Source organism: Papio anubis, chromosome 8 (assembly GCF_008728515.1).
Source record: "Papio anubis isolate 15944 chromosome 8, Panubis1.0, whole genome shotgun sequence".
Classification (NCBI taxonomy): Eukaryota; Metazoa; Chordata; class Mammalia; order Primates; family Cercopithecidae; genus Papio; species Papio anubis.
Window position 1 is genome coordinate 132,742,484 of NC_044983.1, and position 72,089 is coordinate 132,814,572.

Genomic DNA, 72,089 nt, shown 5'->3' on the forward strand with positions numbered 1-72,089 from the left:
CAAAGTTGCCCAAGGAGCCAGAGGTCAGGCCTGCCTACCATCTCTGCGTTTTTAATGTACACACACCTAAGAGCTGGCAGAGATCAGCAAATTAAAGAGTTGGTTTTGGAAGCAAAGATGAGTAAGATCAGTAAGAAAACTCCAGTGACAATGCACCTGGTTTTCTTGTAGACAAAACGCTTCAATGGAAGAAGGTGGGGACTAGTATTGGTTCGGAAAGCAAGGTCCGGTTTTGATGGGGAAAGGGAATCAGTTCTGGAGGCAGGAAGGTGTCCTCGCCAGATGAAGAGACCTCTGATGTACAAGCACTGGTGGAAGGTATGGCATTCACATTCCAAGTGGATGTGGGGCTCCCTTTGTTTCAGTCACAGCCCCAGAAGGGATTTAGTATTATTGGGGAAATTGCTACTGGTGAGAAACTGGCAGAAAGTCTGTTTCATGATGCTTTTACAGTAGTCGGGGTTAGCCAAGTCTTAAGGAAGAATTCAGATACTAATGCAAAAGAAGGTTTGAGATGGGAGGAGGGGCCACAGTCACTCTCTGGACTCCGGGGCCTTGGAAGCAGCTCTGGCAGCAGCTTCTCCTCCCATCTCTTTAGAAAAAGTAGCTACACATCCAGGGAGCCTTTGTCTTCCTCAACATACGTACAGGCCTCTGTAAATTAGATGTTTGCTGTTAAGTTTGCAGATGGAGGATTCTAGATAGCCAGCAGTGATTGGATAGTGCATGCGATAAATGCACCCTAAACATCTTCCTTTGGTACCTCCTTTTAACTCAGCAAAATTAGATAGCACTAGTAGGAAAGAAGCCAAGCAATCTGCTTGGTAAGTTTGTAAAGTAAAGAGAAAATCATGTTTTAGAGGTGAATACATGGCACATCAGATGGGACATAGGATGAAAACTCTCCACAGCAATGAAGGCTTCACTGAGTCTATATGCCCCCGTGGAAAGAGACAGTGGAAGAGCTGAATGCCCAGTAGAGTATGTATGAGTTGAAGATCCAAACCACTTCCATTGCCTTTCATCACAGACATGACTTAGCAAAGGCCTGGCATCCATGTCCCTCTCACCTCTCTGGGTCTTGGCCCTGATGCCCTCTGCTGTTTTAATTTCCACCTCCTTTTCTGTCTCCCAAACTCTAAGTCATTTTACAGCTTGTTGGCTTGTGACCATAATCTAACCTGTATTTTTAAAATTTGCTTTTAAATTGAATTTAAATGTTTTTAGTTATTAATATGCTGTCTCCAGTAAAAGAGTCAATATTACATACTTTACTTCTGCTTTATACACTTTCTTAACTTCCTGATGGCTATTATGTGTCTATGTGCCTACCAGTGAGTCTCCCTTCGTATCACCCAGGAAGCCTTTCCTCTCCACCCTGTGATGGTTAATACTGAGTTTCAACTTGATTGGATTGAAGGATGCAATCCTTCAGTCTTTGAGGGTGTGTCTTTGAGGGTGTTGCCAAAGGAGATTAACGTTTGAGTCAATGAACTCAGAGAGGCAGACCCACCTTCAATCTTGGTGGGTATACTCAAATCGGCTGCCAGCCACGCCAGGATAAAAGCAGGCAAAGGAACGTGGAAAGACTAGACTGCCTGAGTCTTCCGGCCTCCATCTTTCTCCAGTGATGGATGCTTCCTGTCCTCGAACATCAGACTCCAAATTCTTCAGCTTTTGGGCTCTTAAACTTACACCAGTGATTTACCAGGAGCTCTTGGGCCTTCAGCCACAGACTGAAGGCTACAGTGTCAGCTTCTCTACTTTTGAGGTTTTGGGACTTGGACCGGCTTCCTGGCTCCTCAGCTTGCAGATGTCCTGTTGTGGGACTTCACCTTTTGATCGTGTGAGTCAGTTCTCCTAATAAACTCCCCTTCAGGTATATACCTATCCTAATAGTTCTGGTCCTTTAGCGAACCCTGACTAATACACCTTTAATATAAACTGAGTGATCTTGTTATGAGTTCCCACCAAAAAGCATTCCTATATACACCATAGCTCTTATTACACTGCATCTTTCTTGAAAACAAGAGTTAGTATTTTATCTATGTCACCAATACCTACTGTGGTGCTTGACACATATACATGCTCTTTTATCTATCCATCTATCTATTATCTATCATCTATCATCTATCTATCATCTATCCATCCATCCATCCTCATCTACCTCTCTATTTAGTTTTAAGGATTCTGAAAACAGAATATTCAGATAATGCTGAGAAATTGTGCCATTCGACAGATGATAAAAGAAACTCAAGGCTGTTAATTTAGAAAAGTTAAACCATTGGAGGACACAAATGTTTTTATAATGCACCATTTCATAATAGAGCAAACTATTCCACTTTTTTCCCCTAATTGCGTGCACCGTATTTTTATTGGACCGTGCACTCCGTAGGAGCAGAGAGCCTTCTCGCTACTTCTGCATTACGAAGTCTCCAGAGCCCTGCAGATGGTATATGTGCAGTAAATCTATTATAAATGAAGAAAATATCTGAAGCCTCGGGGATAAGGAAGCATGTTTATTAGCTTTTCAAAATGTAGAGCTAGGTCCCACGGGTGGTACTTAAAAGGAAGAGGACTCAAATTCTCTGAGAGAGGGGATGAAATGACTGGAGTGGCACAAACATCTGATGGACTATTTAGTGAGAATCATGAGTGTCGGGGTTCACAGCCATTTGCGATCCGTCTTCAAAAGTACACTCTTCCCTTTGAGGCCATGTGGTTTGACACTCTCATAACTGCAAGTCCCTGGCACTCTATCAAGAAGAGATTTATTAAATGTAACAGACCAGAATATTATTACATAAAGAACACTGTCCCTTAGCTGTAATCAAATTACCCAGCCATCTGATGGTTTCCCTCATTTCCTGAGCAGTTTATATTTTCTATCGCTGCTACTTGGTGAGAACCAGATTTGTGTCTGTCCACCTTGCTGGACACAACCACATTGGAAATCATATCTCCAATATCAATTGAATAGAAATATTAGAGGACTCAATACCAGGTGGTTTTTTAGTTTGTTGGATATTTACTGTTATTTTGCTGCTTATTTTTTGATACAAATTTCTCTTTGGTGTTCCAACAAAAGTTAAAGTAGCCAGTTAGTGACCCTTGATTCTTATTCCACCCTATTACTTCTAGTTTCTGAATAGTTTTTGAAAATCTTTTGAAGTGTTATCTCCAGTGATTTACATAGAAGTGGAAGGCTGTGAAGTTGATAGTTGGCTATCATGATGATGGTATGATATAAGAACCCAGGGATACCTGATATGACTCTTCAGTCAAACATGACTCCACAGGTGAGTGAAACATGAAGACATTGAGACATCTGCAAGTTGGAAGCAGCCAGGGTGACAATTCACTATTAGGTAGGGCTTTAGACACAACTCCCAGTCAAACTTGAGTAAGCTGTCATGGACACAAATGAATTGCAAGTCTCATATGCTGTATGAGCCATCTATGAATTTGATTCCTTTTAGCCTCATCACCAAAAGCCACACTCTAAGTTGTTGTCAAGACATATTTTGCTGTCTGGGCTAATCCCAAGCTATATCCGGTGTGTCAGACAACTATTTAACAACACCCGTGAGACCCTGGCAAGTCCTTCATCTAGCTGAGAGGGTCTACCAGGCATCACCTTAATTATTTATGAATTCTTAAATATTTAAGCTTTGACTTCAGGTTTAATTTGACTTAGAGAATTGTATTTCCTAGGGAGAGTCTAGCTCAGAAACAGCTTTAGTTTTCACTTGGCAATTTGGATATCTTCTCTATGTATGTTCTGCTTATAGACTTGTACTATGTACAGTTGACCCTTGAACAACATGGGGTTGAATTGCACAAGACTACTAATACACAGACTTTCTGCTACTTCTGCCACCGCTGATACAATAAGACCAACCCCTACTCATCCTCCACCACCCCAGGCTACTCAACATAAAGACAATAAGGATGTAGACCCATATGATGATCAACTTCCACTTAACGGATAGGACATATATTTTCTCTTCCTTATGCTGTTCTCAATACAATTTTCTTTTCCTCTAGCTTACTTTATTGTGAGAATGCTGTATATAATATATATAACATACAACATATGCATTTATCGACTGTTCATATTATCACTAAGGCTTCCAGTCAACAGTAGGCTATAAGTAGTTAAGTTTGCAGGAAGCCAAAAGTTGTACACAAATTTTAAACTCCATAGGGGTGCTAGTTTTCCCTCACCTCCACATTATTCAGGGATCAGCAGTACCTAGGACCAACTAACTGTTATCTATAGCATACTGACTGGAGACTTGTTCAGTTAAACCAAAAGTTTGTTTGGTACCTTTTTTTGTACCTTTCAAAATGCTGTAGTCTGTGTTTCTGCCATTTACTTTGATACTCCATGAAAGGGACTGCCATTTACCCAGCCAGCTCCAAAAGTTACCTCAATGTTTTCCCAGCCTCTGGTGTTTCCTCGCTTTTCAGCTTCTTTCTGCCACTCTTTATCAAAGCCAATGAAATATATTACGTTAGTTCCCGAGTCCTAGATTCCAATTTCTGTATTAGTTAGCTATTACTATTTAACAAAAATCTCAAAACTTAATTACTTAAAATAACCACTTATTTAGCTTGTGATTCTGTATTTTGGAAAACGTCTGGGTTCAATCTTTGCTAAACTTTTGGCTGTGCTCTCTTTTGTGTCTGTGGCTTGTAGTGGGAAGTTATTCCAACTTGTCCTTGATCATGTTGTCTTTTATTTTCCAGCAGGCTAGACCATCTGGCCTTCTGATGACTCAATAGCTGATTGCACATACATGAGTGAGCGAAGCTGGGAAATAAGAATCACCCGTTTGAATCCAGATTAAATTCCCAACTCAGAATTTTAAAGCTAAATATGTGGTTGTTGTTTTAAGTCCCAGTATTTAGGGGTATAAAAGCTAACTTATTACTACAGAACATGTCAAAACCCTACAGAATGTATACTTCCCAATGTCTGTGGAATTAAGGCAGAAAGGCTACTGATAAGTCTGCATACTTAAAAGTCTCTTGTATATCTATATAGAAACAAGTAAAAATAAATGAATAATAAATAAATAAATAGGAAGAAAGAATGAGACAGAATTGGTTAGAAAAAGACTAAAAGAATAAGAGAAGGCTGGGAGCAGTAGCTCACACCTGTAATCCCAGCACTTTGGGAAGTTGAGGCAGGCAGATCATGAGGTCAGGAGTTTGAGACCAGCCTGACCAACATGGTGAAACCCTGTCTCTACTAAAAATACAAAAATTAGCTTGATGTGGTGGCGTGTGCCTATAATCCCAACTACTCAGGAGACTGAGGCAGGAGAATTGCTTGAACCCGGGAGGTGGAGGTTGCAGTGAGCCAAGATTGCGCCAATCCACTCCAGCCTGGGCGACAGAGAGAGACTCCATCTCAAAAAACAAAAACAAAAAACCCACAAACAATAAGAGAAAGATGACTTGGACATTTCCAGGTCTCAATAGAAAATAACATGGATGCAATGTTATGGGTAGAAGCAGCAGATAACTTTAATTTCCTTCTCCAGAGATCAACACTGATTTTTGGTTGCATATCAGAAAGTGTGTATGGGGTTGGGACCTCCATTATTGTTTGGCTGGCTTAACAAGAGGTCTTGAGGAGGTGGAACTACTAGGACAAGTGTTCGGAAGTAAAATTGCATCTAAATTAATGATGACTTTCCCTTGCACGATGGGTCCTTTTTTTTTTTTTGGTCCTGGAAACTGGACTCTTTCTATGAAAACAGCGACACACAGCGCCATCACTACAATAAAAAGCAGTCTTTAGGTACAGTGATCATATCCCCCCATGCACGCAAAATTATGTTCTGCAGGGAAGTATACAAAAACTGCAACAAGATTTTCTTACTACTCCAGAGAACATGTTATTCTTGAAAATTTTAAATTACAGTTCAGATCATAGGCCTATCAGTCAAGTTAATCACTGAACAGAATGAAAAGCTGAACTTTTAATACAGTCATAACTCTCTTCACTCTATCTCTTGCTCTCTCTCTCTCTCGGTTATGACTTTGTTGAACGTTTACATAATGTAACAACTAATCAAATAATCTGTCCTATAAACATTTAAACTTCCTAAAGTTGTTACTGATTACAACCCTTCTTTTGCTGCACTAGAATCAGATTAAACGCCATAACAATAATCCAATGCCTCATGATAAAGCAGTAGGTGCATTAGCCAGAAAAATGTGGATATGTTTAATTTAGATGCTTCTTGTAGGCTCATGGCATATTCTAGCATAAAACATTTACTCTTAAGCCTTGGAAACCGGCTTTATGGATCTAGGCTTTTACATTTAGTGGTATGTGTCAACAAGGAAATCTTGTATTTTCCCTCGCATCCAACATTTGCAAATCAGTGGAGAGGTCACATTTAATAAGCCCTACGTTCCAAGTTGGAAAACAGTAAACAAAATTAAGTTAAAGTTACCAGATGGTGGGTTAATAGATGCTGAGTAGCAAAAATAACATTGACCACTATAATTAACATTTTCTCATGCTGAATTATCCCTCTATTAAACCATGTGCTAACCAGTGCCCTCTTTTGGTTTAAGTATTGCCAAGAGGGGCCAGAGACTCTGTAGACACTTGGATTATACAGCACTGCTGCTGAGGTAGCTGGCTCCCTGAAGAGGGTGCAATAGAGTCCCTGCTGAGGGCTGGTCCTCCCCTGGAGAAATGCTGAAAAAGACACAAAGATGGTAGTTGTAGAAGAGCAGGAGACACACCTGTTGGAGCTCTCCATTGAGGAGGTGGCTCAGGAGGCATGTGGGGCTAAATAAATCTTGGAAATGGAAAAAACTGGGTTTGTTACAGTAAAGAATATTTGTTTTAATTTCACAACTATAGGATCTTAAAATATATTCCTCCTTTTCATCATCTATCCCCCAGCTCCGTGAAGATTCATTGTATTGTTTTTATTGATGTAACAAACCTCACTGACATTTACTCACATAAAGCTGGAGCAATATTTATTTCAATTATGAATGTACTCTTTGGACAGGAATTGGCAGGAGTAGGTCATTACTGCTCCGTTTGGCTTCAGCTGGCTCTAGGGGTGAGAACAGCAGGGACAATGTCTCCAGTACTGTTCGCTTTGGGGACTCCCCAGCACGGTGGCTTCAGGTAGCTGGACTTCCGTTACGGCAGTTCAGGGTTCCCAAGACACATTCTGAGAGAGTTAGAGAGAGAGAGAGAAAGAGGTGGAAGATGTAGCCCCTTTTCTAATTTAGCCTCAAAAGTCACACTGCATTGCTTCCACCTCATTCTATGCATTATATAAAAGTCACTAAAGCAAGTTAATATTCAAGGAAAAAGGAATTATTCCTTGCCTTTTTATGGGAGGACGCCAAACATTTAGAGGTAAGGTTTAAAACCCCCACTCTTTGAATTTTAATATGTTAACATTCTGTGCTTTATATAGGTTTTATTTATATTTTACCAGATCTTTGGACAGATGCTCAGAACTTATTCTTTAATAATGTCATTTTTAATTGGTGTACCTCTTGGCAGCTCTTGGTATGGCTGGAATTTTGTTGAACTAAATAATGTGTATTCCACTGTCCCTCTGACAGTTGTCTCCAGTGATCCTGCCAGTAAGATAATTGGAAGGTCATGATTAAAAAAAAAAAAAAAAAAAAAAAAAAATGATAACAGGAGAATATATCAGGTCACAACTGAAGATACTTTCCAATTAAAAACTTTTAAATGGAGGGCAGTCCATACATAATTTCTATATAAATAATCTTAAGATGAGTATTTTATTGAAAGGAGTCCTGTCTATTTTCTAATAATTTAGCATGCCAAGTACCTTAGAATATACCCCAAACACACTCAAGAAATGGTTGTTAGCAGGATGTTATAGTCCTCTCAAGATAACCATTATAAGGAATGTAACCATTAATATCTATTGAACACTTCCTATAAGCCAGACAATGATACCTAAGTAGAATTTCACAAATATTTTTCAATGAGGTTAAACACAAAACAAAGCAAATCACATAAATAATAATTTATTGTCATTATTTGACCTTCCTGAAACCTCTTCAGAAGAGCTCCTAGCACAGTGCTGAGCTATAGAGCCATGTGTGTGTGTGGGTGGGGGGTGGGGAATGTGGGATGGGGGTGACAGACCCCCATGCCATAGCCACAAATAAAGGCAAAGGGGTTTCAGTAGAGGTACCAGCAGTGCACCATATGCACAGAAGTGGTAGTGAGATTCCAACTGTTGTTGCTGGGGGAGACCATTTCATGATGGAGAAATCAAGCCCGGAGAGAATAAAAGTCTTCATGTGTTCCAAAACTAATTGATGGAGAAGCCAGGATATGCCCACACAGTCTAATTCAAGCCTTTATTTAGTGAGTGGTCTCCATAGTGGCATGGTCTCACTCTGTAGATTTACAGATTGATCTACTGACCCCAGTCAAAGTAAAATAGAACAGTTTTCATATATATTTTTCTCACATTGTAAAAATAAATTATTTAATATGGTTAGATGTATGCACAAACACACATATAAAGACATGAAGATGTGTGTATATATATGTGTGTATATATATGTGTGTATGTGTATGTATATATGTGTATACACATATATACATACACACACACAGGCCTATAGAAAAAAATCTTCATTTTTAAAATTTACATGTATATGTGAAAATGTTTTAAGGTGATCACTGAATTAAGTCATAAATGGTGCTGCCCACTGATGTTCTTAAAGTGAGAACCAATTGTTCCAATATTTACATCAAGAACACAAAGGCCAGGCACAGTGGGTCACGCCTGTAATCCCAGCACTTTGAGAGGCCGAGGTGGGCAGATCACCTGAGTTCGGGAGTTCAAGACCATCCTGGCCAATATGATGAAACCCTGTCTCTACTGAAACTACAAAAATTAGCTGGGCATGGTGGCATGTGCCCGTAGTCCCAGCTACTCAGGAAGCTGAGGCAGGAGAATCGCTTGAACCTGGAAGGCGGAGGTTGCGGTGCCCGAGAACACACCGTTGCAATCCAGCCTGGGCAACAAGAGCGAAACTTCATCTCCAAAAAAAAGGAAAAAAGAAAAGGAAATAAGCAACATTTTTCTGAGTTGGAATATGTGTTCAATTACTCTGAGTAGCTTTCCAGTGGATAGTCAAGTGGCATGATTATTTCAAAAGCTATTAGTTCCTATAGATTAAATTATATCTAACACTCGCCACCCTCAACCCCATTAAAACATCAGGACATTTTCTACCATTCTCTCAGCTTTCTCAAGGGCTCCATTAGCATCATGAGAAACTTAACACTGAATTGGCAAGTAATTAAATGAAGCATATGATGAGCTTCCAAAGCCCTGCTTCTTTTTGGAGGAAACCCAAGTGTCTCACCTGAGTTGAAGTATCTGAAGATTTCTGTCATCTGGCAACATTATTCCTGAAGCAGGAAAGATCATATTCTATTGCTGATGAGGGGGAAAATAGAAAATGTGCTTCTCAGAAAGAACAAAGTTATGTTACCTGGCATGGCTGAGCTTTCACAACCTTTTGTGGCAGAACTAAGACAATTCACTTCCTTTCAAGACACTGTAAAGCACTTACAATGTGTCAGATCCTATAGAAAGTGAAGAAATAAGCCAAACTCCCTATCTTGAGGGTCTTGTATTCTAGCACAAGAGTTATATAAACAAAACAAAACAAAAAGCCTGTGTAATTCTGTGTCATAAATTCAAGAATAAGTCACTATATAAGGTACATAACTGTTCCAATTTCAAACGTGACCTACACTTTTTCTGACATGCCCAACTGTTCTCGCATGCAAATGTCATCAGAAGACTCAGGCACTGTCTTACATAATTGCATCAATCAATTCATCAAGTGTCTGATGGGTTACAATAAAAATATATACAAAAAAGCAGAGGGAAAAATATTATTAGACTCTTATAATCATCCTTATCCCGTATCTCCTGGAATTATTCACTGTTAGAATCTAGGCATTGTTATTTTCATTTTAAATTTAAAAAGTGTATTTTGTCATAACATCATACATGGTTATTAAACATTGAAAAGCATTAAAACAATGAAATAAATCACTAGAAACCTCATTACTTAAAAGTAACGTCAGGTGCTACCATAATGGGTATCTTTGACTAAGCGTGAACAAATATTTAGGGGATTGGATATGTTGAAGGCACAGAATATTTTATAAAGATGGAATTGTCTGTTTCTTCTTTAGCTACTCTTTAATTTGCACCCTCTTTATTGTCTTTTTTTTTCTTTTACTAAGTAATCTCACTCATTTTACTACATTTTGCGTATTTCCTTAGGTTTAGATGAGGGGTGCATTTTCTAATACATGTTCCACTTTCTACTTCATTTGTTCTTACCAGCTTTTCCTTGTTTGTTTTTTTTTTCTAAGCAATACTCATATCTGGCTAGGTGGAGATAATAATTTTTATTTGATTACTTTTAAACTCCTTTTTTTTTAGTTCATGTCATTCATTTTTTAATATGGATTGGATATCTTTGATTTGTGGAGCACCATGCCAAGTTCTGGTTTCTGTTCTCCATGAGGGAGAGAGATACAAAGCAAATAAACATACAGATATAATTATTACAAATATGTACAAAAAGCACAAGCATGGTGCTAAGAAAATAATCATGAAGAGATCTTATTTATATTTGAGGGGAAGAAAATGCTTCTCTGAAGAAGTGAGAATTGAACCAAAATCTAAATAATGGTAATCCCAACACTACAATAGTGTCTGTAAGGTAGTAGCTGCTTAATAAATATTTGATGGTTTGTAACTCAAAGGAAAAACGCTTGAGGGGATGGTTACGTCATTCTCCATGATGTGCTTATTTCACATGGCATTCCTGTATCCAAACATCTTATATACCCTTCAAAATATATACATCCACTATGAATCCACAAAACTTTAAAAATATTAAAAAAGAAAAAAAATTTTGATAAATCAATGGATGGATAAATACCTTAATATAAGTATTATTAGAAAGAAGAACATTTAAGGGGAGAGGTCTACAGGTACCCAGGATATTTTACTATAGTCATATTTATTTATTAATTCTCCTTTTAGTTTTGACATCTTTTATTAGTAGAATGATAATGATGATAACTACTATCTTTATGGCTACTATGTATGTATTGATACCATAAAACAGGTACTGAAACTGTGCCTGGATCTGTGTCCCCACCCAACTCTCATGTTGAGTTATAAACCCCAGTGTTGGAGGTGGGGCCTGATGGAAGGTGATTGGATCATGGAAGTGCTTTCTCATGATTTAACACCATTCCCCTTGGTACTGTCATAGTGATAGTGAGTCATCGTGAGATCTGGTTCCTTAAAACCGTGTAAGACATAAGACATACCTGCTTCTCTTTTGCCTTTCACTGTGATTGTAAGTTTCCTGAGACCTCCCCAGAATCAGAAGCTGCTGTGCTTCCTGTACAGTCCACAGAACTGTGAGCCAATTTAACCTCTTTTCTTTATTAACTACCCAGTCTATGATATTTCTTTATAGCAGTGTGAAAATGGATTAAAATAGAATATTTATGCCAAAGAGTAGGGCATTGCTATAAAGATACTTGAAAATGTGGAAGTAGTTTGGGAAATAGGTAATGGACAGAGGTTGAAACAATTTGGAAGTTTGGACCCAGAAGAAGACAGGAAGATAAGGGAAAGGTTGGAACTTCCTAGAGATTTGTTGAGTGGTTGTGACCAAAATGCTGGTAGTGATATGGACAATGAAGTCCAGGGTGAGGAGGTCTCAGATGGAAATGGGAACTTATTGGGAACTGTTGTAAAGGTCACTTTTGCTATGCTTTAGCAAAGAGCCTGACTGCATAGTGCACCTGCTCTAGCGGTCTATGGAACCTTCAAATTCAGGGTGATGATTTAGGGTATCTGGTGGAATAAATTTATAAGCAGCAAAGCATTCATACTGTGGCCTGGAGGCTTCTAACCACCTATGCTTATATACATGAGCAAATAAATGACCTGAAGGTGGAGCTTATATTTATTTATTTACTTATTTTTTAAAATTTTTATTTTTGTTTTAAGTTCCAGGGTATGTATGTAGGATGTGCAGGTTTGTTACATAGGTAAATGTGTGCCATGGTGGTTTGCTGCACCTATCAAACCATCAACTAGGTATTAAGCCCAGCATGCATTAGCTATTTTTCCTAATGCTCTCCCTCCCCTCACTCCACCCTCCAACAGGCCCCAGTGTGTGTTGCTCCCCTCCCTGTGTCCATGTGTTTTCATTAGTACTTATCTGTAAAGGGGAAGCAGAACATACAAGATTTGAAAATTTGCTGCCCAACCATGTGATTGGAAAGAAAAGCCCATTTTCAGGGGAGGAATTCAGGCAGGCTGCAGAAATGTTCTATAAGTAAAAAGAAGCCAAGTGCGAGTAATTAAGACAATGAGAAAAAGGCCCCAAAAGCATATCAAAGACTGTTGTGGCAGCCCCTCAAATCACAGACCGAGAAGCCTAGGAGGACAGAATGGTTTTGTGGGCTAGGCCCAGGGCCCCACTACCCTGTGCAGCCTTGAGACACTGCTTCCTGCATCCTGGTTGCTTTAGCTCTAACCATGGCTCAAAGGGGTCCAGGTACACCTGAAACCACTGCTTCAGAGGGTACGAGCACTAAGCTTGGCAGCTTCTACATGGTGTTAAGCCTGCAGGTGCACAGAATGCAAGAGTGGAGGATTGGGAGCCTCTACCTAGATTTTGGAGGATGTGTGGAAAAGTCTGAATGTCCAGGCAGAAGCCTGCTGGAGGGGCAAAGCCCTCATGAATAACCTTTACTAGGGCAATGTTGAGAGAAAACGTTGGGTTGGAGCCCCCTCACAGAGTCTCCACTGGGACACTGCCTAGTGGAGCTGTGAGAATAGGGCCACCAGCTTCCAGACCCCAGAATAGTAAATCCACTGGCACTTTACACCCTGCACCTGGGAAAGCTGCAGGCACTCAATGCTAGCCCTTGGAAGAAACTGTTGGGGGTTGAAACCTGCAAAGCCACAGGGTCAAAGCTTCTCAAGGCCTTGGGAACCTTCCCCTTGCACCAGCATGCCCTGGAAGTGAGACATGGAGTTAAATAATATTATTTTGGAGCTTTCAGATCTAACGACTGCCCTGCTGGGTTTTGGACATGTGTGGAGCCTCTAATCCCTTTCTTCTGGCCCGTTTCTCCTTTCTGTAACTGGGTTATTTACCTAAGTCCTATACCTCCATTGTATGTTGAAAGTGACTAACTTGTTTTTGATGTTACTGGCTTATAGGCAGAAGGGATTTTCTTTGTCTCAGATGAGACTTTGGACGTTTCAGTTAATGCTGGAATGAGGTAAGACTTTGGAGGATTGTTAGAAAGACATGATTGTATTTTGCAATGCGAGAAAGACATGATATTTGGGAGAGACCAGGGTGGAATTATGTGGTTTGAATATGTGTCCCCACCCAAATCTCATGTCAAATTTTATTCCTCAGTGTTGGAGGTGGGGCCTGGTGGAAGGTGAATGAATCGTGGTGGGGCAGGATTGTCATGGTTTAACACACCATCCTCCTTGGTGCCATCATGGTGATAGTGAGTCCCTGTGAGATCTAGTTGTTTAAAAGTGTGTGACATCTCCTGCCTCTTTCCCTTCCATCTGCTCCAGCCATGTAAGACATCTCTGCTTTCCCTTCATCTTCTGTCTTGATTGTAAGTTTCCTGAGGCCTCCTCAGAAGCAGAAACTTCCAAGCTTCCATTACAGCCTATAGAACTGTGAATTGATAAAATTGCTTTTCTTTATAAATTACCCAGTCTCAGGTGTTTCTTTATAGCAGTGCAAGAATGGACTAATACAGGCACTCTAATCACTTTCATTGAAATCTCAATTAACCATCAGAAAATTATAAAGTAAAGCTTTGTGTGTGTAAGGTAATGTTGCATTTTGTTTTGTTTTTCTAGATGAGGAAATTGCAGCTTAAAGGAGCTAAACTAATTTAGCCAAGGCCACAAAGCACAAACCAATAGGAAAGAACCCAAAATTGAAAACAGACTTGCGTTTCTGCAAATCCAATGATTGACATCTACAAGCCTAATAGGAAGTCCTATGTGGCCAACTGCTTGTCTCAGCCCTAATGCCACAAAATATAACAGGTCTGAGTAATTTATCCACCTGTATCAAAGGTGGGTAAAATAATTATGAGAAAAGGTAAAGCAGGGTCAGTTTGAGACCCAATACTGGGGCCAGGTATATCTAGATTCAAATATAGGTCCGGACATCTACAAGGTGACTTTGGGTGAATAACTGAATCCAAGTTACCTAGGTTTCAACACCTGCACCATGAAGACAATAATATATTGTTGCTTATGGTGATTAAATTATATAATGTAAGTAAAATGCTGAGCTCTTGGTTTGACAAAGGGTGGTTGTTTTTTACAGTGCTCTTATCAAGATAAAGGAAGTAGTTAATTTTTATGTATAGAACGTGTCTGGGTGACATTTTAGACGAAATAACAGGTACACTGAGATTCAAAAGACAAATGAAAGTTTGCAAGGTGGAGAGAAGGGAAAAATATTCCACATATAGCGAGTGCTATGCACAAAGACAGGAGACTCCTTATGTGGAAACCACATATCAGAAATCATTTTTTTCTTTACTTTTTATTGCAAGTTGGGGGCACTGGAAGGCAATGTTTCTGCTTAACAGAAATTTTGACAATATTCTTAAATAGTTTTCATGATGAGAATAATTATAATAAAAGGACTTCCCAGAAAAGAATAAATAATTCTTCCTTGAATTGTGTATTCATATTGTATTTGCAAATGGGACACTTGTTTTACATTCTAAAGCGACTGGGCCTGAAGGATTTATTTTTGACTACTTTTTTTTAAGTGCCAAACTGTCTTCCTATATCGTCCTACATTTATTGTCCAGAGTATAAGTTCTCCTAGGCAGAGAGTTTTCAAAGTTACAATGTTCACTGAGCATTAAATGCTAATAATTTTATTCTTCCTTTCCTAATACTTTGCAGTTCCAGCTGGGCCCAGAACTCAAAGTGTGAAGCTAAAGTACAAAAGCTGGTATGAGAGGTATTTCAGGAAAGGAGTACAGGCTGAAGTATTGCAAATGTCTTTGAAGAATACTGGTGCTTTGCTGTTTCCAGCTTAATTTAGCAGCCTTGAGAAATTAGAGGAGATTTTTATTAGCATCTTATCCCTCTATGTTCACCAGCACCATTTGGTGGGAATAAAATTTAAATCTTGCTAGCTATTATCTTTGTTAGAATCATTGAATACTTTCACTTGGGAGGAATTATTAAAGAGAAAAGGGAGTATCTCTCCCTGACAGCCTGCTTGGTGTCACTGTATTGCTTAATCCTCACAATATTGTAATAGCTAGTGTTGTTCCCATTTGCAAATACAAAATGAATGCACAAGAGGTAAAACTGCTAAATACAGGCAGCACCAGGATACTAGTACTTCTCACACATTGAAGGCCAACTTTAAAGACATCACCATGGATCAGCTTAGGCTGATCATTAAATAGATGTGCTTTACTGCTAACAAATTCTATGCATCAAAACCATGGACAAATGCATTGATAGATAATGTACAAAGGACACTCATTCATTAGTTTTCTTTTTGTATACATTATGTCACTATGGGAAACAGGATTTAGAGTTACATGCTTTAAAAATCACACGCATTTTTGAAAAATAAAAAGATACAAATGCTGAAATATGTTTTTTAAATGAAGAATTTTAGCAGGGGATAAGAAATAAATCAATTCAACACCTAAAGCAATGGAAAAGCACAGCATAAACTATTTCAGAAAGTCTGGTAATTAATGTAAAGAAGCAAATTGCATTATATCACTCATTACTTAATAAAAAATTGAGCATTTGTTTTCCAGGGAAGATAAATGTGGTTGGGGCTCCTACTTTATAACATTTGGTGTGGATTTTTACTAGATTATTATGCAATCCATCAATGGACTGTGGGTGGTGCGGGGGAGCACTGATTCCAAATATTTACAAATCACATGCATTACCTTGAATTGTGTTATTACGGCCTCCACAACCATTGTGCCATCAACTCAAAGGAAGAAATATCTTCCTCAAGCTCTATTTGAAGGCCAAATATATCTTCCCACCTTTGTTTCTACCATTCTAATTTATCATCTGGTCATTTTCTGACGTCTCCCTTTAATACAACTTCATTTCACACCTCTGGGTCTTTTGATGCATGCTCTTAGGCATCTTTGCCTTACTGCTGCACACATCCACCATGTTATTTAGACTCCCATTTTCACCTGCTCTTCCAGCTTCTCTCACACCTTTTCTCAATCTGAGCCCTAGGAGTCATCCTAACTACCAAGCTTGGTTAATCTGTATTATGACAAAGAGATAAAATCAGTCTCTTCCAAAAGCCAAGACTTCTAATGATCACGTAGGTGGATAGTCACCTGTTTATATACTTGTTAGTCCCACTAGATTGTACATACGTTTCATGGCACAGTGCATGAAGTTTGTATTATCTTTGAAACTTTACGAGGAATGCCACAGGTCAGTGTGATATCTGCAGGTGAGCAGGTAGCAGATGCATGTGGTTGTGAAGTTAAACAGGCAGGACTCTGAAGGTTGTGAGACGTGACATTCCACGCTAGTGGAGGAGGTATCACAGGGTGGAGAGCAAGCCTCCTGTGCTCCAGCTTGCCTGGACGCGTCATTCTGGTGTTCAGGATCCTTTCATGTCTCTTTTTCCAAGTGTACAGACCTAGAGGCTCACATAGCCTGAAAACTCTATCATAGTTTTGCACTTTCTAGCTCTGTAGCCCAATATTGACTTTCCCCCTTTTTTTAGTCTGCTCAGCCACTCCGCCTCTCTTTCATTTCCTTCATGCTGCCAGGCCTCTGGCTGACTCAAGGCTTTTGCTCATGATGTACAGAATAAGTTTCCCCATTTTGCCTCATTCTTGCTCTTTCAGGTTGCAAAAATCACCTCAGGGCAGGTGCGGCGGCTCATGTCTGTTATCCCAGCACCTTGGGAGGCTGAGGTAGGAGAATTGCTTGAGCCCAGAAATTCGAGACCAACCTGGACAACAAAGCAGAATGCTGTATCTACAAAAAATAAAAAATAAAAATATAAAAGCATCTGCTGTGTGCAGTGGCTTGCACCTGTAGACCCAGCTATGCAGGAAGCTGAGGTGGGAAGATTGCATGAGCCTAGGACGTTGAGGTTGCAGTGAACTGTGATTGCACCACTGCACTCCAGCCTGGATGACAGAGCGAGACCCTGTCTAAGAAAAAAAAAAAAATCACCTCACAAATTGCTTCTTCAGGGAAATTGTGCTCACCCTACAAGCCTCTCTCCATTTTGTTGTCTAGTAGCAATTTATAATTTTCTTAATAACATTAATCATAATTTATAATCATGTATTATTTGGGTAAACATTTGAGTACATATTTTGTGCTCAGGAAGCTGAGGCAATATTCTCATCTTAGCCTCTGGAGTAGCTGGGAACACAAGTGCATGTCACTGCACCCAGTGAATTTTTTATATTTTTATATTATTATCTTTTTTTTAGAGACAGAGTCCCATTGTGTTGTCCAGGCTGATCTGGAACTTCTGGGCTCAAGCGATTATCTCACCTCAGCCTTCCAAAGACTATAGCTTTTGGAAACCAGGGCGGATGTATTTTTTAAACTCATCATTTTATCCTCAGCACCTAATAACTAAAAGTCATCTTAAAAATACTTTTAAAAAAATTAATATGTGTACTTAGTTATAGAAGGAAAATATTAAAGTTATTAAGGGTACAAGTGAACTGACATACATGAAACACCTTAGAAAGATTCTACCTCTCTATCATAAGAAATTAAATCAGGCCGGGAGCTGTGACTCACACCTATTATCCCAGCACTTTGGAAGGCCGAGGCGGGTGGATCACCTGAGGTCAGGAGTTCAAGATCAACCTGACCAACATGGTGAAACCCTGTCTCTACTAAAAATACAAAAATTAGCTGGGTGTGGTGGCGGGCGCCTATAATCCCAGTTACTTGGGAGGCTGAGGCAGGAGAATCACTTGAACCCAGTAGGCAGAGGTGGCAGTGAGCCAAGTTAGCGCCACTGTGCTCCAGCCTGAGCGACAGAGCAAGACCCTGTCTCAAAAAAAAAAAAAAAAAAAAAAAAAAAGAAATTCAATCAAGTTCTGAATATTCTACTTAATGTAAATCAAGGAACAATCTTAATTCATCATCTATAAAAGCTGTTGATAATAGAATTTACCTTATAATTTTGCCATGACTATTAAATAGCACCACACCTGTCACAAAATAGGCACTTAATAAATATTTAGTGAATATTTATTCATGCCAAAGAATGCATGAAAACCTGTTAAAATGTATCTATAATGTAACTAAAATGGTGAAGGGCAGGAATGTACTTATGGCATTAATAAAAGGTAATATAAGAAGAGAGCAAGGAAATAAAATGGAGTGGAAAGAAAGACCACTTGAACAAAGAAAAGGAACGGATTTTTCTTTCTTATTCCTTTATTTGAGGATATGAGGCTTCAATAGCAGATTTCAGAATCTGTAGATCTCAGCAAGTAGTTTGAGATGTATGTTATTTGAATGTTTCCCTTGATACTGCCATGGGAACCCCCCCAAAACAAATGAAAGTCTCCAGACTTCCACTTAAAAATCTTCCTTATATTAACAACTGGTTGGCAGAATCTGTATTATTGACCAGGATCCGTAGTCTGTTTCATGATGGGTCACATGGGGAAATACCTGTTTGGGAAGTGTTTTTCTCAGAAGAAGGGACAGCACTATATCACTTAAAAGAAGGGGGACCTGCAAAGAGGAATTTTTACACCATAAGGTCATTTGGTTTCTATGTAAGGATTGATTTTATGTTCACCAGACCTCCCAATAAAAAGCAAAGCTCATTAAGATATCTGAATTCCATGCCCTTTCTACACATACTAACTATTTAACTCCAGGCAGATTACATAATTGTTCTCCAACTCTATTGTACTAGTTATAATTCTCCAGAGAAACGGAAAGAGGAAATTTATTATGGGAATTAACTTACATGATCATGGAAGCCAAGAATTCCCAAGATCTGCTGTACATTAGCTAGAGACCTAGGGATCATTTACCATCACATCTATTCCTTAGGTAGAAAAATAGGGTAATAATTTCCATTTCTCAGTATTGTTTTAAATACTATCTAAAATAATCTGGACAAATAACTAAGGACGGTATCCATAATCAGATAATAGATGCTCCATAAAAGCCAGCAAAGAAGAAGAGGAGAAAAGAAAGGAGAAGAAAAATAAAGATGTGGGAGATGGGGAGTATTTTCTTCTATCCTTTCCTTCAGCAAACTCTATATAAAATTATTTTTCAGAAATTAAATAACAATGAAGAGCATATAACCCAGCCAGCTGTCAATGAGATATTTTAACCATATATATATTTATATATTCAAGCTACATGGCAAGTCACAGATGTCTATTGATTTCTCTGCTCTGAAATAGACAGTTTTGTTTAGTTCTGAAAAGTGAACAATTTTCTTGACACCAACCACTTGTTTAATAGTTTTGGAATAATCCATATTTCATTAAGATGATGACTTATCACGCCCAACCTTCTGCTGTCTTGCAAACTATTGATTTAAGGCAGTTTAGCACTTGTAGAGCATCTAATAAATTGGTCCCAATCAGCAGCGCTGTGTTATATACTCATTCCTCACGCCATAAACACTGGCATTGCATATTTTAGAACATGTCCATAGATTTGTTTTCTGGACAACATCCTTCCCTTCCAAACTGTTCCACTGAAACAGTCACCGTATAGTTTTGTTTGTTTTTTCTTTTTATAATCCACATAAAACTTTCAGATAAGTAGAGGGCACCACAATCAATATTCATAGTGTGATTTATTGGAAGAGGTAGTATTTCACTAAATCCTCCCTGTAAATCCAGTGTGCAAAGTAGTTAGTACAGTAATCCATCTCCCGGATATTTTAAACAGGGCATTAATGGGTTTGGAAGGTAGAGGGGCTGTGAATCATTTGCCTGTGATGGAGGTAGTTAGAGACTTTATTAGCTCAAATGCTTCAAACTCAGCTCTGCCTTCTGCCCCTTCCTCCCACCCTCGAGGCCCAAGCCCACTAATCTTCACTCAGCTGCTCCTTTTCTCTGAATGCTTGCCCCCGACTTCCTTGGGCATTCTAGTTCTCTTTTGTAGGGATGCAATATCCTTCTGAAAGCCATCAAGGATACTAATTTGACTTTCAAAGTTCTATTCCATTGTTAAGGTTTTTTTTTTTTTTTTTCTCTCCAGGGTCGGTTTTATACCCTAAATTCTTGTTTTTTTCAATTATTTATTGATATGGTTTGGCTCTGTGTCCCCACCCAAATCTCATGGCGAATTCCAATCCTCATTGTTGGTGGGGGGGCACCTGGTGAGAGGTCACTGGATCATGAAGGTGGATTTCCCCCTTGCTGTTCTCATGATAGTGAGTGAGTTCTCATGAGATCTGGTTGTTTAAAAGTATGTAGCATTTCCTCCTTTACCCTCTTTCTCCTGCTGCCATGTGAAGCCATGCTTGCTTCCCCTTCACCCTTCTGCCACGATCATGTTTCCTGAGGACTCACAGCCATGCTTCTTGTACAGCCTGCAGAACTATAAGTCAATTAAACCTCATTTCTTCATAAATTAGTCAGTGTCAGGTAGCCCTTTATAGCAATGTAAGAACAGACTAATACATCTATGTAAGAATTTGTTTGGCATGCAAGTAACTTACTTGCCTATTCATCTTTCTAGAATAGTTTCACTTGCAAAGTTGTAGATTGTTTGCAGGAATGCAACAAAATGCACATTAACTGCTTTAAAAAATCTTAGGTAATGTCGTGAATGTAAAATTCAAACAAGATCTTAAAGATGATTTGGTAAATCCTATGTAGAAAAATGAGTATTACAGATGAATATATACTTGGCCATTTGGAAACAGAAAAGGGCACTGCGGTTTCCAATAACTGTAATTAGTTCAATATTGTTACAATATAAGATGTACAACTATCCATGATAAGAGATAAGCGTAGAAAGAAATTCGAGGCAAATTTGCAGACTCATATTCAATAACCATTTGTTGAGTAAATGAATGTATGAATTAATTTGTCAACCAAACAATATATCAATGGATAAACTATTTCTACCCTTCCATTCACATGGTTGTGTACTTCTTCATAGACAAAGTGCTTCTTGGGTTTTTTTTACTAATTAATATCTCTTTTTTATTCGTATCATGGCATTTTACAAAGAAGCCAGAACAATTGTCTTACCCCTTTGGGAGGTTTGCTGACCTTTGATATAGAATCAAAGTCTCTCACTGTTTCCTGATAGCTTTTATGTCCTTGAAGGTGACAATAATTAGATCAGAAATATTGTCACACTTACTTCCAACTCTTCCCACCTTATACTTGATAAAAATACATTGAGCCAACGTATCAGCTGGTCTTTTCAATTTATTAATCCAAGAATCCATCTGTTCAAATTGAGGCTCTAGCAACACGACTGTTAAGGCCAGATGGGCTAGTTCTCCTTACGCTGCAAAGCAACAGCATCCTCAAAGCCTAGCACAAGGACTTTATGCTTGTTGTATTAACGGATGGGGCGAGTGGCATTTCCTATCTGGGAGCTCTGCAATTTGCAATTTCTGCCCTGAAGCCATTTAGCAGGAAAATATAGTAAGAAAATAAGATACTTAGCATTTTTACTTTCTTTTATATTAATGCTTTATGGAACAGAAAGGTGTAGACAAAGAAGTCCTAAGATTGAGAACCTTTATTTAGAGAAACTTTTCAGAATGACATACAACTTAGGCCATTCTTGGGAATACTGGAATATATCTATTTGACTTATTGTTCCAGTTGCAATATCAGTGGGACATGTAGGAAATAATGACAAATTGTGTCAAATCCAGTGCAAAGTCCTTGTGATGGTAGTATGAAATTCAGTTTCCGGGAGGTGCCCAAAAACTGTCTGCCTGGATGTCCATCTGACGGCCTTTTCAGCTACTAGTTGAATTGATTTTGGGGTGTTTGAGGAGGTAAGAGGAGAAAATGTAACTGAAGGGGAGACACCAAGGTGTTTCAATCTTAAATTCAGAAATTCAGTTCCTATTTTGCTAATATCTCTAGATTCTTGCCCATAATTTAAGTGATTTCTCTGACTACTATCAGAGACCTAGAAACATTTTATATTTTGTATTTGCATTCTATTTTTAGTATTTTACTTGGGCTTTGACTTTTCCGTCTTCAGACCCTTTCATATTTTGTTGTCACACAACCTAATGTCAGGTCTGGTGTTAGTTTCTGGAACTCACAAACATGGTAATCACCCAAAAAGTAGTAAAGAAAACAATAATTATGAAATTATTACACACAATCCTATGTATTCTATTACAAGCAAATTACACATAATGTTTTACAGATTTTAGTGTATGTCTTGCACATTTGTTACATTTCTAAGTATGTTATTTTTTGTATGCCATGTCATTTTCAGATAATTCTTTGTTAGCGTATAGAAATCCAACTGATGTTTCATGTTGATATATATTCTACAACTTTGCTAAGCTTATTTATTGGCTCTAATAGGTTTCTTTTTGTCTTGTTTGGTTTTCTTTGGTGGGAGACATGTAGATCCTTCTCATATATAAGACAATGTCGTCTGCAAATAATGATAATTTTATTATTGCTTCCTATGCAAATGAACATTTTTTATTCCTTTTTCCTGCTTTTTCATTTTCTTTTCTTTGTTATACCCTCCAATGCAATGTGAAGAGAAACAGTGTGAATAAACACACTTCCCTTACACCTGACCTTAGAAAAAAGACTTTTGCCTTTCACATTTAAGTATGACGTTTGTTACGGAGTTTTCGCAATGTTCTTTTGTTCTTTTTCAGATTGCAAAATCTTTTTCATTTTTCTTTTCTTTTTCTTTTATTTTTTTGAGACAAGAGTCTCACCATGTCGCCCAGGTTGGAGTGTAGTAGTGCCATCTCAGCTCACCACAGCCTCCACCACCTGGGTTCAAGTGACTCTTGTGCCTCAGACTCCCAAGTAGGCATGCACTACCATCCCCAGCTCGTGTTTGTATTTTTTTTTTTTTTTTTTTGAGACGGAGTCTTGCTCTGTGCCCCAGGCTGGAGTGCAGTGGCGCGATCTCGGCTCACTGCAAGCTCCGCCCCCCCGGGTTCACGCCATTCTCCTGCCTCAGCCTCCCAAGTAGCTGGGACTACAGGCGCCCACCACCTCGCCCGGCTAATTTTCTTGTATTTTTAGTAGAGACGGGGTTTCACCGTGTTAGCCAGGATGGTCTCAAACTCCTGACCTCAAGTGATCCACCCACCTCGGCATCCCAAAGTGCTGGGATTACATGTGTGAGCCACTGCACCCGGCCAAGAAGTCTTTTTCTGTTCCTAGTGTATTAGGTATTTTTACTATGAAAACATGTTGTATTTTGCCACATGACCATTTAGTGTGTGTTCAAATGATCACATGGATTTTATTATTTTTTACCTATTGTTGTTTACATATAATATACATATTGTGACTTATTAGGTTGGTGCAAAAGCAATTGCAGTTTTTGCCCCAATTGCTTTTGAAAGTAATGGCAAAAACGGTGATAACTTTTGTACCAATCTAATAGTTGGTATATGGTGTTGTTCACATCTTCTATGTCCTCATTGACTTTCTGTCTAGTGGTTCTACAGAAAGTGAAGTATTGTAGGCTCCAACCATAATTGTTTATTTGCCTACCTTTTATTCTGTCAGTTTGGTTTTATGCATTTTGGGGATCTGTTCTTAGGTGCTTATGCGTTTATAATTATTATAGCTTCTCAATTGATTGAAACTTTATCACTACATAATGTCATAATGTCTTTGTCACTCAACAATTTTTATTTTAATGTCTATTTTGTCTGATAACACAGTTACTTCAGCTCTCTTTTGAGTACTGTTTGCAATTAATTTTTTTATATATTTGCTTTAACCCTATTTGTATAATTGAATTTAAAGTGAGTCTCTTATAGACTGTGTATAGTTGAATTATGCTTTATTTTAAATCTATTCTGCTAAATTTAAGGAGTTTAGTTTATTTATAATTAATATAATTACCCATAAGGCAGAAGTTAGTCTTGCAATATTACTAAATATTTTTTATATGTGTTATGTCTTACTTGTTCTTTAATTCCTCCCTTGCTGACTTTTTAAATTAAATACATATTTTCTCATGGATCACGTTATACCTTTTTCTATATTTCTTTAGATAATTTCTTGGTTGTTACTATGGAGACAAAAATTAAAATTTTAAATATAATAATCTGATACAGATTAATACAAACTTAAATTTATTAGCATACAAAAATGTTGTTCTTATATATTTTTTCCTAAATTCTATGCAGTCATTTTCACAGATTGCATTTTTATACATAGTTTGCCCATCGACTAAAATTAAGTATTATTGCTTTATGCAGTTGTCTTTTAAATTTGATTTTTAAAATACAAAGAAAAATGCATGTATAATGTCTTTCATTTACCTATGTAGTTATCTTTCCAGTGTTCTTTTTTAAATTTGATTTGAGTTATTGTCTAGTGGTCTTTCTTTCCATCCCACAAGACTCTGTTTAGCATTTGTTGGAGAACAGGCCTTAGAGTAACAAGCTCTTACATTTTATCAGTTGATATCTTTATTTCTTCTTCGTTTTTGAAGGATACTTTGTCCAATATAGAATTCTTTGCTTCCCATATATTTTTCTTTCAGAAATTAGAGTACGTCACCTCACTGCTTTTTGGCTTCCATAGTTTCTGATGCAATTATGTTGTTCATCTTATTGAGAGTCTTTTGTACTAACAATTGCTTCTCTCTTGCTGCTTTCTTGATTTTTTGTCCTTGTTTTCAACAATTTAATAACGATGTGATTCCATGTGGCTCTCTTTAATTTTTTTCCTCCTTGGACTTTGTTCAGCTTCTTATATGTGTAGATTGATGTTTTGCATCTAATTTGATAAATTTGGGTCATTATTCTTTCAAATATCCTGTTTTCTCTTACTTTCTCTCATCCTTCTGGAACTTCATATATGTGAATGTAATTGTGCTTCATGGTGTTCCAAAAGCCTTTTAAGCACTCTTTATTTTTCTTTATTCTTGATTTTTTCTGTTCCGCAGAATGGATTACCTCAAATGACCTACTCAAGTTCACTGATTCCTTTTGTCTGTTTACTCAAATCTGCTGTTGAGCTCCTCTTGTGAATTTTCGTATCAGTTTTACTTTTCAGCTTCAGAATTTTTATTTGGGTAATTTTACAAATTTCTATCCCTTTATTGATATTCTCTATTTGTTGCAATATTACTCTCATACTTTCTCTTAATTCTTGAGGTGTGGTTTCTGGTTCATTTAGCATATTTAAAATAAGTGGTTTAAAATCTTTCTCTAGAAGTTCTAACATTTGGGCTTGTTCAAGCATAAGGCTTTATAATTTATTTTTTCCTATCTATGGACCATCCTTTCTGTCTTTTTTAATCCCTTGCAATTTGGGGTTGAAAATTGGAATTTGGATATTATAATTTGATAACACTGAAAGTCATGTTACTTCTCTTTCTCAGGATCTGTTATTGTTGTTGCTTATTACTGTTGTTGCTCATTTTGTTTAGTTACTTTTTTGAAATAATTCTGTTAAGTCTATATTCTTTGTTGTGTGTGGCTCCTGAATTTTTTGTTCCACTATTTTGGTGGTCAGGTTCATATTGGAGAGAGGTTTTCTTAAATGCCTGGTACCATAAATCTTCCAGTCTTTCCATGAGGCTATGTTTGTTTGTCGTGGCATGCCTTCATCGTTCACTGGGCAGTTTACAGCTTTGCCTTATCTTTCACTTCCTGCTGCCAAAGACTGTCAATATCAGTAGGAAGTGAGAGTAGAGGGTCTTTTTAGATCTTTCCTGAGCATGTGTGTAGCATACTACATTCCTGGAATATGTTAGAGGTTTTCAAACCTCTTAGAGATATCTTATTCCCTAGATGTTTCTTCTGAGCTTTTTGGTTAGTCTATTGTTATCTATAATCCTCAGGCAGCAGCAATTGAGACAACAGCCTGTAAATGTTTTCCACAAATATTCCCCATCCAACCTAGGAAGCAACTTTGGCATTAAGCCAATTTCAAGTTAGGCAACATTATGATAATCCATTTGAGCCAGTATATCCGGGAGCCGCAAGCCAGGTAAAAACAAATAATTAATTATAACTATTTATGAATAAGGTCCGTTAATCTGTGTATCCTACAGGGAATACTGGATTGTGGAACATAGGGCTAGGGTAAGTTAAAATCGCACAAAATTTACTGTTATCACCAAAAATTAGCCTTTTGTAATGAACAAGTGTTTCTAACTGGATTGTAGAGGATAGGGCTAGGGTAAGTTAAAATGGCATGAAGTTGACCGTTATTACCAAAAATTAACCTTTTGTAATGAACAAGTTTTCTTACTGGATTGTAGAGGATAGGGCTGGGGTAAGTTGGAATGCCACAAAGTTGACCGTTATTACCAAAAACTAGCCTTTTGTAATGATCAAGTGTTTCTTTGGGTGGCTGCAAGCCTTTGGTTCATTTCCAGAATTCAGAAAAGTTGATTCTGACAGCTTTCCAGTGTTTAATTGTTTTTGTGGAGGGGAAGAATTTGAAGTTCCTTATCCATCATTTTCACTAACATCCAGTTTTCATTTCTTGGCAGGGAAAATAGTTATAAATCAGGAGAAAAATATATAAGAATATATATTTACTAAAACACTTGCATATATGTTCAGAGGTATGCTACAGACTGAAAGCACAATTTTTTCCTTCCCGTTTCTCTCAGGCAGCAGTGTCTAAGACCACAGCTGACCCTAAAGGACCTCCACAAGTGATCTATTTTTTTTAAACAATTCTCATTCCTGTTTTAATTAAGGAATTTTATTATATTGTTTTAAGGGTCTAGCATAATTTCCTCCTTACAAAATTAATACAAACTCATTATAGATATTCTGCAAGATAGACAAATTTGAAAAGAAATAAAAATAATTATACTGAATAATTAACTATTATTTCTAGTTAAGGACCCTTCTTTGTATACTTCTCTTTACATAATTATGACATTCTTTAGATGGAAGTGTTCATATTGCTTATTTTCACTCAAGGAAGTGTTGGCCGGAGCATTTTTCTATGTTAATAATATCATTTAAATTCCAACTGGCATCTGTATATGATGTAGTATTACATAGCCATTGAAGTGCACTCACCATAAAACAAATTATCTCATATATGATGGTTTTATAACATTTAATCTGTAGGTATAATATAAGCACTTAGTCATTCAGATTTTATTGAATATTTAGAACATCTCCATCATTTTAATTATTAAAATTATCATTGTTATGGGATAGTGTCCTCACAAAATTCACATGTTGAAACCCTAACCTCCAGCACCTCAGAAAATGACTATATTTGGGAAAAGGATCTTTAGAGAAATGATTAAATGAAAATGAGATCAATAGTGTGGACACTAATCTAATATGGCTGGTGTACCTCTCAGAAGAGAAAATCTGGAACTATGTAAAGACATCAGTGACGTGTAGGCATAGAAGAACATCCATAATAGAACACAGCAGGGAGCCATCTATCAGCCCAGGAGAGAGGCCAAGGATAAACCAAACCTGCGAGTACCTGGTCTTGGACATCTAGCCTCCAGAAGTCTGAGAAAACACATTTCTGTTGTTTGAGCTGCTTCTTCTGTGGTAGTTTGTTATAGAAGCCCTAGAAAATGAATACAAGCATTGTGATGTACATTTTGATAATTAGTAGTTCGCTCGTGATGTACAGGGATGACACTTTTTGGAACAAAACTACTACAAATGGCACTTGCTAAAAAATTCAAAATGTGTTTTCATTAAATATATTTCCCATGATGCAACGCTTGATAACAATTACTTCCTGCAGTCCTTCCTGAAGCCCTGTGAGTAAAGCAGAACATCTAATGATTAATTGTGAAAATTATCTATACTGCTGAGCTTTTCCAATATCTGTGTTTACTACCTTTTAAATGCCCAGTGGGTAATATTCTACTTACAAAGATATGAGAAGTGTTTTTGCTAATTGTATTTGGGTAGGGCAAAATGGAACATTATCTTTTTTGGCAAAGTCATTCCAATATACAGACCAAAAAATCCCTCTGTTGCAAGACAAAAGAAAATTTTCTTTTTTTACTTATTTATTTTTGTTCCCCTAGGGTATTAAACATGTTCCGATGTATTTGACCAGTAAAAAGTCAATAGACTTGACCCAACAGCAGATGGGCATCTAGGTTAGAAAGACATCTTACTGAAAAGAGAGTTCAGGTAATCGATTATTTGTGATGGAATTGTGGTGAGGAAGGAAAATATGATAGTCCAAAGGTGATTCTTTTTGAAAGTTGTTATCCTTATCATGTGTGCAGTTATGTCCATATACTTATACATGGTGCATATTTTGATATAAATTACCCCAACATATCTTTGCACCCTGCATGTCACGAAGTTTCAATTTATATTATTAGAAACATTGGGTGCCAGGCACAGCACCGAAGTATTACACATATGTTCTATTCCATTCTCAAAATTTCTCTGTGATACTCTCATATAAGAAATTAAACCAGAGTTCTCACAGTCTACATAACTCCAAAAAATACTCTCATATAAGAAATTAAACCAAAATTCTATACTATTTCTTAATGAAAATGTGATGGTGAATATAAGCCAAGTTGCATATTGCCAACACTATTTGTAATGATAAAACAGTAATAAGAAAAAGAAAAAATATGTCTATGAAATAAATTTATAATGCCCATTTATTTGCACATCATGCAGCTCTAGAGAAACAGATCTATGTGTGTTTTTATGGAGAGGTATATTGGTTTACTTTAAGTTAAACAAGCGGTAAATTAATACATAAAATTGTACTAGTATAAAATTACATACATACACAAAATACATGTACTTACTCATTTTTCCATGAGAGATATATATATATGTATGCATACATGTTTCTCAAACTCTAGTGTGCTTAAGAATTACCTGTAACATGGAGAATAAAACTCTAAAGTAGAATCTAAAAATTTGCACTTCTAAGAATTTCCCAGGTGATGTTAATATTGCTGGTGTTCAGATGTTGGAGTAGAATTGTTATATAAAATGTAGTATGTATGCATGCATCAGATTCAAGCACATATATCTATACACATATACATATACGTGCATGTATGTATAATTATATGAAAGTTTGAACACTAATTAAAAAGTGTAGAAACATACATATGAAACTCAAAGTCGTGCTTAATACAGGAGCGTAGAAACGTGTCTATAAAGGGGACAAGAAAGTCCCTTTTCAACTTAATATACACTGTATTTATGTATTTTATGTATTTATTAATAACTAATTAAATTAAAGCAACATATTTCTGTTGTACTCTTTAATAACATATCAAAGATATGCAAATTAAAACAATGAGATATCACCTCACACCTGTTAGAACAGATATTATCAAAAGGGTGAAAGGTAGCAAATGCCATGGAGATAAGACGTGGATGAAAGGAAACACTTGTACATCATTAGTAGGAGTAAACATTGCTACAGTCATTATAGAAAACAGTATTGTTAAGTATAGTTTCTCAAAACCTTAAAAATAGAACTACTTTATAATCCAGTAATCACACTTCTAGGTATATATCCAAAGCAAATGAAATTGGCATAGCAGAGATACCTGCACTCTCATGTTCATGGCAGCACTATTCACAATAGTCAAGATATGAAAATAATCTAAATATCCATTGGAAGATGAATGGATAAACACAATGTGGCATAGATAGCTAGCTAGCTAGCTAGATAGATGGATAGATAGATATTATCTATCTATCTATATATAGATGTATGTATATATGCAGTGGATTACCATTCAGTCTTAGAAAAAAAAAAAATCCTGCCATTTGAAACAACATAGATGAATCTGGAGGACATTATGCTATGTAAAATAAGACAGGCACAGAAAGACAAATACTTTGCAATCCCACTTACATGTAGAATATAAAAATGACAGACTCATAGAAACAGACAGTAGAATGATGGTTTCCATGGGCTGGGTGGAGGAGGATATGGGGAGATGTTAACTGAGGGGTCCAAAGTTTAAGTCATGCAACATAAATAAATTCTGGAAATTTAATGTGTAACATGGTGACTATACTTAGCAATACTGTAGTGTGTAATTAAAATTTTCTTACAAGTTAGACTTTAAGTGCTCTTACTAAAAAGAGAAAAAGCTTAGTATGTGAGGTGATAGATATGTTAATTAGCTCTATTGTGAATATTATATATATATACACAATATATCAAGTTGTACATCTTACATATAAATTTTTATTGTCAATTTTACCACAATAAAGTGGGGGAGTAATCCTCTAACTTATTTTCACAAACCCCTAATTATCTTATTTTCTGGGAGTATCTTTTATTTAACCCCAGCCTTCTACCAGAATCTGGGGACATCTCTCTTTTGAAGAGTACATTGCCTCCCTTTGTCAGCTTGATAGCCACAATAACTCAAAACTGATTTTTGTTAACAATAGCCATATGACATAGCAACCCAGAGATCCACAAATCTCTCAGTGTAACAGTGTTCTAAAACATGTATTTCCATTTTTTGTACACCAATAATCTTTTCATATCCATCTGTGACTGAGTGACATGATGTGCTGTAGATGTTGTCAACTTACCCTTCTCTGCTAGCTGGTATTCACATATATAAGCAGTATTCAGTATGTGTTAATTAAACGGTAGATGGATGAATGAATGAATGGTTATGGTCTCTATTTGTTCAGAAACTGATAAAAACTCACAATTTACTCACCATGAACTGAAGTGTAATGGAAGCATCAGCATTGTAAAAAACATTATCAGTAACTAAAGTCTATGCTTTTCCAGATTTTCTCAGTATTCACTTATATGTTTCTTTTTTATTATCCCTTCCAGGTACCACATTACATGTAGGTGTCATGCTGCCTTAGACTCCTTTTGATAGTGGCCACTTGTAAGACTTTCCTTGTTTTTGATGAACTTGATAGTTTTGAGGAGTATTAATAAGGCATTTTGTAGGATGTCTCTCCTTTGGGATTTGTCAAGATCTCACCTCTTGACATTCACTTACCTAATTGTTCAATTGATGTAAACTTGTATAGCGGTTTCAAAATTGTAAATCCTTGCCCTCCCCACACAGGGAATCAACTTTATTAACTAGAGTACAATACTTATATACAGTTCCTTTTACCTTTAATCTTGCAGACTCCACTCTTTTACAAAATTAGACCTTTTTTCCTCTCCATTTTAGTAATTCCATATGTTTATAATAACAGATTATTTTATTAAAGTATGGGCTCATCCCTCCATCCTCAGACTTCCTAAATGACTTACAAAATTTCATACATCAAAGTATGCCTAAATATTATAGTAAGTTCTGCACACTTCTATGGATTTTGACAAATGCATGGTGTCATATATCTTCCACTACATTATCATACAGAATAGCTTCAATGCCCTTAAAAGTTTCCTGTGCTCTAGCTATTCTACTCTCTCCACAAACACTTGGCAACCTCTTTAGTATCGATGGTTTTCCACTTTATGTCCTATAAATGAAATCATGCATTATGTAGCCTCTTCAGATCGGGTTCTTTCACTTCAACTATGCATTTAAGATTAGATTAGTCCATGTTTTTGCATGACTTGATAGTTCACTACTTTTTATTGCTGAAAAGTAATCAATTGCATATAAATGTAAGACATTTTGTTTACATATATATCTACTGAAAGTCATATTGGCGACATTCACTTTTGAAACACTACTTTAAAAAGTTATGAATCTTTATGTACAGGTATTTATATGACTATAGGGCTCCTAGGTGATAAAGAAAGCCTAGAAAGGGGTAAGTGAGGAGGAGTTTTCTTCCCCTAGTTTGGATAATATTTTGGCAAATTCCTTTCCCCTGAAGAGTAGGCTTTGTTATAGACATGACTCTGAATATATTTAATAATGACTGTTTCCTCCAGTCCACAAAGAGATCTTTGTTATATCCTCCCATGGAAGTATGGATGTATAGAGGATTCTCCATCCCCTAATACTGTGTCTTCAAGGAACTTCTCCCTCTGGTAAGCAGATCTTGGCTGCAACTCCCTGGATTCTCCTGTGGCTCCACCATTTGGGGGTCATGATTTGCCTGGTGACCTCACTTTTCTGATGAACCAAGAAAATTAATTTGTTTACAGATTTTTCAGCTTTTTATTATGAGAAAAAAGGAGGAATGACTTCCAAGCTCCTTTCATATCAGAGCAGATTCATATTTGTCACATATTTTTCAATAATAACGTTCAGACAGTAAGACTCTGAGACACTCAGTTTTCAGTTTTTTCTCTTTTTTTTTCTAAGAATTTGCCTATAGATTGCCTAAGTCAGGAATCTGACTTTTAATCATTGTACCATATTAATATTACCCAAATTGTTTTCATTTCCAATTTATTTTTAATAGCACATCTGGTTACCATCTAATATTATTATAATTAAACCGCAATTTACTATAATATAATAATTTATATAATTCACCAAAATACTAACAATGTATATCACTGGATAATAAGAATATATATGTGTATGTGAAAATATAAATATATATTTTAGTTATATATATATAGACATTTTTGGATTTACAGGAAAATATGTATTTACTATAACACTTATATATTCACTATTAAGATGGTTCAGATACTTCTGTTGCCTCTCAAGCCTAGTGATCTGTCTTATCAAATGATTCTAAGACTCTAGTAGAACTACTGGGATGGCATGGTAAGCAGATTTTTGGGGACTTACCCTTAAGTTTCTGATTCAGTTCTGGAGAATTTCTATTTCTAGCAAGTTTTCAGTTGATGTTGATGCTGACTTTCAGGAAACCACAATTGGGGAATCATTTTAATATGTTAAAGTACAAGCACCAGTACTTATTACTTATTGAAAGCTCCCTACCTCATTGCAATAGATAGCTTGGCCTAAGAGTCACAGGAAAAAAAATTCTCAACCCCAAGTCCCCACAGTGATAACCAATATGAGCTAATTAGCTTTTTTATGTTGGATGTAGCCGTCCCTTCATATAACTTGCAATGTGTTCTGGGAAAAAGAACACTATAAACATTAAGATCAATGCTATTGACTAAGAATCTCATTATCAAAGCATTTAGCTCGTTATCATTATAGGGGACAAAAGGGTAATCCTTATAACTGAAGTGCTACGAGAGCATTGTTACCTATCGAGTACACACAGGGCCATCATCTGTTCCAGGAGTGAGCGACCACTACTGAATCCAGTCAGAACACAACAAAGTAAACTGTAAATTTGTATATGGGTCAATGTATTCATTCAATATGTTTCTCCAACATGGCTGCCAGACCATAAATTAAAAATTAACCTCTATGACTCATTTTGGTGGCAGTGTACCAAATTTCTTCAAAACCAGCCAAGATTATTAAATGTTATTGTGAAACAACAAGCTTTCAAAACATGAACTGTGAGAATGTAGGTCTTTTGTTCATTCATTATTCATGTAGCAATTGTTTACTAATTTATTGACATGTGCTAAGGAATAAAAATACTAATCCTGCCCTGGATTTCTCCGTAGTGTGAAATAATCCTGGTGTTCTGAGATTGATGCTGATATGAACAAATACGAACAACGGGAATCCATTTTATGTTTGGGAACCTTTATCTTTCTTTAAAAATCTATTTAAATTCCATTTTGATTTGTTAAATTGACACAGTTGGAAAATAATTTTAATTTTACATTTCTATGATAAATACATTTTTGAAAATGCTTCTGAGATGATACAGGGTCATGGCAAGAGAAGTGTAGCTACCAATTCTAAAAGGTCAAGGTTTAAATACCCTGGCATACACAGATGATGCTATAACCCACTTTTGAAAGGAAATGATATCATAATGTTTCTTGGTGAGGCTTGCATCATTTATTTGCTGGTTAGTTACTATTATATAATTATTCATGAGCTATTGCATTATTGAATATACTGTTATTAATATTTTGTCTCTGAAATTTTATAAAGTACTATATTATATAACATTCAACAGTCTTATAAATTGCTGTGTCTACATATATAATATATATATATAAATAAGTGGACAAAGTCAAAATTAATCAAGTGATAGAAAATTAGTTTGCATCTGTTGTGGGTTGAGTGGTGTCTCGTCCTAACCACCCACTTCAGGATCTGATTTTACTTAGAAATAGGGTAATTGCATTTGCAAATTATTTAAAGTGAGGTGGTACTGGAGGAGAGTGGACCTTACTTGTAGTATGACTGGTGTCTTTCTCAAAGGGGGATATTTGGACACAAGAAACATGAAATCCATGTGAAGATAAAGGCAGAGGTTGTGGTGAAGATTTTACAAGCTAAGGAATGTGAATGCTTTCCAGCAAATCACTAGCAGCTAGCAGAGAGGCCTGGGAGAGATGCTTCCTTGCAGCCTTCAGGAGGAACCAACGCTGCCAACACCTTGATCTCAACCTCTAGAGCTATCAGACAATAAATTTCTATTATTTATTTATCTACTTCCAACACCTTGATCTCAACCTCTAGAGCCGTCAGACAATAATTATTTATTTATTTATTTATTTATTTATTTATTTATTTATTTTGAGACAGGGTCTTGCTCTGTTGCCCAAGCTGGGGTGCAGTGCAACTGGCAGGATCACCAATTGCTGCAACCTCCGCCTCCCATAGTCAAGCGATTCTTGTGCCTCAGCCTTCCAAGCAGCTAGGACTACAGGCACATGCCACCACACCCAGCTAATTTTTGTATTTTTCAGTAAAGATGGGGTTTCACTATGTTGGCCAGGCTGGTCTCAAACTCCTCGCCTCAAGTGATCCGCCCACCTCAGCCCCCTAAGGTGATGGGATTACAGGCGTGAGCCACTGTGCCCAGCCAATTTACGTTCTTTAAGACACTTGATATCCTGTATTTTGTTGAGATAAACCGAGCAAACAACAGCAAATCACCAGCAGCTAGGGGAGAGGCCTGGGAAAGATTGTTATTAAATTGTATCGTTTTATTATTTTATGTTACATATAAATTAAAAATACAAGTATATACATTTGGTCCTTTTGAATGCCAGATTTGGTCTAAATATTCTGGTAACCTTGTAAAATGAGGTGAAAAACTTTCCTTTTCTCTATTCTGGACTAATATTTTATTTTTAACCCGAATATTTTATTTTTCTTGAAGATTTGGAAAAATTTTCTTGTAAAAATTTCTAAGACTCTTTCCAATTTTTGTTTTTTTAATCAATCTCTAGATTTTCAGCCTATTGCCAAATCAATATTGACAATTTTTGCTTTGAAACACATCTTTTACATTTTTTCTAGATTAAATTATGTATAGTGTTCTTATATACTTATTTAAGCTTCTCAATATTTCTAGTGATTTATGTTCCTCACCGCCAATGTTTTATTAGAATGTCTCTTTCTAGAACATGATTTAAAAGTTTTGTTTACTCCCGCTTATTTTCTCTCACACTTTGTTTTTCCCTCCTCCATCCTACCTATATAATACTTCTGCTAATTACTATAATGTAGCACCTAATCATTTCAATAAGCGAAAATAGGAAACTAAATGATTATATTTTGAAACCATAGACAAAAATCTCCTGTTTTTAACATATGAGATGATTATGTTTGTGAAAACTAGAAATAAATTCAAAAACATAATACTAGAAATAAAAACATCCCTTAAATTTGTCAAGGTCAAAATATAAATTTTAACAATAAAAATCAATTGCATAATGATTGTAACAAACAATTGGAAAACTAAACTTAAAATATCACTCACAATAGCATTACAAAACAATGAATACTGAGGAATAAACTTAACAAACATTTGCAATATATATACCATGAAAACTACAAGTAATTCTGAGAGAAATTAAGAAAGACCTAAATAATAGACATGTCATTGTGAAAGATTCAATATTTTTAAGATGTTGATTCTCTCAAAGTGGATGTATAGACTTAATGCAACCCTAATCAAATGCCATCTGTCTTTTTTTAAGTTCTGAGCTGATTAGAATATATATGTGTAAATACAAAATACCTAGATAGCCAAAAACATATTCAGAAAGAAGCAATTTAGATGATTTGTACTACCAGATTTAAAGATTTCTTCAGACGTTAAATTTCATAAAGCCCATGGCATAACTGTATAGCAGCATCAAAGAAGTCTGCTGACTCTGTTATTGTTTGTGGTTCTGCTATTTTTTTTTTTAGCTAATCATTCCTTCAGTAGCAATTACATTTAACAAGCTCTTCCTCAGAGAGAGAAAAAGTACTTCTCTCTTTGTACTCCCCCTGCCCTCATTGATCGTTGTATTCTCTTCCAGAGTAATCCAAAATAAGTCAGTCTTAAAATGAGGGAATGAGATGAGAATTTCCAACATATTATGCTTAATCTTAATTATTAACGTTATAGTATTATTTGCAAGTTTCATTATCAAAGTAAGATGCAACTGCAGATTGGTGGATGACCCTGTTCCAATTATTTTTAATAAAATGGCAGAAGGCAGAATCAAAACACACCAAAAACACTAAAATAGCACCATCACATCCAACACACCTTAGACTAGTTAGTTATATTCCCTCGTCCAACTTCCGGAGCTATAGAGGAAGAGATGGACATCCATTTTATCCCTTCTATACAAGAAAGGAGCCAACATTTGTTATACTGTTCAGGGCTACTGGCAAAATTAATATCATGACACACAACAAAGTTGAATTAGTGCCTTAGGGAGTAATTAATGTTTGAGAAAAATTAACTCCAAAACAGTAAGATTTCTTTGTTTTTCCTTTACAAGTTTTTCTTTCATTTGAATGGAAGCTGAAGTAATTGTTAAAGTGGTATTCATTCTTCATTTTGTATGTAAAAATTTTGGACAGAGCATGTGAAATACGAAATTTGAAAAGATTCATTTAAAATATGACTTAAGAAACATATAGCTTCCAAGGAAATGTCACTTTAATTCCATTGAATAATGTCATCAGTACTTGATATACTGTATTTTCTCTTTCAGGGAATTTTGCTGTCTTAGGAATAACTTTGAAGACTCTATTGGATCATTTAAAAAGAGAAAAAAAGTAACGAGTTAACTACCTTAGGGTTAAACCTAAGATTATTTTGAACTTTGGGAAGTGACCCCGTGAGTATGGATCTACAATAAATGAAATGAAATAAGATAAAATAAAGCACAAAAATATATCTAAAACTGTAACTTCTGGCAAAGTGCAATTACTTTGCTTGTACCCTTTGGATTCTCGCTAAAAGCCTGTTTTGCTATAATTACAGAAAGTTTGATTATCTGGCCTTAGTAATCACTAATTATTTAATATTTACTTGTCACTTAGTTATTGTCCAGGCCCTGTACCCTTAAATACTAAGATGAAGAGATACAGACTTTGATTCTAAGCAATGCATCTGAAGAAAGGACATTACATGAGAGGAAGAAGATGTAAGAACAGAATTGAGAATAGCATGTGGCCATCACTAAGGCCATTTTTTTTGAAACCATTTTTATGAAAGAAATTGCAAGAGTTATGGAAATAAGAATGAAGGCCATTTGGAGTAAGGTTTTACCACTATGTAGAACTAGCATATAACATAGTTTAATAATTCATGTTCATAATATCCATGATAAATCATCCACAAAAACATTTACTATTATAATTATTTCTGATGTTAACAACGCATTCTTAAACTATAAGTGGAATATTTCTTACATTATAAGTGAAATATTGTATTTTATTACAATAAACAATTATTACATTTTAAAATAATTTCCAACCATATGTTTGTATATACATATTTTACATTAAATTCTCAAAATGTATCCTGAAAGTTTTCTTATAATAAACTATTTTTAATAAAACCAGTATGTGGCGCACTATTTTACAGTCATAATTACAGAAATTATCTTTTAATATTTGATAGAAATTATTTTTTGCATAAATTACAAAAGTAGAAATTATTTTATACTTCTTTCCCTTTTATACCATTATTTCTTTTCATTTTAACCTATACACACATCGAAACAAACAAATATTACAAGTAATTTGTCACACAAAAACACAAATTATGTGATTGATATGTCACTCATGAATCAGCCATCCACATTTCAATATTGTTGTGTGCATAAATTACATTTTTTGTTTGTTTGTTTGTTTTCAGATGGAGTCTCACTCTGTCACTAGGCTGGAGTGCAGTGGCACTATCTAGGCTCACTGCAACCTCCGCCTCAAGCAATCCTCCTGCCTCAGCCTCCCGAGTAGCTGGGACTACAGGCACGTGCCACCACGCCCAGCGAATTTTTTGTATTTTCAGTAGAGATGGGGTTTCGCCATGTTGGCCAGGATGGTCTTGATCTCTTGACCTGGTGATCCGCCCACCTCAGCCTTCCAAAGTGCTGGGATTATAGGCATGAGCCACCGCGCCCAACCATAAATTACATTCTTGTCTTTACCATAGCTGCCCAAGATGAATTTTTTCATCACAGTGTATTACACTTTGCTTTTATTACTCCTGATTATATGACATTAACTTCCCTTGAATCCATATAGCAACTAATATATTTTCATGTTTTTATAATATGTTAGCAGAATGATATATCATAATGATTCATATAATATTGATGTTTTGCATTGTTTATTTGCCATTTATAGGTAATACTGTGGTAAATATCCTAGTACATAGTGTTTCATGTGTCTGGATTTCTCCCTTAGGTTGAACTGGAAGAAACAAAGATAACAGCTTTGAATATTTGTATGATTATGTTACACATCTTTTATTTTATATTTTAAGTTTTTTTAATCAAACATTGTATCAAGTATTAGAGTCTTATCAGCAATTTTTCTAGGGTCATTCATTCTTACACTTATTCAGCACATTTATTTGACGATTCATTCCACTCTTATTAATAGCACCATCACAATTTAAACCAGATTCACATTTTTAAACTAGATTACTTTTAGGTTGTGAAGGGTACATTGCTATAGTTTTGCCTTTTTTTAATGCTGGCAAGTTTTGACTACTTTTGTCAAATATCATTTCAACTTTGTGCAAATATATTTGATAAATTCACTATCTCTTTATCTCTGTTTATCTACCTAATTGCTAGAAATAGTTTTGCATATATTGGTAGCAATATTTTAATTTTATTTACAGAATTTCTGAAAGTGTCTAAATTACAACTCAGGAAAAATTAGAAATTTTTAAAAAGCCATCAAATGAGATAAAGTAGGTGAAATTATTTGCAAAATATAAAGTAAAGTCAATGTATTGTTATTCATATTTATCTTCTGATGATCTTCATAAAATTAGTTTAAGTTTAAGGAATTTACTTGTATTGTGCTGTAATAAAAATAGAAGCCTATAGCTTAGAGTGATTAAGTTACAGATCCAAGAACTTGAAGAATAATAATTAAGCTAATGAATCTAATCCCAAAACGACATTCATTAACTAATATCCTATTGGAACAAAAAAAGCCTTTGCAGTAGAATATAAAAGTAGGCCCTAAAAAAGCATAAGGAATTAGTATTAAATATGCAACAACTTTCTAATTATTAGAAAGGACAAACTGCTTTGAGCTTTAAAAACCCACATTCTTGGATAGTTGGGTAACCAAGGGGGTACTAGAAATTGACAATGTGCATTTACTGAGCAGTGTATTTTGAACAGTTATATCTCTAAGCTTTAATTCTCAGCGTGTTTGTTTGTTTGTTTCATTTTGTTTTTTTGAGAGGGAGTCTCCCTCTGTTCCCAAGGTTGGAATGCAGTGGTGCCATCTAGGCTCACTGCAACCTCTGCCTCCCAAGTCCAAGAAATTCTGCCCCAGCTTTCTGAGTAGCCAAGAGTACAGGCATGTGCCACCACACATAGCTATTTATTTATTTATTTATTTATTTATTTATTTATTTATTTATTTGTATTTTTAGTAGGGATGAGGCTTCACTATGTTGCCAAGGCTTGTCTCGAACTCCTGACTTCAAATGGTCCTCCCATCTTGGCCTCTCAAAGTTATTTCTCAGTTTTTGAAAATCATTCTCAAATCTATAATATCCTCTCCTATCCAATATATATATATCAGAATGAATTTAGCAGATTTTGGAATGTAAGCTTTTCCCATCGAGAATATTAACCAGACCCATGGTAGGCATTTTATAAAATTTGCTACCTAATTCATAATATACTCTGAGCATGAAACTTGGTCATGCTTCATATTAAATAATTTAAAGCCAGAATATTGGAATTTCAATTACAATTTTGTCATTTGTGAGCTTACTTTAACCCCAGTTAGCCTTAGTTAATTTTAGTTTAGCAACAACAATAGAAGAGCTATTGGGCATCTGCTGTGTTCAGGACTTTGCTGGTACATTTTTTGGGATGAAATTTAAGGATATTACCATGTAGATAAACATTTTGAATAGCAATGTGGTGAGTATGAGGGTAAGAGAAGCGTTTTCATTTTCACAACCCGAGGGAATTCAAGAAAGCTTCCTGAAAAGGTGATTTCCGATATGAATGTAAAAGATAAACTGGGAGTTAGATAAATAATAGAAAGTAGAAGGATATCTAAGTAGAGAGAAATGTGCAAAACATAGAAATATAAAATTCAATTTTAGGGGTTTTTTTTTGTTTTTTTTGTTTGTTTGTTTGTTTGTTTTTTGAGACAGGGTCTCCCTCCTGTCCTCCAGGCTGGAGTACAGCAGTGTAATCTCTGCTTACTGCAGCCTCAACTTCCCAAGCTCAGGTGATCCTCCCACCTCAGTCTCCCACCTCAGTCCCATCCTTAACTGGGACTAAAGGTGTGCACCAGCACGCCTGACTAATTTGTTGTATTTTTAGTAGAGACAGGGTCTTGCTATGTTGCCCAGGCTGGTCTTAAACTCCTGGGCTCAAGCAATCCTCCTGCCTCAGCCTCCCAAAGTGCCTGGGATTACAGGCGTGAGCCAGCAGCTGGCCGATCATAGATTTAATGCAGAAAATGGAAAGTCAGTTGATATAAGTGAAGTGTAGAGCAGAGAAGCTTGTCTGAAGATGATGAAGAGGAATTCAGGGGTATGTTGAAAGTAATTCAGGCTTTTTTTCCCACACTTTAGGAAGACTTTGTGGAATTGTAGGCTGGAGAGTGGTATGCAAAGCGGCTTGTTAGGTGGATTGCTCTGGTATTTGTGCTTTTACAAATACAAAAATTGAAGATATAAATAATACTTGAGATATTGGATTAGTAGCTTGCTAAAAATATAAGACATCCTTAAGCTTGGGTAACATTAGTAGATATTAAAAAACTGGAGTGTTCTGGGAAATATACAGGAAGTAAACGTAAGACCGCCATATCTTACAACTGCTATAAGTGATAATTAGGAATAGAAAGCATTCCCTGGTTTCCAGCCTGTGGTCTGAATGGACAGTGATGTCAACCACATGAAGGGAAATACTGATGGAGGAATCCATGCGATGTTTGGAAGAATATAGTAATCTGATTCAGATGTGTTAGGTTTCAAAAAGTCTAAAGAATATTCTAGTGGATATATTATCTTTAAAATTAGGAGAGAGGTATATATATACACACACGTATATATATATATATATATATATATATATATATATATATATATATAAAAATAATTGCAACTGTCATTTAATTAGACATTGTGGTCAAATACCTTTCTAATTATTTTTCACCCACACCCATGTATTTTATCTTTGTGAAACCCTCACAGTGACTCTGGGCTAGGCCTTGTGATTTGTTTTGGCCAGTGGGATGTAGTAGACATCACACAATCAGAGGTTTGAAAAAAATCAGTGTGCATGTTTTTATTTGTAGTCCTTGCCTCCACCATCACCATGGGAAGGACACACCTACAATAGTGGAATGCTCCTAGCAGGAGTCCCATGGAAGAGCCAAGCTGCCCCTAAGGTCTCAGCCAAGGCCATCTCAGATCAACTAAAGGCAGCTGATGTTAAGACATCTGGATGAACCCAGGCAAGATCAGCAAGCTGTCTAGATAACCACCTCAGAGTATTAGCAATAAACACTTATTTTTATAAGCCACTGAGGTTTGGTGGTTGTTTGCAGCACCACAAAATTGTATTGTAGCAAATGTTAATTATTATTATTCTCCTTATGGCTTTTGTTTTTCCAGTTTACTGCTTGAAATTGAAAAAGAGTAACAGATTGGTGTGAAATCTATAGGGTCTCAAGACATACTATAGTAGAATGTGATAACCTGTACTGTTTAAAATAAATCCTTACCTCCCTATATCATTCAGCATTCCTGCAGAAAATAAATGACACATTTAAAAGGACAGTTTAAACAAAAGATAATAATATAGAAAAATAATAATATAGAAAAAAATATAGGCAGGTTTGAAGGAACCAACAAGGAAAAGTGAGGCGCATGGAATAGTAATACCAGGAAGCTGTTAGCACCCGTGGACCTGAAGGTGGAAGAGGTGGAGTTGTTGTAGAAATAGGACCAATAGCCAATTGGAGGAACTGAGGACTTGAGGTGGGCCAAACTGTGATCCGATCCAGATGGACAAAGATGGTGCATTTCCTGATTCTTTATTCTCTGCTCTCAGCAGGAAGATACTATGTAGAATTTGATTAGGGTATAGGAGGCAAACATTAAATGGGGGAAGATGGCTAATGAAAATGTCTAGCAAAGTCCACAACCTCTTTCCTCTATACCTACTTTTGCCTTTTTTCTACATGAAAAATCTGAAGCCCTAACACAAGCCCCCCATTGGAGTACAGAATGATATTAATTCAGTGACATCACCACCTGAACATGTTAGCCCTTACTAGTGCTCTTCATAAAAGATGGCAATCGAAACTGAGGACAAAAGAAATAGATGACACACGATATACAACTTTTAGAGTCCTTGAGTCCTGTTTCTACAACAATCAGTAATGTTTTGTTTTTAACTTGTGCATTTACAAGTAATTAGATATCAGTAATATCAGCAATGGGTTATAGAATATTTACCATTTTGCATGTAATAACATAGAAAAGAAGAAATATTTCTATTTTATCAAGTTCCTCAGTTTGAATATTGCATTCAAGGCCAACAGGTATTAACAGATGCTCTCAACTGTGTCTCTCAGTAATATTACATCTATCTATCTATCTATCTATCTATCTATCTATCTATCTATCTATCTTCACATATACAAATACACATGCATCTTGTGTGTCTATGTGTGTGTATGTGTGTATATCTATTCTTGTGTATATATATTTCTTATATATGTATGTTTTACATATATATTTCTTGTATATGTGGGGTGTGTATATGTGTGTGTATGCAAGAAATCTACAAAAACCAAATATATAGAAATATTCTTACAGGTTGAAATTCTTTGATTTATCTCTATGTATTATTTAAATACAATAGAGAGAAGTACAAATAAAAATATTTTACTTGCATTTCAATAAGTTTAAATTCTTGGATGGAAGAAAAGCATACAAACCTTGAAATAAAACAATAAAGAAAATTATATTATTGATCTGTTTGAATAATTTTTAAATAAGGATTTTACTGCCTTCCCAGTTTTAACTTGTCTTGAAGATTTTGTAAAAAAATGAATCTTCCTGTTTTACATAATAATAAAACTTAAAAGTTAGTATGGCTTTCATCTTCAAAACCTTTTATAAATGGCTGCAAATATTGCTTTAGCATTAATTTAATCTGTGAAAGTACCCACTAGAGAACACCCATTATTCCTGATTTATGTCAATTTTATTAGCTCCAGTTACAAGAACACACATATAACACTCTTTTAAACCAGGCTTTCTAACCCCTGTAAACTGTAAGTACAATCTCGATTTATCTGTTGGTATAAACTTGATATCTACTCTACTCTGGAAGTCTTAATTTAATGAGCTATAAGAAACCACAGGCGATGAGAAAGTGTTTCTTGACCAAGAGTTCATCAGATCTCTGGACTTGTTGAGAGAGCTGTGCCTAGAAGCAATATATATATAGATTTTTCATTGAGGTGACTGAGCCATTTTCAGTTAGAGACTAGTATATCAGCCAAATAGAAATATTCATATAACATGCCAATATTTTTTTCTGACTACTCTTTTATTTTGCTTTCCTTCCCCTAACAAACAATAACACATTAAGACCTGGAGCAATAACTCTTAGCAGAGGTCCTTCTCTGCCTATTAACTCTCCCGCAGATCTTCTTGCAAAGGGACATTAAGATTTCAAGTTGAGACTTCACACTGCCTACATTCAAATGTGAGATCCCGAATTAATAGTGATGCAATTTGAGCTTGGTTCAGTAACCTCTCTGTACCTCAGGGTTCTCATTTAAAAGGATGACTAGTAACATTGCTTTATACTTAATATTACTGAAATGGAGAAAGAATTTGCCCAGCACGTGGAAATTCCTAGGCTTTCAATTAACGTTTGCTCTTAATAATTATTAGAATTATTAAAGTTATTTTATAAGTGTTATGTTTCTTTTTTTTTTTTTTTGAGTCTCACTCTGTCACCCAGGCTGGAGTGCACTGGGGTGATCTCGGCTCACTGCAGCCTCCACCTCCTGGGTTCAGGTGATTCTCCTGCCTCAGCCTCCCAAGTAGCTGAGACTACAGGTGCCTCCCACCACACCAGGCTAATTTTTGTATTTTTTTTAGTAGAGACGGGGTTTCACCATGTTGGCCAGGTTGGTTTCGAACTCCTGACCTCAAGTGATCCTCCCACTTCAGACTCCCAAAGTGCTGGGATTATAGGCATGAGCCACCATACCCAGCCAAGTGTTACATTTCTAAACATAAACCTGACACTTAATGGCAATTCAATAAATATTCATGGAATAAATGAATGAAAAATTAAAGAATAAGGACTCATACAACCCGTATATAAAGCCCTCTGCTATCTCTCTGTTGTCTACCAAGGGCAGACTGGAATGCGCTCCACATCCGCATCTCTGACGCCTTTCTGCTGCCCTCTACCAGGCGCACGCTATGCTTTGCCTAGGGAGACTGTCCAGTGCTATCCTAACATGGGTTCCTCTTGTGTTTTCCTCCTTCACATTGCAAACTGCTTCTCATCCTTTTAGAATCAGCTCAGTTATGACCCCACTGGAAAAGTCTTTCTTCATTTCTTCTGGTAATGGTATTTATCACCTCCTCAAGGCCTGAGAGATGGCCACCTAGTGCTGTTGTTATATCCCATACTGTCTGCCTGGATGGTTTCCCAGTCAACCCAACCATTCTTGACAATGACTATTTCAAACTCTGCGATCCTGTTACCCTTCGACCACCAACGCTCCATACAAGTTTCTTATATTTTCACCAGATAATCCTGACACATACTTCAGAGTCAAAATAGTCTCCAACAGAAAAGAACTTTTGTCTTTTCCCCACCAAATCTGTAACTTAAAGACATCTCTTCCATCCCCTTGATCTAGCTAACCATTCTCTCAGATCCTATTCCATGCTAAGTGAAGGTTTCAGAAGGCTCTACCTTTGTCCCCAGTGCTCAAAGTCCATAAATAATTTTTCATTTTACTTAAAGTAAATATGTCACTGATCATGTTAGTAACATCACGTCAGAGCAAGCCATATTTTCCTTAGCTGACTCTGGCCTGGTCAGTCCCACTAGTGGAGGAGAGTGACATACAGTTGCAGTCAGAATGGGTTTGAAAGAACAAAGAAAAGAAAAATAATGCAATACATAAGTGTGCTGATATATATTTGGAAGGCCTTGAGAAAGTAAACTCACCTGCCATATTTTTTATTTGTCAAATGCGAGGTACCATTTGAAAACAAACTTACAAGTTTGTGTGACTTACTGTGTCGCGGCTCTTTCTGTTGCTTGTTGTCAGCAGTGAACATTTTTGCACACATTATCCATTTAACCCTTATGAGAAGCCTATGAGTTAGCCTATAATTCATCTCAATTGTATAGGTTTTATTCTGAAACGTCCACCATATGGGGAAGCCTGGTCTAGAATCCATGCATACTGAACCCAGGGTACAGTTCCTTAAACACCAAATTGTTATTTGATGTTGGAAAATTTTAATTGTGTCAGAACGACTTAGGCATAGGGCATGTGTTTGTTAGCAGAACCCGTTTAAGCCAGGTTAAGTAAATGGAGATGACATAGCAAGGATATAGGGGGATCTCATTAAAACCCAGAGCAGGAAGTGCTTCAAAGCTTCAGGAAGGGTTTGAATTGGGGACTGAATTGTTATCAGGAAGCAATCGGCTCCTCTCAGCACCCTGTCTCTGCCTCTGCATCTCTGAGTCTCTCTCGTGCTCTCTTTTCCTGAGGTAGCCAGGATTCTAAACATTCCCCCAAAGACGCCAATCCCCTGGTTATTTAATTAAACATGAACCTAAGCATTGCTATAAAAGCATTAATATAATTAAGATCAGGGACCATAAAATGACATTATCCTGAATATCAGATGGCCCCAGTCTAATCACATGAGCTCATAAGAGCAGAGGAGGATTTCTTTCTGGACCTAATAGGAGAGATGCAGCTGCAGGAGAGAGCAAAGAACAGAAGAGGCAGAAGGGGAAGTGAGAAAGATGTGAATCGTGAAAAACATTCGACCCACTGTTGCTGACTTTGAATAAGAAGGAAAAAAGCCACGGTTCAAGGAAAGTAATTAGCTTTTAAAAGCTAAGAGGGATCCCTGGTTAACAGCCAGCGAGCCAGCAGGGGCTCCAGTCCTGCGATCACATGGAATTGAATTCTGCCAACCACTTGAATGAGCTTGGACATGGATGCTTCCCAGAGCCTCCAAAAAGGAGTGCAGCCCTGCCAGCGTCTGGATGTCAGCCCAGTGAGACCCATGTCAGCCTCCTGACCCACAGCACGGGGAATTGTAATTGTATGCTTTTCTTATCCACCTAATTTGTGGTCATTTGCAACAGCAGCAATAGAAAACTAACACGTTTGTATCCTTTTAACTATGCATCTCCCATATTTGTGCATTTTATAATTTTTTCTCTAAATACAGGTTCCCTCATCTTTTTTTGTGTATTCCATTCGGACAGTCTCTGACTTTGCCTGCAGTCCTGAGTCACATGAGCCTTTCATCTAGTCTGGAACCTATGATTAATTAAACCCATCTCCATCTTTCACTTCCAAATTTCTAAGTGAGGGAAAATCAAATTTTGCCAACCCAATCACTGAGTTAAATCCCCCTGGTCAAGACACCAATTTCTATCTAGTCACATGGAAAAGAGTCATGGAGAATGTTGACAGCTCATTCCAAGACTTGGAAGGTCAGGTTCCTGAAGAGGGTCAATGCAAAGAGGCTAAGATGTCAGGGAGGGAAGGAAGCCCATCTGCAGTAGAGATACTAAGAAGACTTAAATTGCACGGTATAAATTCAAACTGATGACAATGTAGAACAGATTAAGATGCTGAGAAAAAGACATGTGGGAAGGAATAGGACTGTATTTTTTTCCCCAAATAACAGTTAGGTTTACATCTATTTTCTAAATGCAGGGGGGACTAAAATCAACACCAGACCCTCATTAATGCAAATATAGGGGTTAATTATGAGTCTTTTGTGCAAGTATGTGAGGTTGTGCTAAATGTATACAAGTATGTATTGATCACTTAATTTTGCTGTTCATCAATTTTTCCCCATTTTTCCAACCTTACAGGCTCAGCAAAATAAAATGGCAAGAGGCGCAATTAAAAACACAACCAGCTGAGATTAAGCTCTGCAAAGATTAGTTATGGCACAGGTTTTATTTAATGTTGTAGAATAGTGACCTGGGGAAATAAAAATGCATCCATTTGAGAAACTATTGACAAAACAAGAATAGAAATGCAACAAAAATCAAAGTGCAAAAGTGGATCTGGAAAATTGCCTTCTGTGCAACTCGAGTAAACACTGACTTCATAAACCCAAATGTCCAGCTCTTTTATGTAAAACTTCCCCTTCAGTGAAGTTAGGGTGCCTGGCAATGCACGAGGTCAGTATGACTTTCGCTGGATAGGCAGACACTGAGCAGACATTTATGAATCCAATTTTTCATTTTTTGACTCTTCACCATCTATTGAAAACCCACGTTCTGAGGCCCACTTTCTGTGACCTCTTTCTCAGCATTCTTGGACATATTCCTCTTAGAAGGGTGCATGTTTTAGTGAAGAAAAGCACCCAAGAAGGAGACTAGTTTAAACTGAAGAACAGTTTGATAACTTTTCATCAATGCATTTGCCATCAAATATAAGCATCAATGTAACCATGAAAGACATAAGATATTATAATACCTAATTTTAAAAATTCAATTAACTCAACAAATAGTTACTTGTTATTGATTATGTGTCAAGGGCTGTTCTGAATATTGGTGATATATGAGTGCGTAACTAAAATTAAGTTTTTGTCCTCGTGGAACCTTGAACTGTCAGATGAAGAAATTGAAGTCCAGAGAGCAGCTTGTCTAAAGCTACATGTTGTATTGAGATGGGGCTACAGAGTAGAGCTTCTGTCTCCATATTCCTAGTTCGACTGTGTTTGAAAGCAGATGGAATATACACCATAAATAACAACATAGAATGGAGTTCTTGTTACACTACACTAAGGTACTACTTCTCTGTCATTTTTCTTCAGGAAAGAATTTGGCCCCCTCAGAATAGTTTTTACCACTTTTAATAATATGGAAATTAAATTGAATTGAATTGTAAATAAAGAGCAAGCAGTTACTATTTTTAATTTAAAAAATAAAACTAGGTCAATAGAGTTAACCACATGTGAGCTTGAGACCCATAAGGAGAAGCACCTACGGAACAACTGCACCTGGAAATTACAGTTAATATTTTCAAGACTGAACTCAGCACCTCTCTGAATATAGGTGACTCTCATATTTAGCATTTTGTTGAATCGCACCCTTCTCTTTCATGCTGGTCAAGAACCATGAGAATCATCTTAAATGTGTCCATCTGTTTGCTCATTCTCCCTCAAGCCCTACCACACTGGCTGACGCAATGAATGAACTTCTATGTTAATTTCATTTTATCTCCTGTGATGAATTATATTTTTGTTCTCAAACATTCCCTCCCCTTAAAGGATTATATATCTCCATTCCTAGGGCACTTGGCCATAAGAGTTGTTTTATCCAAAGGTGTGTGAAAGGGTATGATACATGCTACATCAGCACAAAAGCCTTAGTGTCATTGAACATTGGGGCCATTCTCTTTCCTTTCCTCTGTGCTATAATAATAGATGTCCTGTATAGGGCTCTTCCTTCAGTTTAAGCCGAAGCATGAGAAGAGACATGAGCAAAGTCCCATTGACATAGAGAAAACCATATGAGTGAGAAATAAGCCATTTTTGTAAGCCACTGAAAATTGGGGTGGTTTGTTACTGAAGTATCTCCTAGAAGCAAATGACTATAACCTCCTAATCTTTCTTATAACTGACGTTTTCCCTTCAGTCTCAGTGTCACATCTTCACTCAGTCTGTCGTCATTTCTTCCTGGAACCCTAGAATTTCACCAAGACTATTTACCTTCCTACCTCCATTCACCTCCCACTTACAATCAATTCTCATATGGAAAAAAAATAGTGATTTTCTAATTATAAATCTTTTAATTTGAAGTTATTTAAGACCTCTCAATCATTATTGTGGCAAATTCCATCTCCTTCTCATTCAACAGATATGTCTTCATAATCACCTATGTAATTACTTTACCATCCTGATCACTAGATATTTTAGCGTTGAGATTTTACAGTGCAGCCACACTGAAGAGTATGAAGTCATGCAAAGACAGCTTAGGCAGTCATGTACCTTCACATATGTCAATTTTTTTCTGAAACATCTTTTATATCTTTAGCCACATAGTAAATTCTGATTCATCCCTTCAGAATGATCTCAACAACACCTGTCTTTCCTTATGTGTCCCCTTCTCTGTTCCCATAGTACTCTGTATATATTGTGTCATCACATGAATTACACTTTGTACTGAGTGCTGTTTTTATTTTCTGTCTTCCCCTCTGAACGATGAGAAATTCGAGGAGAGGTGCATGTCTTACTAATTTGTGCATTCCAAATGGCAAGCATAGTGCTTGGAACACAGCAGATAATAAATGTTTGATGAAATGAATGTATTCAGTTATGAAAATATACCACATTGAAGCACTTTAGGACTTATCTATATTTTGTTTATGTCTAAAATTAACCAACCCGCAAAATTTAGTGTTTGGGGCTTTCTGCCAGTATTTCGATATTTAACAAAATCTGTATTTTTTGAACAGAAATAATTAGTTGGTTTATCTGTGTTAAGTGCAATGAAAAGTGTTTTCTGTTCCTCGTCAGCAGAACTTCATTGCCACCCTTGCCTCATAAATGTAAGTTGAAAGGGTTTTTTAGTGTTGGTTTTCCAGGCATGTTGTTCATCCTCCTAGAGGCCTTGGAGAGATTTGCATGCCAACACTGGCTTGCCTCTTCACCAGGCATCTTGATCCCATTGGATAATTTTAATGAAAATAAATATTTCAGTCTCACTGAAATAAATATTATCATAACAGTGTGGTACCATGTATCAACTACAAACTAGCCAAAACAAAAATCAATGTTTGTAATGAGCAAAGGTTGAAATGACTGCTTTCATGCACTGCTGGTAGATATATAAAATATCAAATTCTTTCTAGTCTGCAATTTCACAGCATTCATCAGCAGCCTCAAAATAAACTTAGTTTCATCTATATTAAGGAATATTTCTTTTAAAAAGTCAAGTATGATTTTGATGGTTTCCCAATGTTCTGACAACTGTCTCTCAATTATCCCTCTGTACTTATTAATGAAAATATTTATTTATGATGGTAGTACTAGTAATTTTGAAAATGTTGAAGGTATTTAAATTTCTCTACTTCAGAAATTAGTTCAGTAAATAATAGTATGGTCCAAGATTGCATGTTATGCATCTATTTTCAAGGTGTGTCAAAGAATGTTTAATGCTATGTTAAAGCACTCTTGAGAATGTTAAGTAAAAATGTAAGATGTGCAGCCTTATAGAAAATACAGTCCCAATTATATAAATATCCATTAATCCAATAAAGGTGTTTTTAAGAACCTGCTATATGTGCCAGGCATTATGTTAGGAATCAGAGACATAGAATTGGACAACAGAGTTGAGGACAAAAAACAAAAACAAACAAAAACTCCCATGCCCTTAAAGAGAATACACTAGAAAGAGTGACTTTCTCTGAATATGGGATCATCATTGATTTATAGTTTGCCTTCCTTATTTGTTTATTCGCCAGCTTTCTACCATAAACATATAGTACTTTTATCATCATTTATTAAAGGAAAAAAAACACAGTGCATCATTCTTTCTTTGTTTCTTTCCTTCCTTCCTTCCCTCCATTGCTCCTTTCATTACTTTCTTCTTCTTTTTTTTCTTCCTTCCTTCCTTTCCCTCACTGTGTGCTAGGCACTCTTTTCACTAGGCATATAACAAAGTTCTCAAGTATTCTGTGAGGCATTGTCCCCCACCTGTAGATTTCTAGAAACAAATAAATCCCTTGGCAGAAGTGATGGAAAAAATAAGAAATAAAATGTGTAACTAAAGGAACAAGGAAAACCATACATTTCTCCAGCCTGGAAACACTGAAATGGGCTAGAACCAAGTTCATATTAGGAAGTAAAGGTAATATATGGATGAGTTTGGGGATACAGATGGAACAGAAGCCACCCAAATAAACATTTATGATTCTTCTGTTTGTATATGTTAAAATATAATGACCAAGTTGGACAAGCTATATAAACTCTCTCAGTTACCACGTTCTTACCTTTAAAATATCTACCCATAGGTTTGTGCAAAGATCAATGAAGGTTACTCACCTAAGGTACTCAACATCATATCTAGCAAACTCAATAAGTGAAGTCCTCCCTATCCTCAGATATTACCTGCCAGCCAGTAAAATCTCTGAATTAAAGTGTTTATACTCTCGGGAGAGAGATTACTATATAATCAAGTTATTACAAAGCAGCACCATTGACCTTTACTCATTCATTCAACAAATACGTAGAATGTGCCCTGAGCCATGCCTTATTTTAGCTGCTGGAAGTACAGTGTTGAGCAAAATAGCTAAAATAAGAAGTGCAGATGAGTGGTTAGGAAAACACTGCGGAGGCAATGATTTGTTCTGCCTAAAGGTGGAATGTAAAGAAAGATACAGAGAAAGTGACATTTAAAGAAACTGAAGAACTGGGGAAGTTTGATGAGGCAATGCATTTGCTGCAGTCCTCCTTGCCTGAAGCTGTCTAAGTGCTTGCTTCCTCCTGTGCGGTTTAATATAGTATTCACAAGCAGAGGACCATTTGGAGACCTTCAAGTAGCCTCTCAGCATGATCCCATGTAGCTTAAGAGTTGACAATCTTATGGAAATCTGTTCTCATTATTGTATGTTTTTCCTATTTTCGGGTGTCATTGCTTGGCTTTTCCATTCAGGTTTTAGCTTGCCCTTCTTTGCTCCAAGGGCAGAAGATCCAACTAGTGGATGGAATTAGAAAGATACTTTTTTTTTTTCTCACAAATTAAGAAACTATCAAGAACGCTCAAAAATAGAAAGGGTGACCCAGAAAGGCAGGGAGGTTTTCATCCCAAACATATTCCCCTGAGGAAGAGGAGATAGCTGTCCATGATATGCCACTGACACCTACGCCAAATAGAATGGGGCCTCCCTCTGTACTTCATTTTACTCATCAGTAACATGGAGACAAAAAGAACGCCTACATCACAGTGTTATTGTAAAGGTCGCATTGTAAACGATGACTTGCACATAAAAAAAAACCTCATTAACATTGAGCTCTTAATAGTAATAGTAATAGATGGATTAGTGGTAGCAACGCTACATCATGACAATTAGCACTAGTATTACTGATGTTATAGTTCTTCTCAAAACGCTGGATTAAGGTTGTAATTATTCCTTTGCAATTTGTCTTTCTGATTTTTCTTTTCCCCATCATTTTCCTTCTAATAAATATCAAATCAGTGTTTTCTATATAATGGCACTGTTTGGGGCACTTTCGATAATATATCCTTAGATCAGGGAATAATCACATGCTTAAGATATTGTAGGACTGTCCCCTTAGTTCAGCTAAAAGCCGGGTTCTTGTCACACGACCATGAGAGATTAGGTTTTCAGACATTTTGAAGGGTGAGAAAAATTGAATGTATTGAACAAAAAGGAAAAAAGGGAAACAGGGACTCTCAGCAAACCCAGAGTCCTGCTAGCCAGTTTCCCGCCTCACAGATTGAACTCCAGGTTCCACCCTGGAACAGGAGAGGCCAGGCTCCTCCCCACTACAAAGGGCTCAAACTTCTATTTCTCCACCCTGTTCACCCAGTGTGAAGGCTGGTAGGAGTTTCTCCGGAGACCCCTTTATACTGGGCTGTTTCAAAGAGATTTGATGCTGGATGTCTGTAGGACAAACTCTAGAACCGGGAGTTCATTAGGAAGCCATCATTCACATCAGTCTTTGTATATTCAAAATAATTAGAATTACATGACATTAAAACTCAGTCTTTTGTTCATAGGAGCTACCTGTGGTCAGTGGCTAGTAAATTGAATAATGCAGATGTGGAACATTTACATAATGGCAGAAAATTCTATTGAACAGTGTTGTTCTAGAAGAGCTTGGATATGAACACACATCATAATGAAAAACTAACAATCAGGATTTGGCCACCTTCCCTCTGTGGCCACCCTGCCCCCTTACTTTACTACCTCAGACACTCCATGTTCGTTTCACCACAGGGCCTTTTCCCCTTTCTGAAAGCTCCTAAAATGCACCTGCAGCCCTCAGTACACACCTACACACCCATAATATCTCTCTAAATCCAAGCTTACATCCTTATCTGCCAGTCATTCTCTCTTGTTTCAGACTTTAGCTAAACAATGGCTTCCTCAATTAGCCTCTCCCACTCTGACTTACCTGCCACTTCTCCCTCTTACATACCTACAGTCCATAATCACCTCTTCTTTGCAACACATTACATGAGTGTGACTTTACATTTATTTATGAATTTACTTTATTAAAATTTGACCCTCCTAACATACTGAAATCTTCACGAAAGCAAATGTCATGCCTGGTTTTGCTCACCATTTCATTTCTGTACCTGACATAGTGCCTGGTCCATAGCAGGGTCACGATAAATATTTAGTAAATGAATAAACAAACCAGAGTTGAAGAGATCACTTCTCCTAGCGGACCTCAGCAGGCCTCAGGGAGAAACAGTTGCTTTAGCTACACTGTGGTAAATCTAGGTTCTAATAGCTTATCAAGATAGCCATGACCCTTGTTAGGCAGAGAGATGAGATAATTTCTAGGTACTGTAATATGGCTGAATGGGATAAGCATTGACCCACAGCAGGGAGAAAAGACCAGCAGATTTTTCTTTCCAAAGGCTGTATTATTTATGCAACGAGCATGCTGAATTATATCACTTCGACACAACTTAGAAATACAGGAGGAGCGCTTTCATTATAGATGTACTAAAAGTAGAGTCAGCCTTCTGTTTAAAGCTTTCCGTTCCAGGCACATCGCTCTTCCCTTGTTCTCTGCTATACCCTTTCTGCTAATAGTTAATGAACATCCAGCGCTTTCTTACTCTGTTTCACTCTGTAAATGTTGAGATACTAAATGGCCAAGGTATGGTGAGCAGTTTACCTAGTATCAGACACTAAATGCTTTACTTGTGTCATCCTGTCTAATTGTAAAAGCAACCCTATGGGAGAGCTACTATTATTATTTTAAGTGAGATTTTAACATAAGAACTTGATAAAAAAGTAAGTTTAATAGTTTACCCAATGTGATACAGCTCTCCTTCCCTAACAGGATGCCCCAGCCAAAGGTAAATGGGATTACTAGCTGACTTAGACGACTGCAACTCTTATGTTGATTATTATAATGCTATATGATAACAATGGCAAGGTATTCTAGCTGCTGGGAGGAAACATAGCGAAGGCAGCCTGCCGAAAAGACCTTGGAAGAAGGAGGGTAAGTGTTATGCTCTGCTGATAGAGCTGGGTTTTTATTTTACTGCTATTAGTGCCCCCACCTAAAAACACACACCTGACATGATGTGTGTTTTTTACCCCTTCTTCTTTCCCACACATTCGGATTAAATTATTATAGAAAAGTAGTGGCTGGGTGTGGTGGGTCACACCTGTAATCTCATCATGCGGGGAGGCCAAGGTGGGTGGATCACATGAGGTCAGGGGTTCGAGATCAGCCTGGCCAACATGGCAAAACCACATCTCTACCAAAAATACAAAAATTAGCCAGGTGTTGTGGCACCTGCCTGTAATCCCAGCTAATCAGGAGGCTGAGGCAGGAGAATCACTCAAACCCAGGAGGCGGAGATTGCAGTGAGCCAAGATCATGCCATTGTACTCCAGCCTGGGAGACAAGAGCAAAACTCTGAAAAAAGAAGAAAGAAACAAAGAAAGAGGGTGGTAATGAAGTAGATAGTGTTAAAAATGTGCCTTAGAGAGAGACTTCCATCTTTTCAACTACTTACCCTTTCTGTGCCCATTTTCCCATTGACAAAATATGAATATCCACCAGCATCACTACATTGATATAAGGATTAGTTAAGAATGTATCCGTAAAACCCTTAGAAGCCACTCAAGGTGCACTATTATTTCAATTACAGTTAACTCATTGGCTGCACCATGAGTCACATATGACCTCTGATGGTCCATGGGCTTGCTGTAAAATCACTGACTTTCACAGCTGAAGGAGGTTTCAGAATCCAGAAGAGGTCATTTCACTACATCTCAAAATGCACATCAAGCAGGTGCGACATGTGTAAGGGGGTATCACACTGTGGCATCTGCCCCCAAGGGATGGCACTGAGCATGTCACATGTGAAATCTGATTTCCTTTTCACACAGTCCCCTAGGAGGTGTGAAAAACCTGACAGTCAAAGAAACAGGCTCAGGGAGATGATGCAAATTTCTCAATGTCATGCAGTTAATGAAGGAAAGGAAATTCCAGCACTTTATTAGGCAGCATCATATATTTTTATCTGGGTTCTAATTAATGAGACATGTCTAAGGAATTTAATAATTGTACTTAGTAAATTGGTTTCAATTATTTATATTATTAAAAATTCATTTTATTTCCATATTGATGAAATACTTTCACTATTTTATCCTAGCCTACTTTTGGAGGTGTGATAGCAATAATCCCAAATCAGATAATACTTTTCTGGAAAAAAAAAAACAAAACACACATGTAAAAACATGTTTCCTTTAAAACATAAAAAAAAATAGAAATCAGACTTTCTATTTTATCTTACAAAAACTGTTTTAAGTTTATCTGTAAAATATCTTTTTGTTTTACTTTCATGAATTTAATTTTTTTTTTTTTTACAGAGATGGAGTCTCTCTGTGTCACCCAGGCTCGAGTGCAGTGGTAAAATCATAGCTCACGTAAACTCAAACTCTTGAGCTCAATTGATTCTTCTACCTCAGCCTCCTGAGTAACTGGAACTACATGCCTGGCTCATAAAGATCTATTAAGCTGTGTTAAGCAGCTATTTTTTTGTTTCATTGTAAGGTCCTCTGACAGGTAACACGTTCACATCAGCCAGAGCAGTGGGGTGGCAGCAGAAGTCTCATAGGCCATGTTACACACAGAAAACTCCAATCGCAACACAAAAAGTGAAAATAAAACCATAGCAGATGGTCACTACATATATGCTTAATATTAAACTAATACTTAGTCATCAGTTAGTTTAACAGATGACTAAATGCACACTACCTAAGTCTGTACATGCATGATACATGTTTGTGATCCAAAATAACATGAAATATAATGTCAGCTGGGGTCGGGCGTGGTGGCTCATGCCTGTATTCCTAGCTCTTGGGGAGGCAGGAGATTGAGACCATCCTGACTAACATGGTGAAACCCCGTTTCCACTAAAAATACAAAAAATTAGCCAGGTGTGGTGGCAGGAGCCTGCAGTTTCAACTACTGGGGAGGCTGAGGCAGGAGAATGGCGTGAACACGGGAGGCGGAGCTTGTAGTAAGCCAAGATTGCACCACTGCACTCCAGCCTGGGTTACATAGTGAGACTCCATCTCAAAAATATATATACATACATATATATATATATATATGTAGTGTAAGCTGAGCTTTACTCATTTTAGTACCTCCACTTTACATTTATATCTACCATGCCAAATGCTCATTGGTTTTAGTGAAACTGACCTTTTATTCAATCCTCAAATTAATCCTTATTTGGACAGCATTTAATTGCATCTCTATTATATAAATAAAACAAAAGCAATATACAAAATTAAATACTCTCTTACTGTCCCCCAGAAGATTAGAAAATTTGGATATGCTTAAAATCTCATAGAACCTAAATCCTATTCTGTGTTTCAGACTTCATACCCCACAAACTCAAGCTACAAAACTCTCCCTTGATTTAAGAGGTCACTGAAGGGGGTTGAATAGTATCCTCTAAAATTCATGTCTATCTGGTTGGGAATAGGGTCTTTGCAGATGTAAATAAGGTACGAATCTGAAGAATAAATCATCCTGGATTATGGTAGGATTATCTAATGATTTGTGTCCCTGTAATACACAGAGGACACACAAATATACTCCAGAGAAGGTCTGGTGAAGACAGAAGCAAAGATTGGAGGGTTTGTTGTCATAAACCAGGGAAGCCTGGAGTTGTCAGAAGCTGGAAAAAGTAGAGAAGAATGCATCTCTAGATTGTTCACAGGGAGAGTAGCCAGGTCAACACTTTGATTTCCAACTTTGGGCCTCCAGGACTATGAAAGAACACTTTTTTATGTGATTTGAAGCCACCTAGTTTGTGTTAATTTGTTACAACAACCCTAGGAGATTCATAGAGTCACTGTCCTTAGATCTCCCTGGAAACATGGACCTACTGGCAAGCGCTCTTCCCTCTGAAACCACCCAAGCTCATGCAGATGCTCTCTCTTGAGGAGCAACCTTGGCCATATTCCTCAGGGCAGCTCTCTCTCCTCCAGGGCCACATCCAGATGCTAGCCCAGAAAAAGAGGCTGTGCTTTATGTTTCAAAGATGAGAGGTTCCAAACTTCCATTTTACTACAAGGAGCTTTGTTTTCTCCAGGTGCTCATTCCCAAGCAGATGGGCGGAAGCCACATGGAGTGCTTAAACTCTTTATTGTTATTAAAAGGCAGTAGAGACAGAGAGTCAATTAGACAGAGAGGATGTGTGTGACTACTTTGCATGCCTCTACTAAACAACTCTGGGGGAGATTCTGCTGAGTTGCATTTTCTATTTCTAGACATCATTCTTAAGGTTTTGTGCTGTACAAGGAAGGCAATGTTAGTGCTTTCACTCATCAGGCTTAAAAAATATCTTCACATTTTTATGTAGAACCACCTAAGAAGGGGAGGGTTCTAGGGGATGGGGAAGATGGATTTGGCTTTTCATCCAAAGGAGCTCACTTTCTCCCTAGGGAGAGGCACAAAGGCTGTAAGAGTTTCTAGTCCCACACACAGAGCTTGGTACGTACATCTGCTCTTCCTTCTACCCTCTCCCCATCTTCATTACCTCGGTTGGCATAGGTCACCCAGTGCCTTTTCTTTGGGATACTGTACAGACTTTTGTACCCTTAGCTTGTGGCTCAACCCAGTTGTCACATTTCTGAAGAGGGCCTTTGATGGCCTAATCCAATGCCACCCCCCCACTCCATCGTTCTCTGTCACATCATCTTTTATTTGTTCTCAGCACTGTTTTATTATTATCATGTAATATATATATTTTTCCTTTGTTTGTACTGTATTTTCATTTTGTATCCCTACCCCATTACCACACAACTCGATGAGGGTAGATGAGTCATTTTTTTCTCTGCTGTGTCCCTAACCCCTTGAAAAGTGACTTGCTCAGTGAATGTGTCCAATAAATGAATAAAAGAAGGGAAGAGTGTATGTTTCACAATGCAACCTTACAGAATTCTGTAACTACCAACAGGTTCTTCCTGCCTGCTGCACAAACAAAGATCATGACACTGCAATAAAGAAAGGTGAATTGATGTGAGGCTTGCTATACTATATGGAAGACAGAATTATTACTCAAGTCAATCTCATAGAAGGTTTGGAGGCTAGAGGTTTTTCAAAGGTAGTTTGGGAAAAGGGGTAGGGGCAGTTTGGCAATGGGTGCTTGCCATGGGTTGATTAGGTCAGATATGAAATCATAGAGACTTGCAGCTGTCCTCTTGTGCTGAGTCACTTCTGGGTGGGGCCGTAGGAGCTGTGCCAGGTCCAGTTGGAGCCATGCGTGTCAGACATGCAAAAATCCTAAAAAGATATCACAAAAGGTCAATCTTAAGTTCCACAATAATGGTGTTATCTGCAGGAGTAATTGGGGAAGTTGCATATCTTGTGGCCTCTGCAATAATGGATGTCAATTCTTTATGTGTATACCTTAGCAGCATTCAGATTCCTCTATCCTCATATCCCAGTGGTCTCTCATTAACTTGACAAAGGCATTTGAGTTTTGCAGAAAAGCTATGATCATTTAACCTATAAACTCAACATCTGGCAGCTTGAAGGTTAAAGGCAGGATGGAGGTTGGCTAGATCAGATCTCCCCCACTGCCATAATTTTCTTACTGATGTGATTTTTGCAAACATGGCTTCAATTCCAGGACCATCTACTGCAGGGTGGCAGTACCCTTCATGTACTCCCAGGTCTCAGCTGGTAGTTTTCCTACAACCTGAGACCAACATTTCCAGGAAGAATCTTGACCTACCATTTGTTAGTTGTGCCTTAGAGTCTTAGTGAGTGAGTCTTACTAGTCAAAATGAATCCACCACGAGCCAAGGCAACAAAGTTTAGACAATGGAATCTGATTAGCTAAAACTTGCCTTGGGGCTTTGTTCTACCCCTAACAAAGACTTCAAAATCTAATAGAGAGAAGAGTTAGTTTTATAGCTAGGAAGCACTTCGTGGGTGCTGAACATGGCCTAGGTATTTTATATCTATGCATGAACTCGGTGATAAGTGTAACCCTCTTTGTATGGCTGGCTCAGAGAAAGAAAAAAATGTTCAAGACTACATAGTTTGCAAATGAAGCGGAGAGCTGAGACCAATCTCTAATGCCTTAACTCACACTTTCTCCACTTCTTAAAGTGATGTAACCCTATCTTCGGAAAATTGCATCTTATTATCAAGTCCAAAAGTTAGGGGTTTCTTGGGGCAGTTTTTAAGACAATGACTCCCTGCCAGCTCTGGCCAATTCCTGGGATGACAAATAGTGGCGAACTCTCTGGAATACAGTAGACTAACGGCACCATCTGATGGTGAGGGCCTAACCCTGGGGAGCACAGCAGTACCAACCTTTAGCTGACACAGGCCTGGATAAACATGACAAGCACCTCTGGAAACAAAAAATCACAAAATAAGAAAATCCATTTTACCTCTCATTTTTATTAAGAGACACTTTTGAATAATTACTATTCATGGAGGTGGGCCTTGAATTCGTGCAGCTGGATATTGTCTTTCCCTAAGCTACTGACATTTGAAGACACTGCTTAAGGTTCTTGGTGGAGGCAGATCCGCACTTGGCATTTTCTGTGAATGTCCTACTCCTGTGAAAAGGGCCTCCTGATCATCCTGTCTGGAAAACTTCCAGTCTCCAGAATGAGAGCAACGCTGACATAAAAGGTTTCTCCTCTTGGCAGGTGGAAGAAGGGACATCGTTTTTCACAAGCGGAACTCCTACAGAGCACACACTGGAAGTGCTCAGAGTGGGATCTGCTCTGCTCTCTGCCAACTCCTAGCTGATGATCCTGGTCTGGCCACTTGCTCTCTAGGTCACCACTTCTATGTAGAACAAAGAGGATGGTGACAATGACAATCACTAACGTTCTCTTAACAATAAAATTCAGCTTCTAAACAAGTCCATGCCCCTTTGTGTTCTAAAGCATTTGGGACTTGTAAAGGTTTAATCAAGGGTAACCACACGCTAAACAGTATCCTAGATTTGTGTGTGATTTCCTGCCAGAGTAAACATTGTGTCTCTCAAGAGTCAGGTTCATTATTTTCTAACACTAGTGAGAGTACCTGGATGACATGGGACCTGGCGCCTCTGAGGCTAGAGGACTTGCCCAAGGGCGTGGGGAGTTTTGCCCACGGGCACAGGGAGTTAACTGCGAGGCAGGGTTAGCATGCAGTATCCTGACTGAGAAGGTCAAATTCACTTTTCACCAAACTGTACTAATCCCTTGGTGTTACATTTAGATTGTTAAAGCTGATCTAAATTAAACAAATCTGCATTGCTGTGTTTGAACAAATAGAATGACTGCACTACTCAGGGTTCTCCAGAGAAACAGAACAGAGAAAAAAAGGGAGATTTTAAAGAAGTAACTCATATAATAGTGAAACCATCTTTGCAAAAATTATAACAGTAAGAAAATTATCACAGTAAAAGAGATCTGCTTCATTTTGCCTTTAGCCTTCAAACTTCCCTATCATTTCTAGATTTAGGCCAAGTTAACTTTAGGATAAACTTAGTTTCTAGTTTAAATAATCATAGCCCTCCCCCAAAACTATTCCACCTTTGTAAAGCTAATGAGAGACCACCAATTTAGGAGGATGAGAGGAGCCTGGATTCTGCTAAGGTATACATGTAAAGAGGTCACATGATTTGTGCCTTCCCTAATTACTCCTACAGATAATATCACTATTGTGGAACCTAGGGTTGACCTTTTGAAATGTCTTTTTTCTGTTTTTTGCACTTCCGATGACTAACTCACCAACCTGTCCTGTGGCCCCAACCAGAAGTGAACTCAGCATGTGGGAGGACCATTTTCCACACCCCTATGATTGCATCCACAACTAATCAGCAGCACCCATTCCTTATCCACCCTACTGCCCCCAGCCCCAGAATATCTTTGTAAAATGCTAACCTCCAAATTTTCAAGAAGGCTGATTTGAGTAATAATAAAACTCCAGTCTCCTATCTAGCCAGTTCAAGGTGTGTAAAGATCTTTCTCTATTGCAATTCCCCTGTTTTGATAAATCAGCTCTATCTGGGCAGTGGGCAAGAAGAACCTATTGGGTGGTTACAATAGTAGGGCCTGGCATGTCTGAAACCTGCAAGGTAGGCTGGCAGGCTGGAAATTCAGGTAAGAGCTGAGGTTGCAGTTTTGAGTTTGAGTTCCACAGGGCAGCAGGCTGGAAACTCAGGCAAGGGTTCCATGTTGTGCTCTTGAGGAGAATTCCAGAACCCATTCTTCTTCAGGAAACCTCAATCTTTTCTGATAGTTGTAAATTAATTGGATGAGGCCCACACATATTATTAACAACTTTTCTCAAAATTCCTAAACTTAATCACATCTAAAACATACCTTTGCAGCAATATCAGGACTTGTGTTTGGCCAGACAACTGAGCAACTTAGTCTAGCCAAGTTCTATGTGACACATAGAACACCACAGTGACCATATTTAACCTCTCAATGGGGAGGAATAATCGGGTGGCATGAACTTCAGATTCTGACAAACTGGATTACAAGATTGAATTTGCTATTGACAAGCTGTGCAACTTCAGACAAGCTTCTTAACTTTTCTGAACTTCAAGTTTCTTGATCAAATGGGGTATTAACAGGATTCCTTGAGACAATTTGGATAATTCCTTAGCAGAAGGGCACCTGGTTTGTACACATAATCTGTTGTCTTTTCTCTAAGACACCTTTTCTAATCCTGTCTAAGGCGGCTCTTTTTCCCCTGTAGAATATAGTTTCAATTCTGATTACATGACATCCAGAGTCTGTATTAGGCAACACTTCTATGACTTTTTCTCTATATTTACTTATTAATTCACTCATTCATTCCTTCATTCATTAAACAAATGTGGTATATAACCATAAAGATGGCCACTAGTTACTGACCAATTTATCACAGGCCAAGAAGAGTACTCAACACTGACCATGTATTAACTTATTTAAACCCAGTAATAACCTTAGAAAAAAGGCATTATTGTTATTACTCTCATTTAACACATAAGGAAACTGAGGCCCAGAGAGACTCAGTTAACTGCCCAAGGCCACACAGCTTAGAAAATGATGAAAATGGTGAACTAGAATTCAAACCTGGTACTTAAATTACAAATAAATATGAACCTAATAAAAGGAGCTGGTGTTCGTCTTGTTTACAACTTCTATCCACCCTAACTCAGTAACTGCTTATGACTAGCAGAATAATTGCCCCTCCAAATATGTCTATGTCCTCACTCACAGAATCTCTGAATATGTTACATGGCAAAAGGAAATTAAAATTGCAAATGAATTAAAGTACCAACAAGCTGACTTTGGATTGTCTGGATTCCAAATGTAATCACATGGGTTCTGATAAGTGGAAGAGAGAAGCAGAAGAGAGAGAGTCAAAGAGATGGCCAAGTGAGAAAGACTTGGCCTGATGTTGCTGGTTTTGAGGATGGAAGAATGTGGCCAAAAGCCAAGCAATGCAGGTGGCTTCTAGAAGTTGGGGAAGGCAAGGAAACAGATTCTCCCTTAGTGCCTCCAGAAGAAGTACAGCCCTGCAGACGCTTTGATTTTAGCCTGAGGAAACCTATTTCAGACTTCTGGCTTCCAGAATTGAAAGATAATAAGTATGTGTTGTTTTAACCCACTAAGTGTGTGACAATTTGTTACAGCAGCAATAACAAACCAATATGCCCTTTATTCCTTCACTGATGCAAGTTCCATATTAAAAAAATAAAAATAAGAGCAGACATGTTCACAGTGCTTCCCAGTTTCCAAAGTGCGTGATAGGATTTGACCTTTACCCTAACCCAGGGTCCTGCCCTATTGTCATCTCCCTTTTATGAGAGAACGTTGATTCAGAGAAGTGTGGCATTTTCTTGAGGTTGTGCACTGAGCGAGTGATGGAGCGGCCCTGGAGTTCAGCTTATGCCTGCAGAGGTTATCTCTGCTCCCTGCACCAAGAAAATACTTAATCTATGTTTGCTGTGAATAAAAGAGCAGGACAAGATATGCTAGTTAGACTGTGCCAGATGCCAGAAGAGGTTTTCAAAGGAATACCTGTCTGTGTAAGAGAGAACTCATCACCTAACTCACCCCTCAGACCTCTGTGGCCCCATCGGTGTCACGTGTGGCTGGCTGCTTTCATTACTCTGATTTTCCAGATCTTCTAATTAGGGCTGATACCTCGAGGGGACTTAGACAGAACCCTCAGGGCTGGGAGGGAGCTGCAAATGCTGTCTCTCTAAAATAGCGTTCTCTTTATGTCTTCATGTCACACCAGCTGACCGGAATGCCAGAGTGCACATTGTACCCCACCCCTTGCTTTTATTTATTTATTTTTTTCTAAATCAGGCAAATGACAGAGCCATGTGACTCTACTTCAGAGTCCACTTAATTGAATAGAATGTGATTTCTGTGAAGCACAGGTGGCTGGCAATGGAGGCAGCACCCCGGCAGCTTATCTGATTGAGGTGGTGGCCTCCAAATGAACGGCTTGAGGAGTGTATTTTAATGGGCAGAGCCTGGGGGAGGCAGTGGGCTGGGAGGCAAGGTGTGGAGGGCTATTTGTTGATAAGGACTGCAGTGAGCTGGTGATTTAGAAGGAACCACCCCACTTAGTGATCCCAATAATCCCCAAGTGGGAGGAGTATTATCCCGAATAAGAGATGAAGAACTGAAATTCAGAGAGCTTGTCTGCATTCCTCAAGGTCACACAGCAAAAAAAGAATGTGTCTTTGTCTAAATTCCCAGTCCAGCTGTCTCCCCTAGAATCCCTAGAACATGCCACCTTTTTGAAGTACCATAATCCTTCAAGGGCTGGGTGATACGGGGGATTGTGAGGAGTAAGAGGCCAAGTCCTGTTTCTGATGGGCAGGTCATTGACAGAAGGAAGCTGTCCATCTCCGTGACCCCAGCGCCTCACATTGTGCATACGGTCACGGGCCCTACTCTCAGCAGGCCTGGGTTAATCCCAGCTCTGCCCTTTCAAGCTGTAGAAACTCCAGCAAGTCATTTATCCTTGCTGAGCCTGTGTTCTCGTCTCTATGTTAGAAATATTAACAAAGTATTTCTCTTTTATATTTTATTGATACATAATATTTGTACATATTTATGAGGTTCATGCTATATTTCGTTACATGCATAGAATATATAATCATCATAGCAGGGTATCCGGGCTGTTCATCAGCTAGAGTATTCATCATTTCCTTGGGTTGGGAGAATTTCAAGTTCTCTCTTCTAGCTATTTTGAAATATGCAATACATTGCTGTTAACTATAGTCACCCAACTCTGCTATCAAACAAATTATTTCTCATAAGGCTGTTGTAAAGATGAAATGAAATAACACATGCAAAGGTCTAGTCTAAGACATAGAGCACGTACTCAGATGCTGTTAGCAATAGTGTTGTTCTTCTCTGTCCTTGTTGGAAAGGCAATCACTCAGCTGGGAGTACTTTAGGGGCAGTGGGATAGGCCCATCGTCTTCTTTTCAACAAACTTTACTCTCTTGTTAATAAAACTGACTCTAAAGTAAAAGTGTGTTCTCCAGAGCTGTAGGATCCTGTGGCGGTTCTGCAATGATCCCCGTGGCAGGACTAAATAGTTAAGAAGTTGAGATGCACAGTTTGCAAACGCCACTGCTACTTTAAGTAGAGGAGCTCCACTTTTATTTTCACAAAAATTGGCATTTCCCATAAGACTGCATCTGAATACAAACAGAGGTGAGCTTACAGGTCCCTTTCCAAGAAGACCTCCTTGGCCATCTCGGACACATTGATTCTTCCTCTGACCTCCCTATTCGTCACCATTTAATATGGTTCGGATGTTTGTTCCCTCTAGATCTCATGTTGAAGTGTGAATCTCAGTGTTGGAGGTGGGACCTGGTGGGAGGTGATCAGATCATGAGCACGGATTCCTTGTGAATGGTTTAGTGCCATCCCCGTGGTGATAATTGAGTTGTGTTAAGCTGTTAAGTTGTTAAGGTATAGTGATAAGTTAGTTCATGTGAGATGTGGTTGTTTAAAAGAGTGTGGCACCTCAGCCCCCTCTCTCTTGCTCCCACCCTGTGATACACTGTCTCCCACTTCACCTTCCATCATGATTCTAAGCTTTCTGTGGCTTCACCAAAGCAGGTGCAGGTGCCATACTTGTACAGTCTGCATAACTATGAGCACATTAAACCTCTTTTCTTTATCAATTACCCAGCCTCAGATATTTCTTTATCACAACACAAAAAAGGGCTAATTCACCACTGTTTCACTGACCTGTGTCACCTACAAATTCCTTTTTATAAATCAAACCAAGTTATTACAGTCCACTCCAAAGTATGAACCACTTTCATATCTCCCCATTAGGAAATAGGCTATTCTCCCAGAAATGCCGTCTCATTGTGCCTCTGGGAGTCTCCTACCACTCTTTCCAGCTCAGCCCTTATCTTCTCAGTATTTTCTGACTTCTACTTCTTTGAAAAAGCAAAATTACCCTCCACACTTGTAATCCTACAGATCCTCAGATTCTCCCTTATCACTTCATTTTATAGCTAAAATACAGCTTTTAGAATGACTGCAAATACTGACTTCTCTGCGAGAATCTGGGACATATTCTACAAATCACCTTTGCTGTAAACATCTTAGTGAAGAGTTATTACAAAGGGGTTTCCTGAACAAACATACACTATGTAACCCTACTTGAGCATTAAGTGTTATATAAGTTAGGATTTACTCTAGCTCTTTGTAACAGAAACTGAAATATAATAGCATGAACAAGAGAATTTTTTCTCATGTAAAAGTCCAGAGTTACATGGTCTAGGGCTGATGTAGTGATTCTATTGTCTGGGACCTAGCCTGCCTTGATATTTACAAGTTTTCATCCTTGGAAAATGACTACCCAATACAATATGGCTGCTGGAGTCCCTGCCCTCACGTCCACATTCCATATAATAAGAAACAAAAAGGAGGAGTAGTACAAAATGGCTTCTGTCTTAAAGCTGAATCACTCATCTCCCTGTAATTGTTTAGTAGAAAATCCCTCTTGTTGGATTATTTTTATACACAATTGGCCACCCTTATATGTAGGAGAGTTTGGGAAATGTGACATTGTATGTTAACCCAAAGTTTCCCTCTTAATGAAGGAATCTGTTACAAAGAACAAAAGGGATCTATTTTATACTGGGCAGATAAACAACAGCATATAAACTGAGAAAATTCCAGCTTCCCTGGTAAACAATCACCGACATGTTTCTCTGGTCTGTTTAATAACACTCGGGGTGCGTGTTTCTCTCTAATGGATGCTGGAGATATACAGTGACTTCCAGGAAGTTCACAGTCTACTGGGGCAGAATAGACTAGCACACTTCTTACTACAGCAGAATATAAAAACTTATATATTAAAGGCAAACACATGGAATTTGGGCATTTAACTCAGGCACTGTGGATCAAGGAAGCTTCCTGGAAGATGTATGCTTGAGCTGTGTTTTGCAAGATGTGTAGGCAGCAGCCAGATAAAGAGGTACTGAGAGGTGGATTCCAGGCAGATAGAATCATCTTGGGAAGGTAAGGAAAGGCATAACACCATGTTACTGTATTCCCACATGTGGGTGCACATTAAAGTCATTTCTCATCTTTTGCATGCTCTGACTCCAATGCAGTCATGCACTCAGTATTTTTTCAACTAAAAAATATTTATGTCATTTGTATATTTGTGCCAGGTGATATTTAAAAGATTGGGTTGCAGAGGAGCATGGGGTGCTTACACTGTTGTTGTGTAGAAAGGTAGAAAACAGGCAAGTAAATAAATAGTTATAGAGTCTAATTAGAGCAATGAAGAAAATAGAGAATGGTGACAGGAAAGCATAAAGACTATACATATATGTCTATATAGATATATAGGTGTGTATATATACATATATGCACATACATATATAACATATAGACACATATGTATATGATTTATATGCATATACATATATAACATGTAGACACATATGTATAGACACACATATATACCCTTTGCGTGTGTGTATATATACACGCATATGCATATAAGTATATACATACATACACACATATACATATATACATGTATACACATATATACATATACTTATAAACATGTGTATATATACAAAGGGTATATATACACACATACAAAATATACATATACACACAGATATATATGTACACACACACATATATATGCACTCACTACAGTCAACTGGAATTGAGGCTGCACACTGTGATTTTTATACTGAAAGGCCAAAAGTTGCCAGCCACCCAGGGCCTAGGGAGGCCAGACTTCCTCAGACATCCTTGCAGAAACCAGTACGATGCTTTAAAGAGCCCTGCTCCATCCCTCGTTGCATGGATCCTTTTCCTGGTGTGGATGCTGAAGGGTCAGTCTTTGGGGAAGAGAGGTGGGTGGGGCTATCAGCATCCCAAATTAGAAAAAAAAGGAGTTTGTAGCTGGCAGCCTGTAAACTGGAAACACTGGTCTCAGCCAGCCTCCTCGGGGTGCCCTGGCTTCTGCCCAACGATGGATGCTGGTGTCATCTGTCCATACTGGATGACGCCAGCATTGGGATGTGCAGAGCCCTGGAAGGGCTGGTGCAGATCGGCTCCACGTGCAAAAGAGAAGTCAGGGCTTTCAGGGAACTGCAATGTTGTGACGTCTGACTCGTATGTCACCTTTATGTAAAATGGTCTATTCTTTAAAATAGTGTTGATAACTGGAATAGTGTATGTTTGCTTGGAGGTGTTTGTGTGAACCTACAACTGTTACTAAACAGATGTTGGATTGGGAAAAATCTAAAACACAACTTCAAAATAAAATACATTTTTAGGTTACAAATATACATACATTTGAAACATTCATATACAATAAATAAATTGCACCAACTTAATAAATCCAAATGTGTATATATATATACACACACATATACATTCATTCATATACATATGATCTGGAGTATGGTCTGGAGGTCATCTATTTATAAGAAACACAGGAAAAAGATTGCTCATCTTCATCTATGTTTCTTATCAAATTAAAATTCTTCAAACCTTTGTTTCTGTTTTGCTAATAATACCTTCTCCACGAAACAGAACTCAGGCAATGAGTCATTGTCGGGCTTTCAGACTACATCGATAGAACAGTATAGTCTCTGCTTGGCACCCAGTGGTCTCTGTGCTATGATCTTGTCCCATCTAGATACTGACCAGAAGCAGAAGTGGCCAACTGAGAGCTGAGAGACAGAGAAAAGTGTCATGTTTGTAATATTAAAAGAAAGAAAAACAAAATGAAAATCGAAACACGACCAAACAAGACAAAACAACACACCAAAAACCTAAACAGCATTCAAGGAATACTTTTGATCTTTTGTCTATCTTTTTTTAATATGGAAATTAATGTATATATAAATAATAAATGTGTACGTATATATATGAGAGTAACAAAGTATATTAAAACCAATGTACCTGTCAGCTCCAAAAATTATTGCAAAATCACCAGTCTTTTTTATCAATATTCAAAATTCCTTTCTTAACTTCAAATTATTCTACCAAAGATCCCATACCTAATGGCATTTTATTTTGTAAATATCTAAGTAGGTTTCTTTAAAATACAAGAATTCCTATAAACATAGCACAATACCAATTTTACCTTTAAAATGTATTCTGTCATTGATAATTCTAAGATATAGTCTCATGTCTTCCAAGGCCCTATATTTTATTTAAAAGTTTGTTTATTTGAATTAGAGTATAAATAAGCTGCATACACTATAATTAGTTGATATGCTTCTTCATTTTCTGTACATAAAGTTGCTCCAACACAGATTCCCTCTTTTGGCAATTATTGGTTGATGAAACTGACATGCCCATTGTGTAGAGATGACCACAGTGTGGATTATACTGACGGCAATGCCGTGGTATTATCTACCATGGTCTTCTGTTCCTTGTATTTCCTGTAAGCTGATCAATTGATCTAAAGTCTTAATCAAATTCAGGTTTTTTTCCGTTTCTTCTTCTTCTTTTTTTTTTTAAAAGACTACTTTAATAGTAGTTTTGTGTAACTCTCACAAGAGGCTCATCTTTTCTAGATGTCTCTCTTTCTGTGATGCTAATAGCTATTGACAGTCATCCATTAGTTAATTAGGGGTTTCAGAATGGTGCTATTCTAATTGTCTAATTTCTTCTGCCATTATTAGATAGACTACTTCTAAGAAGAGAAACTTTCCAGGGGAACATATGGCATGCACATTTCACCAGCATTAACATTATTATAAGCATTAAAGCATTCCTGGTCCGGATTCCCCTCTGAAGCCTGGTCAGTTTGAGTTTTGATAATTTGCATTTTAGTGCACAGGATTCCCATTAATATCTCCCTAATTACTATCTATTTTGAATACCTTCCTCTCTGAAGCCTTTCTTTTTCCCCCCATAAAGATATTTCCAATTGTTCCTTTTGGATTTGTTATTTTTCTTCTTTCTTACCACAACAGTAATGACTCTTTCCTCTTTTCAACTTACACTCGGCTGTCTTAATAATAGTTAAGGATTACAACCCCATCAACGAAAAGGGAAGTAGAAAAAAGTGTCAGTTGAAATTATATGCAAAAGGGTGAATTATTATTTTTTTTAACTTTTTTTTTATACTTTAAGTTCAAGGGTACATGTGCACAATGTGCAGGTTTGTTACATATGTATACATGTGCCATGTTGGTGTGCTGCACCCATTAACTCGTCATTTACATTAGGTATATCTCCTAATGCTATCCGTCCCCCTTACCCCCTCCCCACAATAGGACCCGGTGTGTGATGCTCCCCTTCCTGTGTCCAAGTGTTCTCATTGTTCAATTTCCACCTATGAGTGAGAACATCCGGTGTTTGGTTTTCTGTTCTTGCGATAGTTTGCTGAGAATGATGGTTTCCAGCTGCATCCTTGTCCCTACAAAGGACACGAACTCATCCTTTTTTATGGCTGCATAGTATTCCATGGTGTGTATGTGCCACATTTTCTTAATCCAGTCTGTCACTGATGGGCATTTGGGTTGATTCTTTGCTATTGTGAATAGTGCCACAATAAACATACGTGTGCATGTGTCTTTATGGTAGCATGATTTATAATCCTTTGGGTATATCCCCAGTAATGGGATGGCTGGTCAAATGGTATTTCTAGTTCTAGATCCTTGAGGAATCGCCACACTGTTTTCCACAATGGTTGAACTATGGAGAAATGGGAACATTTTTACACTGTTGTTGGGACTGTAAACTAGTTCAAAAGGGTGAATTATTAAGAGAACATCTGGCATTAGCATCGGTTTTCTTCTCCACTGCCCTAGGAAAGAAAATTCAGCATTGTATTTATAAAGGTCTATTTCCCACACCGGGAAGGAAATCTAGAACCTCTGTATTTTTTTTTCTTGTTTCAATTATTTATTTTTAATTAACAAATAAAAATAGTACATATTTATCATGTACAGCATTGCTGTTTTAAAATATGTATATATTGTGGAATGGCCAAATTGGGCTAATTAACATATGTATACTTCGTTTTTGGAATCTGTATTTTAAAATCTTTAAAGATTAAACTGGTGACTTCAAATGGGGGTTGCTTAGTCAGCTGCATAGAAAAAAAGTTGCCCATTAAAGAGTTCCAAAGGCCAAGAGAGATGATGGAATTACAGGTTTTAAGACATCTGTAATTTTCTTTAGAATCCTTCTGCATGGACAGTATGACATCATGTATGTGATAGTTGAAGCTAAACTGCAGAAGTTATGGCATTTTAAATCAGAAATACATACTCCACAGATGGCAACGAGGGGTTTCAGTTATCTTGAACTCTGGTCAAC

The 72,089-nt window shown here is 37.4% G+C and overlaps 2 long non-coding RNA genes across 4 annotated transcripts; one reads left to right on the forward strand and one right to left on the reverse strand.

Annotated features, from left to right (window-relative positions):
- Positions 1-2,504: 2,504 nt before the first annotated feature.
- Positions 2,505-7,076, reverse strand: LOC103887176. 3 transcript variants are annotated; one of them, XR_651164.3, is made up of 5 exons: positions 6,997-7,076; positions 6,474-6,724; positions 4,433-4,488; positions 3,265-3,408; positions 2,505-2,756 (listed from the first exon to the last, which is right to left on the reverse strand). It is a non-coding gene; the product is annotated as an uncharacterized LOC103887176 (long non-coding RNA). The 3 variants fall into 3 exon arrangements; XR_002524047.2 differs by having other exon boundaries at positions 3,265-4,488; XR_002524048.2 differs by lacking the exon at positions 6,474-6,724 and having other exon boundaries at positions 3,265-4,488; positions 6,997-7,070.
- A 247-nt stretch (positions 7,077-7,323) lies between these two features.
- On the forward strand, positions 7,324-37,293 carry LOC108587392. The gene is made up of 4 exons (XR_002524049.2): positions 7,324-7,405; positions 28,365-28,473; positions 32,207-32,305; positions 37,280-37,293. It is a non-coding gene; the product is annotated as an uncharacterized LOC108587392 (long non-coding RNA).
- The last annotated feature ends 34,796 nt before the right edge of the window (positions 37,294-72,089 follow it).